The sequence below is a fragment of the Magallana gigas genome, chromosome 1 (genome assembly GCF_963853765.1).
Source record: "Magallana gigas chromosome 1, xbMagGiga1.1, whole genome shotgun sequence".
NCBI lineage: Eukaryota > Metazoa > Mollusca > Bivalvia > Ostreida > Ostreidae > Magallana > Magallana gigas.
This window is the reverse complement of record NC_088853.1, coordinates 61,915,268-61,966,365: the sequence shown is the minus strand read 5'-3', so window position 1 is coordinate 61,966,365 and position 51,098 is coordinate 61,915,268. Positions and strand designations below refer to the sequence as shown.

Genomic DNA, 51,098 nt, shown 5'->3' with positions numbered 1-51,098 from the left:
ATTGGAGGAGTGTGAAAATAGATCTAAACTACTAATATGAAATATTATTATTTTGATTATTTATTTTATAACCATATTAAACTTCTGTGCATGAGAACTCTGTTTTCTTTGTGCTGTGTTACAGAATCATTTTGGTGCCTTACGACCAAGATAAGATATTCTTGCCAGTTACCGCTGTATCGCTCGTCGTCCTTCCTTTACTAGCATAAAGAAATGCGCTTAGACAGTAAAATAACAATGGGCCTTGGGGGTATGTACTTACATACACACCAATTAAACATATAAACTTTGCAAATCTTGTTTTATAGTAATTCGGATTTTCTAAAGCTTTAAAAAGCACTATTTTTGTAAAAACAATATAAAATATCATGACTTATATAGTAAATACATCCATGAGAGATAAACGTCATGGAATAAGTAGATACCCATTGGTACTCAAAGGTTTTACATTTGGACAGTTTTTAAATTTTCAATTCTCTGAAAAAATTTTAAATACTGCCGAACCTATTAAAAAATTATTCCATTGCCTATGTGACTAACAAACTTTCCAATCATCTTGATAAAAACGTCAAACATTGCTTCCCGACTGACGACAAAATGATCATTAATGGACGTAAATACCATTTATAAGGTAAATCAAAGTACTGCAGTACTGAGGGGAGTTGATTTTATCGATTTTTATTTATGATAAAATCAACGATATGTTATTTTGCATGGCAAGTTGTTCAATATATGTATTTGAATTACGCACATTTTTTTAAATATGAATTCTCGCACAGGAATTGCGTGAAAACCCAAAATGAATCATGTGGTGTAATATTCAAAGAATTATTCCATCAAACTATACGTATCAGTAATCGAAATAGTTATGAGAAATTGTATGGACCCAAGCAAAATTGAACTCTAGTCCCGTTTAACCAGACTCTCAGCTGTCTCCGTTAATCTCCGACAAGCAACAGAGACTCTCTGCTTGTCGGAGATTTACGGAGACAGCCGAGCGTCTGGCTGAACGAGACTATATTGGACTCTAGCGTAGGAATACATAAAATGTACGCTTTGAAAAATATCTAAATTATCCGTACCATTTAAAATCTGACTTTTTACAAGGAATCTATAAATAAGTTTCCTTGAAAAACAATGCTTTATAACTCATTACATCGAATTGATCAATTAGACCTATATGTTGTCAGCGGTGGATTGATTTGTGCTTAGGTCCAAACACTGTATCACTTTCGGTTTGTCCGAGTAACTGCATAGGAGAGTTGATTAAATCAACTCCCAAAAACTGCCCCAAGGCACATTTATATGCACAAGTTAACTCTTACCGTCTACAAAGTTCTGGAATGAGTCGTACACAGTTTTCTAGATTCAACACTGGTTTGAGCCTGAAATAAGCTGCATCGAGTATGGCGTGATACATGTAGCAGCGGGTCAAACTTTATGTACAATTGTGATGGTAACTACCATTTTCAACTCAAAACAATTTAATATATCCAAGAAATATAGAAAAGAATAATTACATGTAACATATGGGTTACACAGAAATTAAAAAAGCAAATATTTTGTAACATAATGGAATCATAAAGTAAAACATTCAATGCTATCGAACATCCCGTGTGTAGATGCTCCAAGTCAAACTTGGAATTTCCTTACAATTATTTGGAAATCATAATTTGGAATTTCTGAGTTACAATTCGGTGTATTGGAACACTATTCTGAATGTTTCCGAATAAGTTTCGAATATTAAAGAACTAAGCACATTCTTAAAACAAACTTCCAAGTGTCTTCCGAATTACTTCCAAGTCACATCCATATGATTTCCAAATCGGCCTCCAATTGATTTCCAAATTGCTTCCAAATGAAAAGTACAATATAAAGTCTCACAATATTCCAGATATGGAAAGTAATTATTAAGTACGAAAAATACATAAAAACATGTTTAATCTAATTTACATAAAAACATAAATGGATCCTGAGTTTGTGTAAAATGAATTAAAAATCGCATTTAAATTTTTTGTTTACACTGTCCAATGATCTTATGATAAAATTATAATTGTCACGTGTCAAATTTAGTTCAAATCATGCTGCAGGACTTGTTTATATTTGATGAGACATTCCAGCTGCAGACGGCTCGATAACATCAGCAAGGACTTAGTTGATGTCTGTTATCAATGTACCTGGATATTTCTCCATTATGAAAGCTGTAATTAAAAAAATGAATTGTTTTCCATTACATAGATAATAATAGTTATTATAATAATAATTATAATCATAATAATAATTAGCTTTTTATGTATGAGAACAATCAGCGTTAAATATTAGTACAATTCAATTATCAGACAATCTAGCTCGTTGTAGTCACAGTTCCGGTCATATCTTTAGGGTTACGGCAAATCGAAAATTGTAAACCTCGGCTACTTAAAATACTTAACAAATTTTATTTGAATTTGTGCACACCATATCATCATCTGGTCACACATAAATAAGAAAATAAATATACTTAAAACATGTGAAGACATTTGTATATGTGCAAATGGCGCATAAGTTAGCAAAGGTGTATTCATAGAAAATTGAACGTCGCAGATTTCGAATTCAAACAGTATGGGAAATATACACTGAATGTAAATATATGTAAATGAATTCCCCCTTACAATTAAATTATAATTGTTAGGGCATCATTTTTTTTTAGTATATAGCCTTGAATTCCTGTCACTGATTTTAATCTGCAATTTTTAAACTGTCAACAGAAAACCGGGATGCTGAGAAAAAGATACGACAACAAAAGAAAGAACAACAACAAAACAAGAGACGGACCCATCTTGAAAAACTGAGCTGTTCCTGTCATCATTGAACTCATTCAAAGACATGGCCAATACAGTATAATGTACCGGTAATTTATGTTGAATTAAAATTAAAAAAAACCAATGAATGTCAATAAATCAAAGTTTTCTCATCATAACTATATATATATTTATACAATGTATTGAATATGATTGTTCAACTTGTCAAATAAATAAATCAAAATCAGCATATTTAAACACTTATGATGAATGGTTAAACTGAAATAAATTACTTCATCATATTAAGCTGCTTAAAAATAATTCTGTAATTTTTGGAAAGAACCTAAATAATGTTACATGTAATAAGTCTTTAACATGTCAGCTGCTAAACCATGTCTACCTGTACCTTTTCTTCTTTTCTTAGAAAAAAATAATCTCCTGGCTTTTGAGATGCCTATGTGGGTCATGTTCTTCTCTTCATCAACCAGAAACTCATTTCTCTCACAAGAAACGTCTTTGAGAGTCTTTGCTGTATTTTGAAGCTTCTTGAAAAACTCTTCTAGGCGAACTTCATATTAAACAGCTATAAACGTGATTTTATAACTTCACAAATGCCTAAGATTTTTTATCTCAATTTAGACATTCTTGATTTAGATGGCACATGCAAAGGTTGGTTTCCCTTCATAGAAGACTCAGATCCTTGAAAGGGTTCGCTTTTTCTTTTAGTTACTTCTTGGAGAACAGAAATGGTGAAGTACATCATCATAAAGGATGATAAAAGGGTTATTCCTGTACTAAGCTGCTCCCACTTCCCCGGAGTATGTCTAAACATTGCACAAAAGTGCTTCCAAATTAGGTGGTGTTTCCGCCAATCATCACAACTACAAGATGGAATAGGAAAGTTGAATTTAACGTTGGGAGTTTAATCTTTGTACAAGTCTTTTTGAATTAATTGTAAATATGATTGTTTATAATTGTTAAAAGTTATTACTTAATTTGTAGTTGATGGTACTTACAATGGTTCCTCGTCTCATTGTGAAGTTGAACTGTGTTGCATAAAACGAGTCTGCAGCAGTCTTAAGCACTTCACCCGGAAGCTTAGAGAACTTGTTCTCAGTGGATATTATCATCTTACTACCGTTTTTGAGGTTGAGGAGCGTTGTTAGAAAACGGGAGAATTCCTGTCCAGTCCTCAACAGGAACTCTTCTCCTCCCCTTCCTCCAGCACAACAAAAAAGTCGTAGGTGGATTTCTGAAATAAGAGAACTGAATACGTTTTTGGTAAATTGGACATGTTAGGGTAAAAAATGTAAATTTTCAAACAAATTTTTCAGCAACTATTTATTGCAGATTCTTGAAATTTTAACATACTATTTGTTTAGGCAGGACATATTATAGGATTTATTTTTGTACCAATCGGATTCCAACGTCTTGTTAAATGTTGACTTATTATAACCCCGCAAACGAAGTTTATAGGGGTATATTGGTTTCACTCTGTCCGTCTGTCTTTAGATGCAACTTTGTGAAATGTCTTATGCAAAATAATCTGTAAAATAGGCAGTGGTTTTGGGGCTATTTTAAAACTTTTTCATGTAACACAAAAGTTTTTATCATCATAAGGAAATTAATAATATCATTTAAAGTGCATAACTTCGTATCTGGTCCATATCGTACTTAAAGAGAAACATTGGAAATTCTTACTTCACACAATGATTGCTTATGACCTGAGGATGTTGCCCATGGGCCTTTTCTTTAAGCTCTTGATTTGTACAAATCTTTTTGATTTAATTGTAAATGTGATCGTTAAACGTTACCACTAAATTTGTAATTAATGGTACTTACAATGTTTCTTTTTCTCATCGTGAAGTTAAACTTTGTCGCAAAAAAGAGTCCGCAGCAGTGTTAAAGACTTCGTCTGGAACCTTACTGAACTTGTTCTCGGTAGATATGACCATCTTTCTCCCATTTGTAGGTTCTGGAGCGTAGGTAGGAACCGTGAGAATTCATGTCCAGTCCTGGACAGGAACTTCCTCTCCTCCTCTTCCTCCAGCACGAACAATAAGTCGTTGGTGGATTTCTGAAATTAAAGATTTAAAAATGTTTTTGGTAATTTAGACATGATGGGTAAAAAATGTTAATATTCAAACACATTTTTTAGCAACTATTTTATGCAGATGCATGAAATTTTAACATACTATTTCTTAAGGCATGACATATCGTAGAATATATTTTTGTACCAACTGGATTCCAACTTCTTGTTAAATGTTGACTTATTATACCCCGCAAACGAAGTTTAGGGGGTATATTGGTTTTACCCTGTCCGTCTGTCTGTCTGTCCGTCTGTCTGTAGGTGCTACTTTGTCCCCCCTATAAAATGTTTTACTTCTGCATGGAACAGTCAGAAATTTTGTATATATGATAATCACCTTCTGAAGATGTGATTTAGAGAAATATAAATAATAGTTGATGAGTTTTTTTTCAGTACACTTTTCTTGAACCAAGCGAAACCTAATAATTTATCATATTCATTTTGGTAGATATTTGCTAATTACCGAAATACCGTATCTCGTAAAACCTCATTAATAAGGGACGGGGCTTATGCAAATTTGTCTAAATCACACGTGGTAGAATTATGATACCTTCGGATGACAACCCAATGCATTCCCGAGAAGAATCCTTAAGAAAAAAGAATAACAAAATGCGTTTTGAGGAGAAAATGAAAACTGATCTTTTGTGTACATGAATTATATCTTCTAAGGTAAAGGGTCTTTTCAACTACACTACCTGATTCTGGCTTGCAAGTTCCGTAACTTGCATTTTAGGTTCTAGAAAATGAACGTAAAGTCAGACACATACAATTTACAATAATTTTTTGATACATTTTATTAATTTTGTTAAAAAAAACAAAACCTTACGTTCCTCGATCATTCGCTCCAACGTAGTAAGTTGTTGTTAATGGTCAGAGAGTGCTGGGAGTTGAGGGGCACAGTCATTCACATCCGAGGTGGTCAAACACATCTGTCACTGCTTTTACGGTTCTCCGTGAAAAAAGTAGATATTTCGAATATATTTTTTTAATAATTATGTTTGCGAACTATTAAACATAAGTATTTAAAAAAAATGTACCTAGATATTCTATTAGGATCTTCAAAATCAAAAACCGAACTCCGTGAAAAACGGGCAGGACTGTTGTCTTTAACGCCGTTCTTGAAATGGCAAGTGCAAATTCGGTCAAACGCAGCATTTACATGCCTGTCTTTAGCCTAAACTGCATGTATGATCGATAAAAAAAGTATAGAAAGCAAGTTATCATGTACATGTGTACAAATATCATGGGCATACATTTACCCCAAACCCCGTCGTATATTCCGCTTGGAATGCAAGTACATGTAAATGGATTTTACCTACAGAGTTTTTCTAAACTTCTCGCCAACGTAGCATCTACTAAAAACCTGGACATTTTTTTACGTTTGCTTTAACCCTTGGTGGTTACAATTAAACACGGAACATATAGTCGCGTGTCGTAACATATATTCAGAAAGCTCAAAGGAAAGAATTGTATACAAACGATGTTTCTCGAAAAAATTTTATCACTAGACTCGACATTGTTTACACTTTTCATTTTTCCTGAAGTTACAAAGTGCAGCAAGTTTTTATCTCATCCCTTAGTCTTTGAAGTCTCTTGTACTTGCTTCCTTTGATTTTCTGGAAATAGTATCTCTCCTTTTTTGTTGGTGTCCTTTTTCTTGTTTTTCTTCCTTCAGTATCTGGTAAGACCAAATCCTTTTTCTGTGGATCTAAAAGACATCTTGACAAAGTCCAGTATCTGTAGGGATAGTTCTTTTACTGTACTGCCACTAATACTGTTGATCCGTAGGATGCCAAATAAGATGACAGTTAACCAATTTAATCTAATTGGTAAAAGACTGCAATACAAAATGAAAAAAAAATCATAAGTAAATCAAATGCGCCTTAATATAGCAAGAGTGTTTTGGTATTTGCACAGATACTTACACTGTTATTTCCCCGGCTAACAACTGAAAACAACATACACAGAAAAAACCGCGACCTTTTGGTTGAAACTGAAAGTTATCTTTCAATTACTTAACGAATTAAATTTACATTGTTAAGTCACCATAATAACAACAATTTAAGAATTATCACTGAATTCCTTTGTATTTTCAATTAACAGGGATTTGAAACTTATAAGAAATTAAGTCATATTATATGTCTTACTTATTAAGACCCTATCCTTCTTTGTTTGCATCAGTTATTTCAAACAAATCTTTAAAAATGTCTTGCATTAAATAAGTACCAGTATTTTTCAGGAGCATCAAAACATAATACAAATCTCTAAGGAACCAAGCCAGAAAGAAAAAAAGTGGAAAAAATAAAGATCATGCGAAGAGGAGCCGAAGGCAAAGCAGGAGACGGGAAGTATGTACATTTTGTGTAATTCTTAAGGATTTAATTAATTGCAACCTACGTGATAAATATAAAACATTAATATTTTAAAGCTAACATTGTTGATCTGGCTGCCATGTAAGAGATAGTATACTGAGTATACTATTTAGTATAGAATCTAATGGCATTACTTGTGAGAGGAAAAACTCTTTATGACATCACAAGACCAGAACTCTTCCCTGAAGTGCTTCCCTAAGGAGAAAAAGTCAGTGTGTGTTAACATTACATGTAGCAGAAAAGCAAATAATTGCTTCCCTAAAATTACACATTTAAATTTGAAATACCTGCAGATTTCAAAACCCCGTCACTAACAAGTTCATCCTCATTTTAGAAACATGTGGTACCATATGAACAGAATTTTTAACTTGTAATAGTTGGTACATTTATATAATATTTTATGTAACTCATATTACTGTAAGCATATTATATGGCGTTTATTATATTTGGCAGAAATTAGTTTTTAAACAAGTTGGTGCATATTTTAATTAGCGTATTCCTGAATGTGACTATTTTTATACAGATATGCATGGCATTTAGCGATGTACCTGATTTAGTGGAAGCCACATTCTGCCAAAAATAAAATACACAGCTAAATGTAGTATATTTATAATATTACAGAATATTATAGAATGCGCCTCTTTACTCATGTTTTAATTTTTTTGTCAGAGAGCTGCAAGACTTCAGCAGATTTTGAGATCTGTGAAAGAAGAAGCTCTAGAGGGTGTAGCTAGGGAAAGATTGCCAAAGTGATGACACCCGAGTATTTGTCGTCCGAGGAGTCATTGTCCGGCGCCTGGCATGACAGAAACAGATTTTTAAGACAAACTGGAGCCAAACACAAAGAAAACCTGAGCCCTCAGCACAGGAGGCAGTTGAGGAGTCGTAGGATCCTTACCATTCCATCAAAACGGACAGCACCAGAGGACTGCCCAAAGTTCATTCGAAGGGAGTATGAAAATAGTGATTAGAGTGTGAAAGTGAAAATGTAAATTATAAATGTTTTCATAAGTATTTATTTTATTTGTAAAGCCAATTTTTTATAAGTTGTTTTTGAAGACAGACTGATCTAAATTTTAAAAATTTTAAATTAAAAAATTGTTTAAAGTAGGTATTTTCTTATGATATCTTTTCAGTATTTTGTTAAGGAATTTGTGCAAAATGTGTTAAATTTTCATAGTCTTTAAACACAACGTAGAAAGATGGCCCTTGTTCTCGATGGATATTTATTTAACACATTTTTGTTGCTTACTGCTTTTGTTTTTATATTTCCTTTTATCATTTAATAGTAGCTAAAATGCATGAACAATTATGGTTATTTATTTTGAAATATACTGGTATCAATTATGCTTATTTAATTTTCCTTATATTTATTCTTTATTTAATAGTAGCTATTTTATCCTTGATAAACCTGTTTTTAATTTATAAGATACCTTACCCTCTCTCAGTCCTTTTTGTTCCTGTAATCAACTTATGAAAAGTACTTTACCTAAATATAAATTTTTTCAGCTTATTAACTTTTACCTTGAACAGTGACTTTTTTCCCATAAAATCTGATTTGATTGTAAAGAGGAAATATTTTGCACAACTTCAACTAGTTTCGAGGTTTATTTATGAAATATTATGCAATATTATTGGATGGTTCATGTTTTAAAATAGAGAATATACATTTGATATTCATTTTGCCATAACATATATTGAATGTGTATGTTGTGTAAATAGTTTTGTAAACATGATTTAAGGCTACACCAATATAATTTCTTCTTTGTCAGACATGCGCTCTCCTGTTTAAATAAAAGTATACAATAATATTAATATTAATTTCCTGCATCCAGGAAATTTTACACTGTTTTATGTTCTATCTCCGCTATATTTTTAGCATTTTGAACTAATTTAATTTGATTAATTAGAATCAAGTAGAAGAAATATAAGCTTCCGCTCAAACTTATTTATTAATACCTAAAAATTTTCGCTACCAAATTGAAAAATTTTAAATTTTATTATTCAATCTGCCCTCTTGTGTCCTTTTTCACTAAACTTCTGACGAACAAGAAATTGTATTGGTGTGGCCTAACCTTTTTATATAAATTTCAATAAATTATTAATGATGCTTATTGTTTATATATGAATTTGGAAGCATTTGCAATTGTTTGCAATAAACGCTATAAATACAGAGTATGATTATTACCACAAGAATAAGCGGAAAAAGGAAACACTAAATTCTAATGAAATCAATGACTTGCGTTGAAAAAAGTTGAATACAAAGGCATAAATACTGTTAATCTGCATTGTCACTGATCAATAATTAAGGTGATTGAATGACAATGATGGAATACGATGAATACTGGGACATAATTAAATGGTCACCAAAGTAGAAATGAACCGTAAATGACAGAAAAACTGAACCATCAATGAATGGTTATTTCAAGGTGATAGAGTGGATATTTAAAGATGACTGAATGATCAGAAAAAGGTTACTTAATAGTTACATAAAGGTGACAAACTGGTTATTTAAAGATGACGGAATTATCAATGAATTGTTTCTTAAAGATGACTGAATGATTACTGAAAAGTGACTGAATCGTCACTGAAAAATAACATAATGGTCATTGAAATGTAACTTAATGGTCACTGAATGACCACTGAAAAGTAACTGAATGGTCACTGAAATGTAATTGAATGGTCGCTGAAAGGTAACTTAATGGTCACTGAAAGGTAACTGAATGACCACTAAAATGTAACTGAATGGTCGATGAAAGGTAACTTAATGGTCACTGAAAGGTAACTTAATGGTCACTGAAAGGTAACTTAATGGTCACTGAAAGGTAACTGAATGGTCACTGAAAAGTAACTGAATGGTCACTGAAAGGTAACTTAATGGTCACTGAAAGGTAACTGAATGACCACTAAAATGTAACTGAATGGTCGATGAAAGGTAACTTAATGGTCACTGAAAGGTAACTTAATGGTCACTGAAAGGTAACTTAATGGTCACTGAAAGGTAACTGAATGGTCACTGAAAAGTAACTGAATGGTCACTGAAAGGTAACTTAATGGTCACTGAAAGGTAACTGAATGGTCACTGAAAATTAATTGAATTGTCACTGAAAGGTAACTGAATGGTCACTGAAAATTAATTGAATTGTCACTGAAAGGTAACTGAATGGTCACTGAATGGTTTCTGCCATTCAGTTGACTGAATGGTCACTGAATTGTAACGGACTGCTGATGGAAAAGTACCTTGTCAGGGACCATTCCGTAGTAAATCAGTCACCAATCAGTCACCATTCAGTTTACTGAATGGTCGATTTTCATCCTGTGTCTACTCTTGGTCCGATTCCTCATCACTGCTTTCTGGAACAGATATTCCTCGCCTAAGTCTTTAAATTTTTCTGTTTATCGCTTCTTTAAACTGGCATCTTTCAAAATCAAACGGAGATTTCTTAATTTTCTGAAAACTTTCTAGTGTCCGCCCTTCTGGATGTGACGAATCAGGTCGTACCAATTAAAGAAAATAGGGTATTACAGGGTATTTCCATGGTAATAGCCTGTTCCCCCTTGGAAGTAAAAATGGAATGTCTCGAGGCTATATAAATAAAGGTAGTCGGCAGAAGCAGAGAGTGTGATCACTGCAGCCAGACTGAGAAGATCTCTAGGTGCAAAGAGTAAGTAAAGGCTACGTAATAGGGCGGAATAGGCCATATTAGATTAAAGGCTACGTAGGGCTGAAGAAGCCTTATTGTATAGGTTGCGCCAGTTGATCAACCACCGTAGCTTTGACACTTTGCAATAAAGGCTGAATAAGCCTGTACACCAGTGTCAAAGGGAGCTGGGGAAATCAACTGGTTAGAGACCTCAGGTCAGTAGCCTGAACCCTTGGTTATGCCAATTGTCTGGGGGCATTGGTAAAGGGGTAGTTTGGTAGCCTGGGCTAGTGGTCGGGGACATTGGGTAAGTTTAACAAGGGGAAACTTGTGGTTGATTTGGGTTTAGGTAAATCCCTGTGAAATTAATATTTGATTTAAGTGCCAATCGTCGTAAATATCTTGATTAAGTAAATTTATTAAAATAATCAGCGTCAATATATTGATTCAGTTTGTTTTTAGCCTGAAAGACAACAGGCAATAAAATGCTCTGCACAATCCCGGGTGTAATCGGGTACGTGTCCAAATAAATAAAAGCAACCGCTCGGCTGGACACACGTTACATAATTTTTGGTGGCAGAGGTTGGATTATGCAGATCAGGGAAATTGATTTTTGTTTGTTCTGATATTTTCTGGTACTTTAATCAAGGTTTAGTGTGTTTATATTTTATTGTGAATAATGGCAACTGCTGACTTGGAACGAGAATTGACGGCTCTACATGAGGAAATAAGAGAGCTAGAGAAAAGTATCCGACAGCAAGGAAATGTCATGCATTCAACGCCAAGGCCTCGCGAAATGGAGATTCGTAATAACTATGACTCGGGAATTGCCAGTGGTCGACCTTCTTCGATCATTCCCAGGAGCCCTTTGGCTGACCATTTTCCTGATGTTAGACCCGATAGTCAATTGGACCATACTCGTCCCAAAGTAAGGTTTAATGAGGAAATGGATACAAGGGATGAAACAAATGGGAACGGCATTGGACCTGTGGTGAATAATGGTAATGTCACTGAGAGGCGTTATCGTCGACCAACTGTCCAAGGAAAAGAGACGGAGACTCGGAGGTTTAATAGACGGGAGGTCAAAGCGGCAACCTATGATAGAAGTGGTTCATGGTTGGACTATAAGACCCATTTTAATACCGTTGGTAAACTTAATGGGTGGACAGAAGAGGAGAAAGGTTTATTTCTCGCAGCATCTCTTCGTGGTCAAGCTCAAGCGGTCCTTGGAAATTTGCCAGGTGATAACACCGATTATTACTATCTGGTTCAGGCATTAGAAGAACGATTTGCCCCGCCCAACCAAACAGAGTTGTATAGAGTTCAACTGAGGGAAAGGCGGAAAAGAGCAACAGAGACCATCCCAGAACTAGGACAAGCTGTTAGACGACTGGCCAATCTTGCCTACCCAAAAGCCCCATCTGAAGTGCGGGAAACCCTGGCCATGGAACAATTCCTGGATGCTTTGCCTGACTCGGACATGAGGATAAGAATTAAACAAGCTCGTCCAAGGGATTTAAATGATGCCATAAAGCACGCCGTAGAATTGGAGGCATACCTTAGGGCAGAAGACAAACGAGGTTATCGGGCCTACCAACACCAGTTGATGACTGATACCTGGTGAGGAATCTTTCAAGATAGAGTTGAAGGACTGGATGGCATCAATAGAAAAGAATGTGGCAGATATGAACAAGGAAATACAACAGCTCAGAAAGGGCGAAGGCCAGTCTGATCGAAAGCCTTTCAAATATTCACCTGGACCAGGTAAAACAATGGGTGCAGTTAAATGTTACGGGTGTCATAAGAGAGGACATTATAAAAAGAACTGTCCAGAGAAGGACAAGGGTACACAAGATAATAAAACTTCAGAAGAGCGGGATACTGTGAAAAAGTATGAACATAAGGGGTCAAATGGTCATCTGACTGGAAGACTTGGTTCATGCTCAAATGAAGCGGGAATGTTCATATATGCCATGATTAATGGTGTTAAAGTGAAAATGTTAGTGGACACAGGGGCCACTGTCACCATGTTGTCGTCAGTATCAATGAAAGCCGTAGAAGAACATTGTGAAGTACAGGTTCAGGAACCTGGCATGAAAGTGTTTACTGCTGATGGTGAAGAATTGGCACTGGAAGGGAAAGTAAACGTTGAGGTGGAAATAGGGAACCATGTTGTAGAGACGTTAGCTTTGGTAGCCGATCTTCAGGTTGAGGGTATACTGGGGTTGGATATGATCAAGCGTTTTGATACGATCATAGATACGAAACATGGTGTATTGTCATTTCAGGATGAACGGATTCCAGTGCTTTACGAAGGTAAATTTGGATGCTTTAGGGTAGTGGCAAAAGAAACGGTCAGCATACCCCCTCGAAGCGAATTAATTGTACCCGGGAAAGTGTGTACCTTGGATGATAGAAAATTACAATCAGAAGGTATTGTAGAGTCTAAAGAAAGGGAAGACACAAATAGGCCACTGACAGCCAGAACATTTGTCCGACCTCTTGAAAACATTGTACCTGTTAGGTTGTTGAATGTAGACCCTGAGCCAAAGGTGGTTTATAAGAATACTGAAATCGGTCAGTTTCAAGAAACAGACGCGGTGAGCTCAAGTGACTCGTGTAATTTAGCAGAGCGGCATGACATTGAACAGTTGTATCAAGACTCTGTAAAACATCTTTCAAAGACACAAGCCAAGGAAGTGAAAGCTTTTCTGTTGCAGTACACATCGTTGTTTGCCAAAAGTAACAATGATCTTGGGAAAACCAACATTGTGAAGCATAAAATTGATACTGGGGATGCGAGACCCATCAAACAACCAGTTCGTCGTGCTCCGGCCCATCTGTCAAAGGAAATTGAAAGGAATATTGAGGAAATGTTGGAATACAATATCATTGAACCTTCAATAAGCCCATGGGCCTCGCCAATTGTGCTAGTGAAAAAGAAAGACAATTCCTATCGGTTCTGTGTAGATTACAGGCGTCTTAATGCTAGCACAGTCAAAGACGCATATCCTTTGCCCAGGATTGACGAATCCTTGGAGCAATTGTCCGGATACAGTTGGTTCTCTACTTTGGATATGTTTTCTGGGTACTGGCAGGTAGAACTTGACCCTGCAGACAAAAATAAAACAGCGTTTGCCACTCGCAGAGGTCTCTTTCAATTCAGAGTAATGCCATTCGGACTCTGTTGTGCACCTGCCACGTTCGAAAGACTTATGGAAACGGTATTGGCTGGATTGCAATGGGACATATGCCTAGTCTACCTGGATGATATCATCATAATGGGTAAAACATTCGATGAAATGATGGTAAACTTAAGGAGAGTGTTTGACCGACTTCTGTCTGCTGGATTGCGGCTAAAGGCCAAGAAATGTCATTTGTTTCAAAGATCTGTAAAGTTCTTGGGCCACGTTATATCAGAAGAAGGAATAATCACAGATCCTGAAAAGATTGAAAGTGTGAGAAACTGGCCCGTACCCTCCAATGCAAGTGAGATAAGATCTTTTCTTGGCCTCTGTGGGTACTACAGGAAGTTAATAAAAGATTTCTCGAAGATTGCTAAGTGCCTACACAAGTTGACTGAGAAAGGAAGGCCTTTTGTCTGGGATAATGATTGCCAGGTTGCGTTTGATTTGTTGAAGCATAAACTCACAACATCTCCAGTTTTAGGTCATCCTGACCTTAGTAAAGAGTTTATATTGGATACCGATGCTAGCAGGGATGCAATCGGGGCTATACTTTCTCAAGAACAAGATGGTCACGAGAAAGTGATCGCATATGCAAGTCGTACCTTGTCGAAGAGTGAAAGGAGTTATTGTGTCACTAGGAAGGAGCTCCTGGCGGTTGTCCATTTTGTTAAAGGCTTTAGACATTTTCTGGAAGGACGACAATTTCGCCTAAGAACGGACCACAGTTCACTGAGGTGGCTAATGAAGTTCAAAAACCCAGAAGGCCAACTGGCGAGGTGGCTAGAGGTGCTTAGTACATATGACATGTTGATTGAACATCGACCTGGAGCTCAACATCAGAATGCTGATGCTCTCAGTAGAATTCCTTGCAAACAGTGTGGTTTTTTTTCTTCGTGGGATCAAGAGGATATGCCTGGGTCTGTCAATACCATTACTAAGAGTGCAGAGGAAACCAAATTGCCAGATGACATATCTTTGAAAAGTATCCAAGAAAAAGATGCGGATATTGCCTTAGTCATAAAATGGTTGAAGGGAGGGATCAAACCAAAATCAGAGGATCTGGCAGGAAAAAGTATTTTCGTCCGAGAAATTGTGGGACAATGGGACATGCTACTCATCAAAGATGACTTGCTCTACCGGAAATGGGTAACTGGACAAGGAAATGATATATTTCAAGCTGTTATACCAGCCAGAGAACGACGAAAGGTACTTTACTTTTGCCATGATTTTAAAGGTTCTGGGCATTTAGGTCATAAAAAGACACTGGAAAAGGTACGAAGCAAATACTATTGGCCTGGATGCAGAAAGGATGTTAGAACATACGTTGCAGGCTGCGAGACGTGTTCGAAAAGAAAAAGTCCAAACGTTACCAAGAGAGCTCCAATGAAAGTTGTAGAAACTGGAATCCCCATGGAAAGGGTAGCTACTGATATTTTAGGGGAATTGCCAAAGACAGATAGGGGTAACCGATATATATTGGTGGTGTCTGACTATTTTACCAAATGGACAGACAGCTTCGCCATGCCTAACATGGAAGCTCAAACTGTTGCAAAAATATTGGTTGAAGAAGTCTTTGCAAAACTTGGAGTGCCTAGGATACTTCATTCCGATCAAGGTAGGCAATATGAAAGCAATTTGTTCCAAGAACTTTGTGCCTTACTCCATATCGAGAAAACAAGGACGTCACCTTACCACCCTCAAAGTGATGGAATGGTAGAGCGGTTTAATAAAACCCTAGCCACCATGCTTAGTGCTTATGTGAACGACCATCAGACAAATTGGGATGAATCTCTTCCATATGTTATGCAAGCCTATCGGTCAGCTGTTCATGAGACCACTGGTTATACCCCGAACTTCTTAATGCTAGGCAGAGAGACAACTACACCCTTAGATCTCATGTACGAATTACCAGGAGATTTGAAAATCACACCTAGAAACCAATGGGTTTGGGAGTTACAGGAACGCCTAGAAGAAGCCCACAGTATAGTAAGAGAGAATACAAAGCAAGCGATGTGTCGACAAAAGACATACCATGATGGGAAGCTTAGCTTTGAAAAGTTTTCCCCTGGTGATATAGTTTTTGTATATTTTCCAGTTAAGAAGGTTGGTAGATCTGCAAAATTGACATCTTTCTGGCGGGGACCTTACAAGATTTTGGGCAAGTGCTCAGAACTTAATTATAGGGTAGATTGTGGACAAAGGGGTAAAGAACAAGTTGTCCACGTAGATCGGATCAGACTTAAACATCCCTTATTATTAAGGGGAGAATCCAGTCAGCTGGATGAGTTAGTTGAGCGGGAAAGTCCGAATGACATCGTGGAACTGAAAGAACCTGATGTTGTAGATGACTTTGATAGTGAGAATAATCAGATTGGCGACCAAGTGTCAGAGTCGACTTTGGGACAACAGTGTCCAAATGATGAGCGTTTGCTTGGTCCTTCGAAAAGGGAAAGACGTCCTCCTAAGTGGATGTCAGATTATATTAGAGATTAGTTTAGTTTAGATATAGAGTTAGATAAACATGTGGAAATCTGTATTGTTGGTAGCTGTTGTTATTAGAAAGATAGTTTAACATCTGCATTGTTTTTTTTTGTTTTTTTTTTAGGTTGCAATGCCAAAGACGAAGATCACGTTAAACAAGGGCAGGAAATGTCCATTCTGTCCTTACCGGTTCAATAGAGATGACGAATTGGCAAAACACATCGGTAATTGTAGCCAGAATCTCTTATTTTGTAACTATTACGATTTTAGTTCTACTACCCCCAAGAATCTGAGAAGGCATCTCAAGAGGCAACATGACATTGGTGAAGAAAACAGTGGCGAGGCAGACGGGTTGAATCTGAGTAGCGCTCAGTGTGACGGCAATGAGTCAGATGCAGAATCTTGGGTCAGACAGGACCCCGGGGACCTCCAAAGCGTACTACAAGAGGATATAAGTGATGGTGAAAGTGATAATGATGACTCAGCTGAAGCGAGCAGCAAGAAGAAATCCATGAGTTCAAAAGAGTTGTAGCTTGAAGAAGGAAAAATCTACCGGAAGCCAACTAGGCCGTTGCCTGTACGTGCTCCAGTAAAAGCTGCGACTAACGTTGTTACTCCGCCTTGTGAGCCAGCTGCGGACAAACCTTCCTTTGAAGACAAAGAGTGCCAAACTGATCCACTGTACTTTACTGAAAGTGTCAAGATCATCACCAAATGGATCGAAGAGGGAAAACAGATCAAGAAGATCGAGAGAAAGAAACTGTTGTGAATGTTTGTACATTTTAAATGTCAAAATGAATATGCAAGAACTGGATTCTAAGAAAGATATTCTTGAGTCCCTATTGTTTGAAGCTTAATAAAATTTAAAAAAAAATAAATAGTTGTATTCATACGGGACGTATGACTTTAAGGGGTGGGTGATGTGACGAATCAGGTCATACCAATTATAGAAAATAGGGTCGTACAGGGTATTTCCATGGTAATAGTCTGTTCCCCCTTGGAAGTAAAGATGGAATGTGCCGAGGCTATATAAACAGCGGTAGTCGGCAGAATCAGAGAGTGTGATCACTGCAGCCAGACTGAGAAGATCTTTAGGAGCATAGAGTAAGTAAAGGCTACGTATTAGGGCGGAATAGGCCATATTATATTAAAGGCTACATAAGGCTGAAGAAGCCTTATAGTATAGGTTGCGCCAGTTGATCAACCACCGTAGCTTTGACACTCGGCAATAAAGGCTGAATAAGCCTGTACACCAGTGTCAAAGGGAGCTGGGGAAATCAACTGGTTAGAGACCTCAGGTCAGTAGCCTGAACCCTTGGTTATACCAATTGTCTGGGGGCATTGGTAAAGGGGTAGTTTGGTAGCCTGGGCTAGTGGTCGGGGGACATTGGATTGCAAGTTTAATAAGGGTAAACTTGTGGTTGATTTGGGCTTAGGTAAATCCCTGTGAAATTAATATTTGATTAAGTACCAATCGTCGTAAATATCTTGATTTAGTAAATTTATTAAAGTAATCAGCGTAAATATATTAATTCAGTTCGTTTTTAGCCTGAAAGACAACAGGCCAATTTATAATAAAATGTTCTGCAGAATCCCGGGTGTAACCGGGTACGTGTCCAAATAAATAATAGCAACCGCTCGGCTGGACACACGTTACAGCTGTAACAGGAACTACAGGCGTGGCGTCCCTGAACATCGGTGGTGTGACAATTCACTCGTGGTCGGGTATTGGAGATGGCAGATTTTCTAATGAAAAACTGCATACGAAAATTTTACATGACGAACATTTCGTAAAATACAAACACAACATACAGAAAACAGATATTTTGATAATCGACGAGTTGTCCATGCTTTCCTTGAAACTTTTTAACCAACTAGAATATATATGTAGAACAATTCGAGCAAATGACAATTACTTTGGTGGCATTCAAGTTGTAGGCATAGGGGATTTTTTCCAACTGCCCCCTGTCCCTGATGCATTGAAACTAGATTCTGGTGACTTTTGCTTTAAATCTAAAAAAATTTCGAGTGTGTTTAGACACAAAATAATATTAGAGAAAGTGATGAGACAAGATGAAGCAGACTTTGTTAATGCTATCAATGATGTGTCAAAGGGCCAACTTCCGAGTGAAAGTTTGAATCTACTGAGACGTCTGCAAAGAGCCCTCCCACCTGCAGATAATCCTATGCGTCTTTTTGCAAGAAATTTTGACAAGGAAATATTTAACTCGTCACTATTAATAGATTTACCTGGAGAAATCAAAACCTTCAATGCAATTGATGAAGGGGATGCTAATTATTTAGAAAAAAATCCTGTGCCAAAATGTTTGTATTTAAAAGAAAATTGTCCTGTTATGCTTGTTAAAAATTTAAGCAATACCTTAGTAAATGGTCTTCAAGGAAAAGTTTTAAGCATATCAAAAGATTCAGTCACGGTGACATTCAGTAATACAGTGACAGAGTTAAAGAAAGAAGTTTTCACTGCATATAGCTCGGAGGATGAAAAAGTTGTTGCGAGCAGAACCCAAATTCCGTTAGTGGTTGCATTTGGTATAACCATTCACAAAGCTCAAGGTTTGACATTGGACAGAGTTGAAGTAGATTGTTCAAATATATTTAAAGCAGGCATGTTGGGAGTTGCAATTGGACGGGCAAGAAAGAAGAAAGGATTGAGACTATTAAACTTTCACCCAAGCAATGTGTTGAAACCAGATGCTGCTATTTTTTATTTCTACAGCAAGGAATCATTTCCATTTGTTCCTACATTAGAATGCTGCAAAATTTCATATTCATTGGAAGAAGATTTGAACAAAGATTTTGAAAACAAACTTTTATCTTCAGACTCGGAACTGTCAGACTTTGATTCAGATGAAATACTTGAAATTGACAGAATGTGTAATCAATCTTTATCTGAAAATGTTAGTTCTCAAACTCAACATCTACAGGAATCTTCAGAGACACAGCAGACTGAATGTCTTATAGACTTTGCAGAGATAAAGTCGAGCATACAAGGCATGCTTGTACAGACAGATGAGCAAAAATTAATACATTCTGGACTGACTGATCTCATTGAAAAACATGAAACCGATGCAAGAACATTTTTAAGTAAACTTTATAATAAACTCTCAACAACATACTCTGAACTTTGCAGTACAAGTGAGGGAAAAAAAACAGACTCAAAGAATTGGGCCAAATATTATTCCGAGTTGTATAAATTCACAAATTCGGATAAATATAAATCAATGATTGAAGAATGTGTTCACCACAATGCTGCTGAGCATGATTTTTTGACTTTTAGCAAGTTATTTGACATAGTTTCACACTTTGTATTAGAAGAAAAAGCAAAGGCTTTGAAAACCGCTCCAACCCAAGGTTCAAAACAAGACTATCTTACAGTGGACTCCTCTGATGTAGGCAAACTTAGATATATATGTGGCAGGTGTGTTGCCAAATCTAAACATCATTTTATGAAATTAGGGAGAAATAACATGTACAAAAAAGACAAAGTGATAGTTGTTTCTGGCTGTTTTCTGAAAGTGAAAATGTTGGATTTTTTAACTTCTACCTATGTTGAATTGATGGATAAGAGCATCTACAAAGAAACTCTTGAAGAGACAAGAAGACACCAGAACATTTTCCAGGGATTGACAAATATCAAAGACAATGTCTTAGACTTTTTCATTAAAGTGGATAAGATGAAGTCCCAACTTTATGAACAGGCATTTCATATGCAAGGTTCAAATGTCTTAAATTTTGTAAATGAAAAACTCTCAAAAAATGAGGAACTATTTAACTCATTCAAGCACTTGTTACAGAACTTTGATTTTAATGAATCATTTCTAAAATGTGATGTGAACATGGCATTGAAAAGTTTAAAAGAACTCTATGATGATATGATCTGGAGATTTTGTCGTGTTGCAGATAACCAGTTCAGAAAGGATATGATCAAAGTTTTCAGAAAGCAAAAAACGGACACTCTGAGAAAGCGAGTTGTGGAATCATCAGCCTCAAGTGTTTTAAAAGACGGTACAACCAAACTTACAATGATGTACATAAACAATGATGACTCTCCTGGAAAACTACGATCTCATTTGAAAATCCAATCTCTCATTTTGGAAACTGGACCTTTAGCTTTAAAAGGATTTTCAAAGACACAACTACTTAATATTGCTAAAGCCTACAATTTAACACAGTCAATGAAAAGTACTAAAGCAACCACGCGGCTATGTTAAGGCTGTCCGAAGCTAAATATATATCAAAAAATGATACAATTTTAATTATCGAAAAATGCTTTAACCGAGTGAGTTTCTTTAAACTTTTATTACACAAGTTAACAGTGGCATCCAACACTATATTTGATGTATTTTTGTGACGTCATATATTTTTCTTAAGCACGTGACGGGTGTATTCTAACACGGTAAATAATCTATAAAAATCGCATCGGCACAAGTGAATAATGACATTAAATCAAAAATATTTTTATGAAAAATCCTTCGATAAGTAATGTAATTTGCAGTTATTGCTGGGGGTTTATATATATATTTCGTTTATTTGAAATATTGTCAAAACATTTCGCACCGCCATCGAACTTAGGCACATTTTTACCTTTTAGGCTCGATTTACACAAAATCGGGTCAATCGGTAGGTTTCCCCCAGCAAGATTCACAGTGGTACTTATTTTCTCTCCCGATTTCACGTAAAATATACTAAGATTGTTTTTATCTTTCACTTGTGCCAAGCCGTTTTTATATGCACATACATATCACCATTCATTAGATTACACGTAGCAGGGGGAGTCTCAAAACCATTAGTTTATGAATAGTTATTTACCTATTACGAAGCTTTAAAACTGTTGATTTTTTTATACTCCATATCGGTGATATTGAATTTAGTATCACTAGTATTTACAACAGTGTCTATGTAAAGGAATGAAGCGGTTTTATTATGCACAATGAATATCACTTATTACGTTACGATACATTCCCTAAGAACGATCGAAAGGAATGCAGATCGTGACGTCAAAGTTAACTATGACCTCATATCTTATGAAGTACAGACAAGTGACTTTCTACATATCGCTGTGAAATTAATCGGGCAGCCTTAACATAGCCGCGCATAATTGACAACCTAATTCATTACATTCCAAACTGTCCAGGTATTCCCAACACTGATGTTCTTACTAGTGATGATGCACCAGAGTTACCTTCAGAGGAGGCTGTTCCATCAAGTAGCAGTGTACAAACTCAGTCAGAGAAAACAGTTGGTAGAAAAAGAAAAGTTAAGTCAGTTTATACAAGAAAGAAAAGAAAAACCCAAACTGTGGTTGCTGAATTTGAAAGTAAAGATGAAACTGTGTGTTCCAACTGTGGTCTTGTTAAAACCGATGAAGATGACTGGATTCAATGTGACATTTGTGATGAATGGTATGATAGAATATGCCAGAATATAGATGGGGAAGCTTTAAAAACTATTAGAGATCATGGAGACTGGTATTGTAAGAAGTGTTGTGAATGAAGGCAAAGTTAAAGATGTGAGTACCAATATATACAGTAAAGTACATAAAATATGTATATATTATAATATATTATCTTTGCTAGCCTAAGTTGCTCCTACAAAACCTTTTAGACCAAAATTATTCTTGGCTAGCTAAGATGTAAATTTATATATTAAATTAATGGCATATTGACTGTCATATGTGTAAATTTAAAACATTATTGCATTTCATTACTAATCTTTTTATTGATGCTACTTTTATTTTTTTTTTTACCTAGGACAAGATGGAAATGTGAGTGATATCATCAAAACTATCTATGACAGTTTGATAATCTTAAAATTCAGGATCATTGAGTTTATTGAGGTCATGGATTGGTCCATTATATGTTCACTTGGTAAGTAATAATCACTGTTATTTATTACAATTTTTAAAAAAATTAACTTTTTGATGATTGAATATACTAGTAACTACTTGTATATCTATTCCCAAAAGACCAGAGCAAATACCAGTATATACCGGTATAACAAGCATTCTGAGAGTAATTTTTTTTTGTTAATACCTGTTAATCAATGAACAAAGTATAAACTTGTTCTGTAGTTTGATAATACAAACCTATCCAGCAAGTTTTGTTACAACAGTCCAATGCATTTTGAAAAAAAGCGGGAATTCGTGAAGTGTAACAGACAACTAACGGACACAGAGCAAACCTGTAGTCCCCTCTGGTGAAACCGGTAGGGGACTAAAAATCGTACAAAGCTGATGTGGGACAGACACAGACAGACGGACTAATGGATGCAGATGAGAACTAAAAGTTTAGTGTAGAAAGGTTGCACATTTTAGTTCCCCAATGGACTAAATGTACATGTTCTAAACTTCTAATTAAAAAATTAACTAGACCAAATTAAAAAAAATATGTTTACCTGTTGTTTTTTTCAATATATATTATATGTCAGGCTTTACAATCAGTTCTTTTTTATCTTAAAGTCTCAGTTTTACTTTAATAATTTACCATTTTACTTGCTCTAGGAGCCCCAAAAAAGAGATTGCTAGATTCGATCGTCGTTTTATGGAAAAAAGGACGGGAGTATCGTGTTTCATTTACCAGGTCTATCAAAATCTCAGAGGGATAATAAATGTAGATCTGTTCAGTATGATAAAACAGATAATGAAAAACTCTGCGTTTTACATTGTTGTTCCGTTTACGAGAAACGAACTGAATCATTTAGATCGCAGCTTGAATCCGAACCTGATCCTCTGCTGCGTATAACCAAGAAACCTCATAATAGAGTTCTGCACAAACAGTCAGTAACTGGATAAAATCTGTTATGTTAGAAGCAGATATCGATACATCAAGATATCATGCGCATTCGTGCAGGATGGTCTCTTCAAGCAAAGCGCATAATACTGGAATACCTTTAGAAGATATTCTATCAAAAGCAGATTGGTCAAATGAGCGAACATTTAAAACAACTGATATATCTTATACACCTAATGTTTTGAATATGGTGAGTTTGGTAATTTTCGGCTTTAAACATGCATTATTATATCTCACGGAAATATTTGAAATATAATTGAAGATTTTGTGAGAGCGCGAAATGCCCGAAATGAAGTATAAATTATATGATAATATTGTAGTGAGATATAATAATGCACTTCCCTCCCACCCTTGCCCGATTATTGGCTAAGGGGGGTAGTACTGATTTATTGTTTATGTATAAATAGTATATTTCATATTATAGTTGGGTTAATTTGTGTCGTATGTGTTGTAGGAGGATAACTCTGTACCAACAAACGCAACGACGCCCAGTTGAGACAGTCTACAGTTTACTGTGGTTCTACTGCAAAAAAGAGTGACAGATGAAAAACGATCATAGTGAATTGCTGAACAATCCTGACTGTGCAATTTGATGGATATATAATAGTTTCCGTGTTTATTTCATGGACTGAATAATCAATATTTTTTAGGTATTAATATAAATTCTCTCAAAATTAAATTTTGAAGTTTTCTTTTATGGCTCGCATTGAAAGTCATCGATTGTATCTATCGAACGGTTAGGGTTTACCTGGGGCATGCGCATCGGGGTTTCATACCCGAGTGATTTTTATCTATTTAAAGGTAGTCACACTTTAAAGAGCTGTATTTTTATTGTTGAATTGAAGGTAAATGCATTATTATATCTCACTACAATATTATCATATAATTTATATTTCATTTCGGGCGCTTCGCGCCCTCACAAAATCTTCAATTTCATAAGCATTAATGTTCGTAGACACAGAAATGATATATTTTTGCTTAAAAGATCTAGATTTCATATCTGTCCATATTGTGAATTTACTTTTTTGTTAAAAATGTTGAAATGGAAAACAAACGTTATATCATCTTTTGGTAACAATTTTGAGACATTTTTACAGAGACTTAGAGTATTATCAATAACTCTGAAAGAAAAAAATAAAAATACCTGCGAGGCATTATATATTTCACTACCTTTATTTTGTTATTAATACAATTTATACAAAATATTTGCTATAATAAAATGATGATTATATGTGACGCGTCATGAGACTTTGGGTCCAAATGCGGCAATTGCAAAACAAAGAATTGACGTCATAAACATCGCACGTTTTAAACAAGCCGCCGATTGTTTACCCCCCAATTTATTTTTTCGCCGGAAAAGAAATATATTGCTGTTTCTAAATTTTAGCCATGCGAAATAAAACCATGGCATATCGAGATGTAATTAATGCCTTTTTAGACAGCATTATATTGCTTAAATACAATGAAATGAAAGCGAAAGTAGCTGTCGATGTTATCTCCCTTTTCATAAACGTAACTTCCGCTGTCAATGTAAACTATCTTCTGCTCGTTATTTTACCCATCGTGAAATGTGTTCGTAATGTCATCATGAGTCAAAGCAGCGTGTTTTCGAGTGCCAGTACGATCCCCCCATCAATTATAGACCAGGACGACGATTTCAACGACGAACTGTCGCATGTGAATGATTTGTTTTTCGGAAATGTGGAATTCAATGTCGGCGCCGAGTGCTCACCTGTAACTAGTGTTTCTGATGAAAGTGACTGTGATAGTGAAGATGTGTGTAATGATCTGAATTACAACGATAATAATGACTTTGAAATTTGATCCTGACAAAAGAGACGCACAGTGTGTGCATGATTTCTATGGAAACACGTGTGGATGCAGTAGACTCTATGGTAAGCCATGTAGCTCCGTTGTTTACAGAAATGTGCTGAATGATTACAGAAATATGTGTTTAGAGACAGACAAATAAGAACTAGATATGCTGATAAAGGTGCAGCTCTTCCATCACAGGAATAATTCTTCAGAAACATCTGCCAAGAAAAAAAGACAAAGGAAAGGGAAAGGGTGAGACAAGTTTATCATTTTAGTGGAATCCAGGTGTGTCGAGAGACATTTGCTTTAGCCCATGGGATAATTAGGAAAACAATTGATTCCATTGCTAGATCCCTTGATCAAGATGGTTTTAGTGCTAGAATTCATGGTAACAAAGGTAAATCCCCTAAACATGCCTTAACAATGGAGGATGTGAAGAGAGTCAAACAGTTTCTTATTAGTTATGCCAACAAAGATGGATTTCCCCTACCTGGCAGACTACCAAATTTCAGAAATGAGAAAACTATTTTACTGCCCTCTGACAAAACCAAAGCAGAAGTTCACCAGGAATATTTGACACTTGCTGATGAGATGTCATTGAGAAAAATATGTTTATCTCAATTCAAAAGAGTATGGCTTGAGCAGTGCCCCCATATTTTGATCATGAAGCCTGCCACAGACCTCTGTCACACTTGCCAGTCCTTTTCGTCAACTCTTTCGTGCAGCGGCAATTTGAACGAAGAGGAAAAAGAGGATATTTTATCAAAATATCAAGAGCATGTTGGACATGTCAAAGAACAGAGGGACCATTACAGGGATCAGTGTGCTGAGGCCAAATCAACATTTGCCCAACTCGCTCCAGAGCAAAAAATAAGAGGTATTGCATATTCATTCTAAAGTAGGATCATGCATAATTAAATGTATGTGTGAAATCCCTAAATCATATTTGTAAAATATACACATGAATTATTAAGAATTAGTCAATATCACTATGTATGTATTATGACAAGTTATATTATAAATTTATTTTAACTAAAATATAAGCTATATATAATTACAATGATTAATGTTGAAGTGTAATATGTTCATTTAAACTCTACAAATAAATTAACTCAATTTTTTATATTTGTTATTGAAACATTGCACAATGAGTTTAGTTCTGAAAAAAAACTAGCTTTTAATATTTTGTTTCTTTTTCTTAGGCCAGCCACCCTGCTCATTGCAGTCTGGGTTTCATTACAGCTTTGACTATGCACAACAAGTGCATTATCCTCACTATGCACAACAAGTTGGGCCATTGTTTTTTAAAACACCTAGAAAATGTCAATGCTTTGGCATCTGCTGTGAGGGATCAGGTACATGACTAAAATTCTTATCAATTATCTTTAAAAATACACACTTTGAGAATACATAATTATGTATTATGAGATAAAAGATATCTGCCGAGGTCTACTTTTTTGATTAGAATTATTGTAAATTACATAGTGAAATAATTACTTTTATTTTTTCTAAATTGAATGTAATGTTTATACGTTTAGGCACCCAGATATTTTATCTTGTGGATGCAGCTTAGCACTCAAATAAAGGCGCAAACACTGTGACCAGTATGCTGCATCACCATTTCATGTACCATGGTCTTGGTGAAACAGATGTGAAGCTTCACATGGATAATTGTAGTGGGCAAAACAAGAATAACACAGTCATCGCGTAAATATCTCATAGAGAAATGTAAATTAAAAAAAACTTACACTAGTTAAGTTTTGTGTCAAATATAAGTTTGGTTTAAGTTTCCATTTAATATATATGTACTGTATTTGATAATGTCAATAAAACTGATTATAAACATAATATATATCATTAAATGATTTGTATCCAAAGAGGGTTTTTTCTATAACCTAATTTGTGGGTAATTGGAGGAATTGCTTTGAATGTTTTAGAATGGACAAAGATCATCCTGGTATTGTGTTTGTAAGGGAGTATGGAACAAGTCAGGAAGTGGAAGTCAACATCCTCAAAGCTGGTGCAGCAGTTGACCCTACTGTTCTCCCATTAGTGATTCCTCCATCAGGGCTTAATGCACACAGACTGTGGTACCTATTCAATGAGGTCGCTCCCTATTGTGTCAACAAGGAAAGCTGTCCAAAGCCAACTGTGCCAAAACCCCTCATCAAGATAGACTTACCATCACCGACCAGGAAATGCAGTAAAATGTAAACTGACTGGACACAAGAAAACATCGTGTAGAACATAAATTAAGCATAAATTACATGGGTAAATCCATGTAAATTGTGGTGATATTTCAATTTCACTTAAATTTGTATTTGTTCAACTTCTTTTTATATTTTTTACAATATTGATTGATGATTATTGATTGGATAATTGAATGGAATGATGGATGGATGGACGAATGATTGATTGATTGAATGAATGATTGTTTAATTGATTGATTGATTAAAACATGATATATAATTGTTACAAAGTTTTATTTCTTGATATATTTTTTAAAAGAGGTTTAAGTGAAAACCTGGCATTTTTAAAACCTGAATTTCTTTTTCCAGTGATATTCAATTTACTATGACCAGTTGTTTCATAGAATGCTAACAATAATAATAATATATTGCACACTGTACTGAATGTTTCTGGTTACAACTGGTTTAGATGGGTAAATGCATGATATAACTAACATAAAGACTGCAAAACAACAATGAATGCATTTTAAAATGTGTTTCACATGTAACTTTATGTGTGTTACATGTAATCAAACAGATGCAGAAATTATATACAGAAATGCACAATAAGCTCAAATCCCTAGATACTCCAGCAATCTTTGTGACGTCATATCTCAAAAGCTAGCTTGTATATGAGAGTAAAATTTCATAATATTAAATTTGGACATATAAGGTGTAAGAATAAGCAAAAATCTCATTTTTGAAAATTTCCTCATTTGGACCCAAAATGTCATGGCTGGTCACATATTTTAGCACTTCTTTTCATATATCAAGAGTTAACCAATTAATATTAACCTTTTTGTTGTAATTTAACCTGTTGATCATAAAAAGGAAACAGGAATAGAGCATATCTGATATGTTTGTATCTACCCCCTCTTTACACAAATACACAGGGAATTTATGCACTTTCCCTTCTAGTGACCTTGAACTTGCCCAAATGAACTTGGTTTAGACTTACATTTTACTCTAAGGTAAGCTGCATACACAATTTTTGTTTTGTGTGAAGTGACTGATTTTGATATTCCATCATAAGAAAGAGCTATGGATAGGACACAATTGCACTGACAGAGTGACCCATAGACAAACAGACGGACAAGGTAGTTCCTATATACACACTCCCTCCCCCTTCCCATAAAAAAAGAACTTGGTAGGCGGCATACCTATTTGTCACATGCAAGTATAATGGAGAGTTGTTTTTTTTTTTTTTTAATTTTAATGCTAGAGAATTATACATACATTCACCTACTGTAAATCCTGAACAAATTTTTACACATACAGACTTTTAAGTTAACAACTCAAGTGAAATAAACATAAAGTGAACATGAAAAAGTTGGACAACAGATAGCAGTCAAACACTATTTTTTATCAAATGATTACACATCTTTCTCCTAAATTGATTCCTGAGCTCTGTGAACTTGTGTAATGCATGGGAGACCATTTCCTGAAATGCTGCAGGATTGGTTCTCAATTCGTCCATGGCCAGGCAAGTGTGAACTTCATTCTGAAATATTTACATTTATACCTACATAAATTAATCACAGATTACATTAAGCGAGAAGCCCCAGAAAACAATCAACCTCTAGAATTTTTACCTTGAAGTCATCACTTTTGACTTCCAGCCATGGGCGACATGAGAACCTACTTCTTAAAGATAGGTTGAACCTCCTCTAAAATACAAAGTCAATCAATTGCATGTAAACACACATCCATGTGTATATTACATAAAAATTATATAAAAAACTTTTATAATGGCATATCAGCAAATGTATTTTATGGTTTTGATATTGACAACAAATTAACTTTGAACCTTGCATGAAGCCGTGTTAATCTTGAATGCTTTACTGGTGGCAGACGCAGGTGACTTGCCCCTCAGCTCTGCCAATTCTCTTCGCAAAAGGGCCACATCACCTGTGAGCTTGTCTAATTTTCTAACTGCAAATATAATATGCTATATATGTATATATAATGAACAAAAATGGCATTTTTATTGAGTAACATTGCATGTTTTAGCTTCAATGTTTAGCTATATATATATATATATATATATATATATATATATATATATATATATATATATATATATATATATTCAGGTCTATATATATATATATATATATATATATATATATATATATATATATATAGACCTGAACACTGCATATTTCAAAAGGGATAATAAAAAATTGCTTATATTGTTCCCAGATTTCAGCTATACAACAAACATATAAGTAACGCTTATGTGATTTTTAGTATTGTTTTGTATTTTAAGCCCAAAAACATGAAATGTGTGTGTGTGTGTGTGTGTGTGTGTGTGTGTGTGTGTGAATATATATATATATATATATATATATATATATATATATTATATATATCTTACTTATTTCATCTGTTCTGTCATTCCTGATACTGGCCGGATTATTAAGGAAAAGATCCTGGGAACCACCTGCAGGTGACTCCGTCTCAGGAATAGTCTCTTGTGAATCCTTTTAAGGTAATACAAAAAAATGATAACGAAAAAACTACACATATGCCTGTACCTGGTTAAAAGGTATGACACGAATACATAACGTTACATATGTGTAGGGGCCGGGGGTAAACAACTTCAACTTTAAAAAATGTATACACTGCATTGAAAGAGTTTACATTGACTTAAAAATACATAACTTTAAACCAACCATTTGTAAATATCAATTTCAAACACATTTACACCTGTCAAACACAGCTGATATTTGTTTTAGACAAATTTATAACTCACCGCAAATGGGCCTATCATCTTCGGATTTTCTCCTATGACGTCTGCTTCAAAAGTGGTCCGTAAGGGATGTTGTAGTCTTGTATCTTCGACTTGCACATTATTTAAAACTCACTTCCGATCAAATATATCACTTGTTGTGTTTTATATTTATTAACGTTTACAATATTTGTTAGGTCTCCTTTTCAAGCGTAACTGGGTAAACGCAATAGCGCGTCAATGAAAATTGCTACCATACATCCCTACAATTCTCAGTAAAACCAATGTAAACAATGATGGCGGGCGCGGATCCCGCAGAAGACTTGAACTGCAATGTAAGCAATTTTCAAACAAATAAAAAAGAATTTTTTCACCGGCACATACAATCTGAGAGACATAAAAATATGATATTTCTTCAAAATGAGCTGCATTCTCCGATAACAGAGGATACCGTATCTTCAGAAAAATGCCAAGAAACTTCCGCAGAACTTCTACTGTCAGAAGACGAGACTGAATTACCGTCCGATGAGTATAGGCCTAGCAATCATGAAAACAATGAAACAACCAACAGTGGACATGCTAGATCAACAGATTCACAAACCAAGGGAGATTGGTATCCCTTCACATCAAAGATTGAAATGTTGTGCTACATTTTTATGAGTTCCACATCTCATCCCGTGGTAAGTTTAATTATATGTGAATGTACACACCTTATTTCATGGACATTTGCTTTATTTGATATGTAATAAAATTAACAAACCCAGTACTTTTTATCATCATCTTTCTCTGTCTCCCTCTCTCTCTCTCTCTCTCTCTCTCTCTCCGGTCCTACTAAATTAACAGAGAATGCTAAAGAACTTTAGAAAATCCTAGATAATATCTCTATCTCCCCTAAAAAAATGAAAAAAAAATTGATTTGTACTGAACTTGCGTGCGACAAGTTCTCGCCGAGTACCATTTCTCGCCAGTACAATGTGACGTCATTTTTCGTCTATAATTTTAGGTGTTGATAAAATGACGTCACAATGTACTTGCGAGAAATTGTATTGGGCGAAAACTGGTCGCACGCCAGTACAGTACAAACCATTTTTTTTTTCATTTTTTAGGGGAGGGAGAGAGAGAGCTGGTCGTTGAAAGTAAAGTTATTAATTGAAAATGAAATAATCATAGAATTACATGTATCTAGGATTCTCTTGAGTTCTTTAGCATGACCATGCATACTTTTTCAAAAATTTCTACATGCTTAGTGATTATTGTTAATCTATATCTTTAAGCATCCATGTCCAACTTTTTGATTATAGGATGTACATCCAAGCCAACTAACTTCTGTGCAGCAGAAATCCTACCACCAACGCGTAGTAAACCATCCGAGTCCAGAAATGGTGCCAAGGAAATGATGCTACTACCTTTAGAAATGGGTTTCTCTTTGATGAGACATTCCACCTCTTCACTGAATTCAGATCTTTGTATCTCTTTCAAAATATGAATTTCAGCTGATTTCAGGGTGCCTGAATTCAAGGACTGTGAACAGTAATGCCATCGTCTGGGCGACTGTTCACAGGAGTCCTTCGTGAGCAGAACATGCCTCAATATAGCTATACTACGAACTAGTCTGATCCAGTTGGAGTATCGTTCTATGCGGGTCTTGAAAGAGTTACATGTTTCTTCTTTCACAGTCGTTCTGTTGACTGCAACAATAAGTCTAACTTCCTTATCATCATCTGATATGAGATCATGTTTTCCCCTGTCAATGAATTGACTATATTTTCTATCTCATCCAACTCCAAGACGTCCGTCTTCTTTTCCTTAGAAATACGCGCAAATTCGTTTAAACCCTCTGGCCTTCCTCCTCTGACCTTCTTTATGACAGATAAGAGCTTCAACCTTTTCAATGAAAGTCTCTTCCGTAAGATAGTAGGCTGCACCATCTATAACCAATGTACAAAAATAAATTTCACGCATGTACGCATTAAGCAGAATAACTCTAATATAACTTAATAACTCAGTTATCTCGGTTTTTTGATAGATATATTATACTAACATATGTTCAAATATAGTCCCGTAAAATCTTAATACGAACTTAATGATGGACAAACAAGTTCAAACTTCAATTCGTTTATCATGCATCAGTGTACATCTGGTCTAGCTAACAAAATTATACACCGCACATGCAGCTTGCCGCCTCGAGAATCTGCAAACGTGTCTCAAAGCTATTCCTTATATATATGCTACCCCTTTCACTAAAAGGTTATCTTTCATGCAATAGCTTTACACATATATTTTTCGGTAAACCACCTAGGTTCATTACAATAACTTTTTTTAACAGTTACGACTCACCTAGGCCGAATATATTCATACCACTCAGGTATCAGGGGTTCAATTTTTTTTTTATCATGGTCAAGTCCAGGACTTAAAGAGTAAATTTTAGGCAAGTCCGAGGAAGAAATTTCCAAGTCCATATTTTCATGATAGATAAAAATATATTTACCTAAAGTTAAACATCATTAAATTTATGTTATAATTAATTTCCATTTGTTGCATTGAATGAATAAAGACTATATCAATGAATATATGTTTTATTTTTCCTCCATACACTGGCATATATAGTCATACATGAGTATTTCAACACAATACCAGACTGATAGATTATTGGTATAATAACTTTTACAAATAATCACTACTGAATAGACTGGTATCTATTTCAATAAATAGACTGTGCTGTAAGTCACAGCTATGACTCGTTGACTGTTTACAGTTTAATCATCAGTGTTAGTCTATATAATACATGCATTATTTTCCTGAAATAAGAAATGTCTCAGATTCATCTTCTCTGTTTTTTAACTTATGTCCACTGGAGTGAGGTGTGCCAACAGAGTTTTCAAACCAGTAATCTATGCACTTTCCAGCATGGAATTGGTCAATAGTTGGACCATTTGTCATTATGTATAATTGATTTTGCAAAGATTCAGTTGTTAACACAGTTCTCAACTTATTTTTAATAACATTGCATGTTGAGAATCCCCTCTCACAGCTACTAGTAGAAGGAGAAACTGTAAAGAGCCACAGCACAAGTTTTACTAAGGCTGACATTTGTTTGCCATCACCAGCTCTCTCTGTAACCATTTTTTCTTAAAAAGAGAAAATAAACATCTAACAGACCATTTGTTCTTAAATGACTAATGTACATTTTCATAGCAGTAAATTGCTCATTTATTTCCAATTTCTCATCTTCAGACAATATATTCTAAAATTGGGGGTGTGAAACTAGCTCCTGCAATTCTTCCATCCCATGCTCAGCTAATTCATACCCCCTACCTAAAGGCCAGTGATGAAAGTTGAAAATATTTAGGAGTGAGTGGGGCTTCTCATACATGTTGCTAAACCTTGATTTGACATAAGAGATTGTATCATCTAACAATTGGTGCAGGGTTTATTTTTCCTAAAATCTACAGATTTGAAACCCCTACTCTGCAATTTGATAGTTGTACCAAACATTCTGTTCTCCAAATCAAATTTTGTAATAAACTCTTTCATATGTTTGCCATCAGACCTTTTCAATTGTTCCAGCTGGGCCAAAACAATATCAACTTGTTCAGAAATCTCAAAAATAAGATATTTCTCTTCTTGAAAAACGTTGCCAATATAGGCAAAAAGTTTAATAGAAAATACAACACTTTGAGGAAGCGGAAAGAGGTGACATATGTGTGGTAACCCTTTGCCTTATTGGCATCATCTGCCCTACCACCTCGTTCAAAAGATGTTCAATATAAATTTTGCTTGCTTTTTTAAAAAGCATATGTTCAGCTTTTATTTTCAATGTATAGTTTTGATTCAATGTGTACTTCATTTTTATTAAATTTATGGGGCCAAATGTGATATTAAACGAATTTTATTCTTTAGTAAATACCAACAGCGTATTATCTTATAACTGGTAACAGATATTGATTTCTTTCTTTGTGGCTTTTGCGCAGTTAATTCTATATATATATATATATATATATATATATATATATATATATATATATATATATATATATGAGGAAGTTTTCTATAATACATTGTAATTGTCGTTAAACGGTTCGGAATATTAGATGAGGAAGCACACGACGGAAATTCTCTTTATGAATGATCAACGTTGTCAACAAGATGTGATACTTTATTCATGGTCCTCTGTTTCTTTTATATTTTTCAGTATATTTGAACCCCCTTTTTATTCAATATGTAATCCTACAGTGCCAACGTGCCTGCTTAATATTTGCAACAACAAAAAAACATTCTCAAGGAACGGCGCCGTGATCACGAAAACCAGGGAATGGCGTAGAACTATTACCCTTAATAGTTTCAATGCATTTAAAAAAGTGTCATCTTCATTCTTGCATTTCATAGTTATGAAATAGATGAACGTATTTCTACCTGCTTTAAATTTACAAACTAAGTACTAGTAAGCCTTACAGTTTCCAATCAGGTAAAATATATTTTTTTCACTGAAGACCAAGTACCGTGATTTAATTAAATTTAATTGATTGTTACAAGCTGAATAGAAGTCAAAAGCTTTTCAAGAAAAAAATGTGATTCAAAAGCCAATGATCTATAGGAAATAAAAACCCTCGTTTAGATATGAGTCGCTGTGGCGCAGTGGAAGTGAGGAGATGTCGTACACAAAGGCCCTGGTTTCAATTCTCGTCTTAGGCGTTTTGAATTTTTTTCTACTTTTTTTAGAGCAAAAACTGTTTTTAATACCTTTTCTGTCTTAAAATCATTGAAACTTGCGACAAAATATACATTATTTACTTATCTATTGTACATGTTCATGTTTAATCAAATTCACTTCACAGGATTAAGCTCTGCCATTCAGTCAACTGAATGGCCTGGAAAGGTGACTGAATGGCACAGCTATGCCATTCAGTCACATTTCAGTTACCTTTCAGTCACCTTTAAATTGACTGAATGGCAGAGATTAATCATGTGCTTGTTAAAATCGCTGCGTTTTGCGTCTAGACATGCTTGTATTTCTTTGCTTATATCTTAATAAAATCTATTAATTGTTAAACCTCAGAAAAACCCTGGAACTAACACAGGATATACAAGATATACACAACAGTCTTCTGCATCTTTATTGATTTACAAGAATTGGTACTTTATGAGACAATTAATTGCCCTCCTCTTCCACATCAAAAAAGCTTTTACTTATAATTCTAAGTATCAGTGCAATTACCTGAACTAATTATTATTCTATATAGTAAAACAAAGCTTTTTCAAAGTTTTGATGTACAGCTAATAACGTTTACAAGTCAATATTAAAACCTACTAGTTCCGTTTACGAATCAGGGCTGCGTTAAACAAAATAACGTACGGCCAAACTTATGAATGGTAGTTAATCACCAACTAATCAATGATTTATTCTAATGGCTGAAAAATAAAATTTTGGGACTTGAAATATTTGTTCACACATGGTTTAATGTTAATTTTGTTCTTTAACGATCATTTTACGAGTCTATAAATATTTACGACTTTGTCGTAAGACCTTTTGTAAAATGCAGTCCATGGATTCTTTTATTACAACCCTTATCGTGCTTCATGGTAATTTATTTTAATTGATATACAGGAAAAGTGCATTTTGAAATGAATGTTTTATAAGTCAGACAAATTGTTAAGTCAATATTCAGCAACAGTCTTTTTTTTTTTTATATCAGTCTCTTGATTCATTTGGATATATTTACACGAAATGTAAACACTTTTATTGCCATGGTAATGAATGTCGGCAATGTTTGAACCTATTACAAATCATCTTAGAAAGGACGCTATATCATGATCATTTTAGTCCTCTCTTGCTTCACAAAAGACACTTATTTAGTTATAGAAATCAATGTCATGGGTCGGTTTTTTGCTTGTCGTTTCGGTGTAAAACTTACAAAAAAAAAATTGTTAGCCTTATAAACCTAAGTATAGATCATAATGGTTTTATAAATGACTTTATGATAGCACTGGCAAAATGCAGTAATTCAAATCAAGCTGTTTTTAAAAAAAGTTTTTTAAACGGTAGTCTGTTATTTTCCATTTTAATTTTCCCGGATTATCACAAGATGCTTGTTCATACTTAATACAGAACAACAGCAATTAATTATTCAAATGTAAAAATGACTTTGATATTTTTAATGAATCAAAACAGATAACAAAAAGAAATAGTAATCAACGAAATGCAAGGGAAATGTAGTGGATTACTATTTAGCTAAAATTGCAACGGTTGTCAATGGCAACCGCGCACTTCGTCCAAGAACCAAGAGAGATAACTTTAAATAGTAATACAGCTCCACTACATTGTTATACATAGAACCCACAATTCCAATATTACATTATTTTCAATACAAAGTTGTTAACGCATTGTGCACGACGACAGACGGAAACACATCATTTTAATAAACTCCTGTAACAGAGTCATCCAAAGTGAAAAGCGTTAACTCGAAGAGTCATGATCAGGAATGAACACCCTTTTGTGTACTTATTAAACGTGTCATCTTTACTGTCTGTTTAGAAGATCATCACCGTAGAAGTTTAATAGCTCACCTTAGCTGAAAGCTCTAGTGAACTTTTCTGATCACTTCTCTTTCGCCGTCCGTCTGTCCCTTCATTTTTACGAGATCGAGGATACTATTTCTTATCTTTTCGGTTTGAAATAATAAAAGGTGAGAATAAAAAACGATCTTCTTTATTTTCAGTTTTAGAGGTGAGATGTTAGATTCTTCAGGATACGGAAAATACAGAAAAAAACATTAAGCTTAAGGTATCACACCGGTAGTCGACCAATCAAAACGAATTTAGTCGATAGTATGTTTATATATACTTCAGAATTATTTTTTTACTTGACTGGTTTTTTAGATCTTCGTTTTCTCAGTTTAAAAAAATGTTGTACCTCATTGCGACTACTTCTTTCAATGCAAGAAAGCAGCCATCTTTGGAGTGTGGTGTCTGTTTACATACATGTACAAACGGAAAACGCGTCGTTTTGAGGTTTGGGGCTAGCTATTTTGAGAAAAATAACTGTATCGTGTGCCCTTTTTGTGTCAGCTGATGAGATAGTTAACAAATAATATTTCCTCCAAATATCCTGTCAAGAGAAATACAAACTGAATTTTAAGAATTTTTGTGTTCCCTATATAGTATTATATGGTTGAAACAATTACAGGTGTGATAGCTTTAAAAATAGTTATGATATTTATACGGATACACCAAACACGTCAACTTCACATAGAGTGAGGACCTCAGTTGTCTTGGAGACCTTTACAAATCTCCCCTGTGGTGATGTTGGACAGTCGATGACGACCAGCTGTGACGCAGTACCGGGGCCAGCAAAGAAACCACAGGGAGTGCTGACGTCTGATTCAGTCAGCCCTACAGTGACGGTAACATCCCGAAGTCGGTTTGAATAATCTAGAATCGTGCAAAAACATCATAAAAATAAAAAAAACAGATATAACATTTCAAGAAATGCATTTTTTCAAATTTGAATGATTCATTTTCTCATTATATTACTCTTTTGCATGTTATATTAGAATATGAAGGACTTCACAACGAACCCATTTTAAATAAATTAAACTTGATAAGTACTTAAATTCTTCCTGCAAAGAAAACAAGAAACTAAATGATAACGATTACCTATGTGGAAATGATAGACCATTACAGCAAAACCAATAAAACCACATTGTATCCAGTTTATACACTTACCTCCTAAGTTGTCTATTCCTCTGTTAAGTATTCTGACAGATTTGATGGAATAAACAGTCAGTAGATCCACCCTCCACCAGGGATTTGTGTGGCCAACCCCTGTGTGTGTACACTTGTCTTGGGAGATGTGTGTACCTCTGTTGCCGTCTACTGCATATTCAGCCCCATAGGCCCTATGTGTTGACGACTGTTTCGTATGTTTACCCAACGCAAGGCCTAGTAGAGCTGTGAACGATATTACAGATGTGTGGGAGTAGTGCAGATGATTTTTAAACATTATATGAATGAACACTATGCATCCACCCCACCCCCAAAGTCGAAACCCATACCCCCTAGGACATGAAATATACAATTTTGTAGTGATCGAGCTTCCTGTTCTACATTTTCAAGAGTTTAGTAATAATAAGTTCTTGGAAGTATAGAAGATGTTTTTTAAACATTATATGCATCCACATAGATGACCATTTTGACCCAACATTACAGTCAACACCCATATCCGGAGGAACATGAAATATTTAAATTTTATAGAGCTCTACCTGGTCTACATATTTATGTATTTAGTATTTAAGGCGTTGAACTAATACTCGTCAGTCTACTCGCGATCACCTGGATTGGCATTCGTCAGATTTTTCTTCTTCATCGCCTTCTAAATGCGCATAAGAAATGAGTTCTTTAAAGTTTTAAAAGTATTACGAGATTTTTGTTCCATTTAGTCAGCTGAATTGTGTACAAAAAACCAATTTTGCCTCCCTGGATATATTATATATAACTTATTGCATAAGAATAATTTTGCTAAATCAAAAAATGGCGGTAGAAAACAGTATAAAAATTCAAATTTATCGCTTACATTTTAATTGGAGACCGGGCCCGATCGAAATGAAATTTAATATATAAATTTATTGTTATCGGACTCGATCTCCAAAAAAAATGTAAGATAAAGATATCTAGTTATTTTATTGCAATAAGAAAAGATGAATATGCAGCTGGTTTGGTCGATCATTATCGATAGCACGTGGTGTTGATTTGTATGTAAACAATCTCCTTCAAACGGGAAATGGGTTTAATAAATTTATGTTTTATTATTATAACTAGATGATACCCCGCGCAAGCGCGGGAATTAACACCTTACATATTATTATCATATAATGCTTAATATGTTGAACAATAGTTTTGTTCATTTTTGTATATACTTTGTCCAAGTTTCCTTATCTTAGTTGGTCAGACGCTACCTATCTTCCATTTTTTTCTATCTCAACAATATGAAGATTTCCTCTTGGTAATTTTATAATTATATTTTTATGTAATATGATTCTTTTTTATTCAGATAAAAAGTGTTCAATTAAAAATATATAGCATGGCTTTATTTATGACCACTCAAATGCATTTTGCATGCTATTTTAAGAAAAATTCGAAATATTCTAGCTCCGAAAATAGCCTGGGTTGCGTTCAAGATCGTACATGTAGCTGCTACGTAGATAAACGATAAGCTAGCCTAGCCACAAGGTAGATATTCATAGCCTAAATATTTTATGCTAAGCATCAAATTGTACTTTAATAAGATATAATAATAATAACAATATAATATAATAATATTGTATCTTATAAGGCAATATACTGAGGTTTTTTTAAAAGCAGTTATGTAGATGTATGTAGTATCAACAAATTGACCGCTAATGTTAAATATGTTTTACGTCATATCTTTCAATCTGTGTCAAATAGAGTTAACTCAGTACCTGTTAATATTTTTGTAAAATTGAGAGTTCCTGTTCTGGGAGGCTTATGGGTGTTGCAAAAATTAATTAATTGATTTTTAGCCGGGCTCTGCTGAAAGCAGAGTCCAGGCTATAGGCAGACAAATCGCCAATGTTACTATAAATAGCGCAACTTCAAAAGTAAACAAAAAACCAAAGAGCGTCAATGTAAAGCTTCCGCTATACCAAATAGTTACACAAAGAGCCACGTTTTAACAGAAGTGTTGGTATTTTGTTTATTTTTTTAAAATTCCGAATGAATTGTCTATCTTTCTTAGTTTACTTATTAATAACGTGTTTATGAAACATTACTATGCATTTTGGACACATAGAATGCGCATGAATTTCCATGAACTACTTTGCTGCGCGATGAAGAAATGGGGATTGAATATATCAAATGCTTGTTGCAAAATTTCAAAACTTCTACTAGACAGACATATGTTTTGTTTATAGCCGCTTACAAAATTTTGTCGCTCTCTGATAAGTTGCCGACATCAAAAGCATGAGAGAGAGAGAGAAAGAGTGAGAGAGATTTTCAGTCTTTACTACACAATATGCATAAAGACACACCAAAAGAGCCCGGCTTTCAATACTTCAGTACTTTGACTAATACATGCAATTAACCTTCGTTAGGGATGTCTCTTGTTCAAATTGATATACAATATGTAGACCCCTAATACTAAGTACATGAGAATCACACATTAAATGCGAAAATCCCCCCCAAAAAACACTATGTAGAAAAATTTACTCCTCCTGACTAGGAATTTTCCTCAGGAATTGGTGAAATGAATCATTTACCGCAGATATTTTGACGAATTTAAAATTTTCTTTTTGTTCATAAAGGGGATATAATTCTTTTAAAAATGTTAAGGTGCAAAATGACCGGCTTCTTATATGTTGTCAGTCGTGTGAATTTGGTTGGTTCATTCCACCCGGTTATCTAGCAATACCTATTTAACTAGTTTTAAATGATTCAAAATTGGTCAATATCCCTTCATTATACATTAAATACCTTAAAACGGCTACATAATTGTGATATAAATATAATGTAATGGTATAAAACTAATTACACTACCTCTAATACAGTGGACTTTCTTACTGGAGAGCGTCACACACAGATCGTCAGTAGAGCATGACAGGCATTCATCTGGAACGTGGTCAGTCTACAAGAAATAAGGATGGATGAGTTTTGGGGGAAAAGATAAGAGAGGGACTTTGTTCAGATAATCAGGTACGCTAAATCTATCGAAAAGATATGCGATCGCTCTCGAACTCTTGCTCTTCTGGCTCATTCTTCTGATGAAAATGACAGTTTCCAATATATTCCTATAGTAAATTCTTAAACCGTTCTTAAATGGTTTTTGTTAATGTACATTTACTGAACGTGTTTTGTGTAAAGAAATTCGCTTATAGCATGCGTTCCCCTTCTTGAGTCCGCCATTGTATTGTGTGTTCTTTAATCAGCATATGAAACATTTATAATTTGTAACATTTTAACTATCGGAATCTACTAGTCAAAGCATATAAACCTGCATTGTGGTAATGACATAAACTAGAAATTGTATAATTACATTAATTCCCATTTCCTAAACTAAATCTTAGACATATTTATATAAGGGATAAAAGCAACCTTTTTCCGCTTAATTGAGCAAATAAGGTATAAAACCCAGGTTCATTTAATGTGTAAAAGACACTTTAAAAAGAAGATTCAGAGAGAGAGAGAGAGAGAATGAGAGAGAGAGAATCGATTGCATGTACCTGATCGAGTTCAATTCTAACATAGTCATATTTTGATTCCGTTTCGTTGATGGCCGACATGAGATCACACAGCAGTTCCTGTTTTTGGTAGTTGACTCCCCGACATAGCTTGGGTCTGTGTCTACATTCCCGGACACACTGCTGTTGTCCAATGATTCCTACCACCCGTACAAAGGGACCACGATACATCTCACCATGAACAACGGCAGCTGTCGTTCTTTCGTATAATGATACCAAACAAAGCAGTACTGTTGTAAATGTCACTTCATTCAAAGATTTACTAATCAGAGAGCCAACCATTCTGTGCGTGTTCTAAAGAATAAAAACAGTTTAAAAAACTGTTTTCTTTGCTTTGCTGACAATTTAGTAAATTTAGTAAATGCCAACAGCGTATTATCTTATAACTGGTAACTGATATTGATTTCTTTCTTCGTGGCTTTTGCGCAGTTAATTCTATATAAGCCGTTTTTTTAATACCTTTTCTTTCTTAGAATTGTTGAACGTTACGACAGAATATACAATTTTTACTTATGTATAGTACATGTTCATGTATAATCAATTTCTCTGAATAAAATCGCTGCTTTGTGTGTCTAGAAATGCTTGTATTTCTTTCTGTATATCTTATTAAAATCTATTGTTTGTTAATCCTCAGAAAAACCCCGGAACTAACACAGTACTGCTTTTTTTAAAACAATTACTTTGCAATTAATTTGAATATACATGTATTTTTGCATTGATAACAGCTAATTTAATTGTCATAAATTTTAATACATTTTGTGGTAAATTAAGAACTATATTAAAAAAAGTTTTTTGTATTATTTTTTTTTAAATGGCTTGATGGTTGCTAACATTAAGGACCAATAAGTTATCCTTAAAGGTGGCTTAAACTGCCTTTAAGCACCTTTAAGCCATCTTTACGCTTTCCTTAGCCCCCTTTAAGCAGCACATATAGCTTAAAGGTGGCTTACAGATTGTCTTTAAGCTACCTTTAATTATCTTAAGCTATCTGTAAGGAGAATTACAGATGGTCAATCACCCTGTGAAAGTATCCGATTTATAATAATACATCAGTCAACATTTCTTTTAAATGTTTTCCATAATTGTTTTGATGAAGTAAGAATTAATAACCTTTGGAGAAATTTTAATTCTTGATCGTAATATTTCAGTAAGCAGAGAACATAACTTTCTGATTTAAATTCAAGTTTGTTCATGGTAGTTTTCTGCATCTCTATTGATTTTATTGATTTGCAAGAAATGGTAGTTTATGATACGATTATTTACCCCCCCCCCCCCCCCCCCCCTCCACATCAAAAACCTTTTCTTAAAATTCTAAGTACTAGTCCAATTACCTGAAGTTATTATTATTCTATATAGTAAAACATAGCTTCATCAAAAGTTTTGATGTACAGCTAATAACGTATACATATCGATATTTAAACCGAATAGTTCACTTTATAATTCAGGGCTGCGCTTTACAAAATAACTTACGACCAAATTGATCAATGGTAATTAATCACCAGCTAATCAATGATTTATTCTAATGGCTGGAAAATATAATTATGGGACTTGAAATGTTTGTAAACAGATAGTTTTATGTTAATTTTGTTCTTTAAAGTCTATAAATATTTACGACTTTGTCGTAAGTCCTTTTGTAAAATGCAGTCCAGGACCTCTTTAATTACAACCGTTATCGTGCTTCATGGTAATATATTTAATTGATATACAGGAATGGTGCATTTTGAAATTATTTTTTTTATAAATTAGACAAATTGTTTAATTAAAATTCAGCAAAAGTCTTTAACAGCAATCCCTTGATTCATTTGGATATATTTACCCATAATGTAAACACATTTATTGCCATGGTAACGGATTGAATGTCGGCAATGTTTGAACCTATAACAAATCATTTAAATGGACGATATATCACTATCATTTTAACCCTCTCTTGCTTAATTATGTATTTATAGAAATCAATGCCACTCGTTGGTCTCTTACATGTCGCTTCGATGTAAAACTTACAAAATAATAAATAAAAAACTGTTATTTATTAATCTAAGTATAGATCATAATAGTTTTATGATTTACTTCATGATAGCCCTGGTAAAATGCAGTGTATCAAGACAAGCTGTTTAAAACAAGGGCACCGCAAAGCGGAGCATCTTCTTGCGAAATGAAAATAATGTGCGGGGAAATGCATTATTCAGAATAAGACACGTCACTGAAGAGACAAATATTTATCTTGTTAAAAACCACTTGAAATAAAATATTTCGTTTATTCCTATACCCATGCACGCTCTGTGTGTATCCATGGGGATGGGTGCATTTAGGGGGTTGTACAATTGCTCCCTTTACTATGGAAACACACCACAAATGTTTTAAACTTAAGTAATATCGTTTAATAAATTGTCTTTATCCAGGGACGTACATTACACATGTAGACAATTAGTGTAGGCAAATTAAAGTTTCATATTGAAAAGGAAATATAGCTAAGATCTGGCGATTTATAGTCTGCTCTATGAGAAAATTCGTGTAAACGTCATAAATTTAACCCCAGCATTTTAAAAAAGAGTAACATATTTTTAGCGATTAGCATGAAATGAATTCCCGGTTAATCATGTTGACGATATTTGTCAAAATCTCTTCTGAATTATAAACCTGTTCTTCTCTTTTAAATAAAGCCAAAAATTCGGCTCAGACGTCTGCTTGTCTCGATAAAATTAGGGTGAACTTTATCTCCTGCTTGCTTCAGTTTTTCACTTTGGACATCCTTTCAACTTCCCATTTCTCAAAAATGTCTGATTCTTACCTTTATAGGGCTTACATCCAACAAAATTTCAAGTTGTTGATTTTCTTTCACGAACCGGAAGTCGTACATAAAATTTCTTAGTGTTGTAATTTTAATGATAATAAAAATATATAACGAAATTCCTTGAAAATTAATAAGGTTTGTCCTTTAAACATGCTTATGAAGTGTACGATGTTTGATACACATGCATGCGAGGGTTTTCTTTAAACTTTGCTAAAAAGGCTGAAATGGACACACACGCACAGCTCCCTCGCAACAAGTTGCGCGAAGGGATAATAAAAAGTGTTATAAATGTAACGGTGGTATGTTATTTTCCGCTTTAATTTTCCCGGATTACCACGAAATACGAGTTCATAATTAATTAAGAACAGCAGCAATTATTTTTCAGATGTTAAAATGACTTTGATGTATTTTATGATATGATATTAATGAATCAAAACAAATAACAAAAAAAATAGTAATAAACAAACGGAAGGGAAATGCGGTGGATTACTATTTAGCTAAAATTGCACCGGTTGTCAATGACAACCGCGCACTTCGTCGCAGAACCAAGAATGATAACTTTAAATAGTATTACAGCTCCACTACATTGATATATTTAAAACCCAGAGTTCCAATATGACATTATTTTCAATACAAAGTTATTAACGCATGGTCAACGATGACAGACGGAAACTCGGCATTCTAATGAACTCCTTAACTGAGTCAGAAATCGCAAAAAGGGTTAAATCAAAGAGTCACGATCAGAAATAAACCCATATTTTAGTGTAATTAATAAATGTGTCATCTTTACTTTCTGTTTGTCTGTTTAGAAAAAAAAACAACATCACCGTAGGTGTCACTCTTTGTCCGCAGTCCATCTGTCTGTTTGTCCCAAATGTTTTACGAGATCGAGGATACTATTTCTTATCTTTCCGGTTTGAAATAATAATAGGTGAGAATAAAAAACGATCCTCATTATTTTCTGTTTTATATGTACATTGGGTGTAATAGGGGTGCAAGCGTGGAGAAATATAATACATACCTTACTGCGCTATTTTCTGTGCTTAATGTAATTTATGTTGAAATAACCATTAATAATTTAAATCGATTTCTTTAAAAATTACTTTTTGTAGACTTCATGCTTCATCAAAAATGTATTTCTTGTCGCTATACTGTTAGTTTTTGCTGGCGCTGTGAATATGGTTCAGTAACTGCGTATTTTGAATAAAAATAAATTAAATTTCATTTTTAAATGCGTTATTTAAGGTGCCTCAGTACCCCTTGCAATTTTATTCAATTTAGCGGAAAAGTAATTAATTGCAAAAGACAACATGTTAAATATTTATATGTAATTTTCGACAAATTATTCACAAAATATGATCAAAAGCCTCAGGAACTTGTGAATTAAGCGGTTCACTAGCCCGATTCCTTTTCGGTTGAGCTATGACATAATTCCATCAGTTTGCTTATTACAAGCAACTTAACACAATAGTTTAAATCACCATCTTTTGAAGTAGTGTCTTAAAAATGTATGACACTTGGTGTAATAAGCTACGTTGAATAAACCCAGTCAACCATTTAACCCCCTCACCTTCACAGACAATGTTGTATATCCACTCCCCGTTTGACTGACAGATCAGCCGCCCTGAACCAGACTGGGAGTATCCGTCAGCACACGAGGCGTGTATCCTCCTGTGTATACCAATGACGCCCTCACGTCTTGTTGTATTCAAGTCTATTCCTTTTAGATCGGGTATTCCAGTCTTTTGTATAAAGGCACATTTAAAAACCAATAAGCGTTAACTTATCAATATCCTTGGTAAAAACGTATACCTAACGAAGATAAAACGTATAATCATATTTCATATACTGCTGGATTACAGATTGACGCTAGAAATATTAAAAGATAGGATATAACAGGACTACGTTATAAAAAGAATTTACGACAATGTTATCTAATAGTCCAGTTTGAGTTTATGGTCTTAGACTGGCAGAATTTAATATACCCATATATATTGAAGAAATCTTATATATTCATGTTATTCTAGTATTCAACTAAAGATAAACTACGTTTTATAAAATGACATATATTAAGTGTTTATTATTCTCATATAAATATTAATTTGTACGCTTAATAAAGACAATTTGTCATTTTACCTGACAAAACACATTCAAAGACTTTATCCTTAGAATATATCTTGTGTTTACATGTCTGGTTGAGTTGACAGTTCGGTTTACGCAGCTAGGTTAAGGACGCCCATGGATTACCGTATGAAATAAATACACTAAAAACGGACTTTATTCCAGACAAAGTATACAAACTCATCCAAATATGGCAATGATAAAGTTTATACATCATTATGTTACTACCGATCTCCCCTACATTTTTCACTGGAACACAGTCACCGCATCAGCTATTTATCACGTTATACGCTAAAAATAGAGCAGCTACATATGACTTCATTTATTGCAAATGTTCCACGATATACGAATAAAATATTAAATTGTTGTTTATATCACTTAAACGAAAATTAATTGCTTAATCTAAAAAGTGCTGGGACCAACTATAGCAGTACCAGCAACATGCTAAACTTTAGCATTGATCGTTCAACTTTAATAAATTTTTTCGATAACCGAGTTAATTCACGTGTCAAAAAAATGTTTCCTTTCAAGCAACAACTTGCTCCCAGCACTTTTTACAGTCACTGGTATTTGATGAAAATAAAAAAGTTAAACACAATCCTTAAAATTGACGGGATATTGTTGAACTTTTGCAATTTTAGACAGATGTATATGATTTTATGCAAATTAGCCGATTTTCAAACGCACTGATGATCAGGATCAAGGGCAGATAATCTGGCGTTGTGAAGCGCGGAAAATTTAAATGTTTACATTGTTAATCGTTGGTTATTCCTTACCTGCACATTTCATTAACCTTTTAAACCTTTTAATTCGTAAAGAACAAAGGAATATTACCAATTTATTATTTTTGTTCAGTTTAAACAGAATAGAGTGATAGATTCGTCAATGCACCAGAACAGAATCAGATAACCCCATGCGCGGATCTAAGGTCTGGGGTTGGTACTGGTTCTTTTTATAAATGTCTTCCTTATAATTTTCCACGCGTACGTAGGATCGTTTTTGAAAGGGGGCAGACTTATCCAAAAAACCTTGACAAGCAAAGAAAAAAAATCAAAATTTCTTTACAAACTCTCAAAACAGTTGGGGGCCAACTCCATGCATGTTATAATAATTTCTTATATGTATTTAAGAAAAAAAAATTCGGCAAGAAAAAGCTGGGGGGGGGGGGGGTCATCCCTCCCCCCCATCTTATGCTACGTGCCTGTTTCAATCTACCCCTGTTTATTAAATATGTAATTTAATATTGTTATCAAGTGTGTCCATGCGCGGATCTAGATGAGGGGTAAGAGGGGTCCCAACCCCCCTGGAAAATGAAAAATTATTAAATTTACATAGTAAAATCATCGCAAATATGCCTCGGACACGATCCCCCCCCCCCCCCCGGGCGGCAATCACAATTATCCTTCAGACACCCCACCCCCTGGACATTTATTTGGATCCGTGCATGGTGTCTCTGCCACGATATAAGTTAATCTTGCTTATAACAATAAGAGTATCTCTTATACCGTAAAGTCAGAATATTTTTTTCATCATATTAAGATACATAATTCTTTTAAAGACACACTGAACCTCATATTTGTCAAGATTTTCATAAATAATTGTATAAAATTGTCATAAAAAATAGTGCATATGATATCAAATGAATACAAAATAAAGGCATCAATATATACTTTTATTGAAAAGCAAAATTTACAATTGTAATTTTTTTAAACAGCTTTAATTTTGTTTTTAATAATGTCTTCACACATTCAAAATACACCAAAGCATGTTGATGAGCACCTTTTTTTCCATCATGTTTATGCATTATAAGATTATTTTTTTTATTAAATAGTCTGTAGAACACAGGGAATATGTGGGTAGGGAAGACAGGGTAACCTCAAGAGTTGAAACCACAAGAATCGACCCGCAAAACCCATGTTGTCAGGTGGTAGCAGAAGTCCATGTTGGGCTGAAATAAAAATTTTAAAAAATCAATTAGCTATGGGAACATATGCACTACAAATACATGAATAGTTGTTACCAAAAAAATACACTGACCATGCAGTGTCATATGTATGAAAACATGCGCGGATCTAGAAGGGAGGAAGATTTTACATTGTAAAATTATCGCAAATATGCCTCGGACCACATGAAAAAAACAATTACCCTTCGGACCCCCCACCTCCTCCCTCCTGGAAAAATTTTTTCTGGATCTGTGCATATGACAAGACGGCAGTACAAAAACAAAACCAAATAGCTTAGGTCTAAACTATTAACACAATATATCAAATTGAGAGAGAGAGAGAGAGAGAGAGAGAGAGAGAGAGAGAGAGAGAAAGTTTGCTTTACTCAAAGTGTGATACATGTAGTAAATATTTAATTTCTTTTGATATACTATATATCTCTTCTCGAAATAATCTTTGACATTATAATTCCATTAGTTTCATTTTTTTTCTATCAATGAATTGTCCATAATGTCACACATAAGCTGATGTATCTAAGCACAGTAACAATTAATCCAACATACACATGTACCGGTATTTGTTATCTCAAAATTGTTTTTATACAATGTACATGTACATGTGCTATGCATGAACACTTTACCGAGAAGTAAATCAATATGTATTTACATAAAGATAAACTATAACTCAAAACAAATAATGATTCTGTAAAAAAAAAATCCAGAAAAGACTGTATTATTAATATCAGGGAATATAAATACCCGGAAATTCTTACCTTAGGGTAATATATATACATGTATTAAGTTCTTTTCAATTTTAAAATTAAAATCTTCTTTTAAGAAAATACATAAATGAATTGTAGAACAGCATATAAGTTTAATTTACATTGGTTAATTTTTTTTAAAAGTCTGCTATTGAGGAAATATATATGTTATTGTATGCATGTACATGTGGATAAGGTAGTGAATAATAATAACAAAGCAGGCCAGTTTAATTAAAGATTGTGCCCCTCGAATATTATCTAGCCACTATGCAATCTGGTCTCAAGCGGCCGAGTCTGACCACCACATATGTTAGATTTTACTGGTTGGGGTTTATTATCAGATTATTATGAAGTATAGCTGCACATATTTAACACATCAAATATATTAATCATATAATTTTAATGCAGCACATACAAATTGAATATGTAGTACAAATCTTTCTGAATGTTTTAATTCATAAATGAAGCTGTGGATGGCAATATGATACAAAATTATTAAAATAAAGTAAAGAAATCATGATGCATACATGCACTTGATGATTACATCATTCTACACTTGTGTACCATGGGACCCCACATGTTTATACAGTGTATGCTACATGTATTATGGTGTGTATATATATATACAATAGTTCAATACAAACCCAAACTAAGACACACATGACATGTATACATACAGTATGTATATATAGCAACAAACAAGAATTCAAAACAGTGTTATAGATATCTTCTGTAAACTATACCAGCAAAATGAATTATCACATAAGATCCAAAAATTTACTGAAGTGCAAAACATGTGTATAGGCCTAATCACCATGCAAACATGCATATGCACTTAAATTTGTAGGCCCTAATGAATTCTACAATTGTGTACCCTGGGAACCCCACCTATTTCAAGTGCAATGTTTACAGTGTCTGGTGTGTAGTTCAATACACAAAAGAATAGCCTAAAAAGAAATAATAATTCAAAACAGCGATGACGTGCAAAACAACACGTGTGTAACGTACATGTACACTGCATGGACTAAAAAGAGCACATGATTTGAAAAGAAAAGGTCAACACTACATATCCTGTATTAAAACATACCTTTATTATCTCTCAAACATTGGTTGAGCTGCATTTTCCACTCTCGGCGTCTTGCAGGCCATGCATATTATGAAAATGTTGACACACCGCTGTCAGCTGTTCGCAACCAAAATAAGGCGTGTGAAAGCGCTGTGATGACGCGGATGGTAAGCAAACGACAATGTAATTTTAAGAAATAAACACCTTTAGTCACATATTTTCGATACAATATTCTTTAAAATAATATGTTTTACGGTGCGACCGTTGGGGCGAGCACAGCATGTGATCAAACAATGAATTATAATAAATCAATAAAATAAAATTAACAACGTGAAATTTGAATGCCAAAAAATAAAACATACCTATTTTTCAGTAAATTTTCATTATTCATAGTTTATAAGATTTGTTATAATTTATTTATTTATATGTAGAACAATAGTTTAATCTCAGATACAATGTTGTTGAGTAATTAAGATTTTAATATATAAATATGCATTGCACTGCAGTAGACATTTTTTCTTAAACTTAAATATAATACTTGACTCATCATAGAGCTCCCCCCATGCTAAATTTTTTTTCATTTTTGTCAATTTATACATAGAAAATCGACTTACCATGGATTTGCCCCTCCACTTAAAAAAAAATAATTAATGTTTAATTTTATTTTTAATTTACGCTTAAAAATATTTGCTTATCATGTTAAAAGAACATGGTGTTGCCCCCCCCCCCCCCCCCCCGCATGTAATAAATGGAAGTGAAAATAAAGAAACCATTGAACTGCTAAAGGGCTGAAGGATTAGAATTTTCATGATTTATTTTTCTTTTTGCTTGCAAAGATTTTTTGGATGAGGCTGCCATCCACCCACCCACCCCCTTTAAAAAAAGGCGCTGCTACGTATAACGTTACGTTTCAGGAAATTACCGTAATCATAGTGAATAAAATATTTGTGAGCATTCATCCAAATTAGTGCAATTTAAAACTGTTTCCTGTATCTGAAGAAATGTTCTTATTCGTCAGCTGTTCTTTATCT

General features: G+C 34.4%; 1 protein-coding gene and 1 long non-coding RNA gene across 2 annotated transcripts; both read right to left on the bottom strand.

Annotated features, from left to right (window-relative positions):
* Nucleotides 1–28,616: 28,616 nt before the first annotated feature.
* LOC136274043 (uncharacterized) lies at nucleotides 28,617–29,894 on the bottom strand. Its single transcript, XR_010712309.1, has 3 exons — nucleotides 29,784–29,894; nucleotides 29,214–29,338; nucleotides 28,617–29,073 (listed from the first exon to the last, which is right to left on the bottom strand). It is a non-coding gene; the product is annotated as an uncharacterized lncRNA (long non-coding RNA).
* Nucleotides 29,895–36,291: 6,397 nt separating this feature from the next.
* On the bottom strand, nucleotides 36,292–41,791 carry LOC117685767 (uncharacterized). The gene is made up of 4 exons (XM_066080081.1): nucleotides 41,369–41,791; nucleotides 40,686–40,773; nucleotides 37,860–38,084; nucleotides 36,292–37,565 (listed from the first exon to the last, which is right to left on the bottom strand). Exons 1-4 carry the CDS (start codon nucleotides 41,666–41,668, stop codon nucleotides 37,351–37,353), a joined length of 828 nt encoding a protein of 275 aa, XP_065936153.1. The 5' UTR covers nucleotides 41,669–41,791; the 3' UTR covers nucleotides 36,292–37,350.
* Nucleotides 41,792–51,098: the final 9,307 nt, after the last annotated feature.

Bases quoted from the DNA above. Each gene is read 5' to 3' on its own strand.
- LOC117685767 (XM_066080081.1), bottom strand. From the start codon at position 41,668: ATGGTTGGCTCTCTGATTAGTAAATCTTTGAATGAAGTGACATTTACA. The intron at 40,774-41,368 runs GTACATGCAATC...TATTTCTTGTAG, and splicing joins TTAGAATTGAACTCGATCAG to ACTGACCACGTTCCAGATGA. The intron at 37,566-37,859 runs GTAAGTGTATAA...GCACGATTCTAG, and splicing joins AGGAATAGACAACTTAGGAG to ATTATTCAAACCGACTTCGG.